The 72,089-nt window shown below is 35.8% G+C and overlaps 2 protein-coding genes across 2 annotated transcripts; one reads left to right on the top strand and one right to left on the bottom strand.

Annotated features, from left to right (window-relative positions):
• The first annotated feature begins 33,734 nt into the window (after positions 1–33,734).
• On the top strand, positions 33,735–36,669 carry LOC139844878 (guanine nucleotide-binding protein subunit gamma 2-like). The gene is made up of 4 exons (XM_071835099.1): positions 33,735–33,989; positions 35,950–36,002; positions 36,120–36,164; positions 36,306–36,669. Exons 1-4 carry the CDS (start codon positions 33,879–33,881, stop codon positions 36,388–36,390), a joined length of 294 nt encoding a protein of 97 aa, XP_071691200.1. The 5' UTR covers positions 33,735–33,878; the 3' UTR covers positions 36,391–36,669.
• A 9,326-nt stretch (positions 36,670–45,995) lies between these two features.
• On the bottom strand, positions 45,996–46,747 carry LOC139842516 (uncharacterized). Its single transcript, XM_071832648.1, has 2 exons — positions 46,204–46,747; positions 45,996–46,006 (listed from the first exon to the last, which is right to left on the bottom strand). Exons 1-2 carry the CDS (start codon positions 46,745–46,747, stop codon positions 45,996–45,998), a joined length of 555 nt encoding a protein of 184 aa, XP_071688749.1.
• Positions 46,748–72,089: the final 25,342 nt, after the last annotated feature.

The following is a 72,089-nucleotide window of genomic DNA, read 5'->3' on the forward strand; positions in this document are numbered from 1 at the left end:
TAGAAGAATGCAACATGAGAGCAGAACTTCGATGATTCAAACCAAAATACGACGATGCAACAAAACTATACGAGGAGGAAGTTACATGGAATAAGAAAGGTCAAGAAAAACGTCAGCCAATAAGCTCCAGCACACAAAAATCACTTTCGGAGAAGGCTGAGAACACGAAATAGCAAGTGAGCAGGCAAGATCGCGGCAAACAAATACATGAAGGAAGGAAACAAACCTAAATAGTCGTGGAACCAACCTCTTTATACAAACACTGCGAGAACGGTGGCTAAAGAGATTAAATTGGCCGAAAACCGCTCATATTGCCCGAAAAGGAATAAAATTTCGGAAAGAGAAAGGAGGAGACCTCCGGACCATCAGTGTGATGCCGGTAGCCAGAGGGAAAAAAACGATGGGAAACTAAAATACAAGATGGAGGTGGCACAAAGGAAAAGAAGAAGACTACGATGTTAAAATTAATTGAGATGTAGGCGGGGTTTGGAGGATCGAGAGGGCTTTGTCAAAGAGAGAAAATGCAACCGTAACTATAAGACTTATTATAAACGCGAGTTTTAGTTTTAATCTTCCATAAATATATCATAGATTTGAATAACCGTCACTAAAAAGTCAATTATTACCGCTATGTACAATACATTTATGGATGTTAGCGACAACCTTAAAAGTTGTTAGATAAATCGTTAAATAAATAAAACACTTTCTGTTAAAAACAACTTGTACATACGTTCATCTAGGATTAGAAAAAGGCCTAATTGTTGTAGAAGGAATAGAGGCTGTTCGGCTCTTGGAGTAAGGGAAGAAGGGCTGAGTGCCGATGAAATGCAATAAGACATTGAGTAAGGTGGCAGATCTTAAAGAGCGAAGCGAGATGTGCTAGCATATTACATTTGTGTTAGAAATAACACTTTCTGTTAAGACTTTACGCTATGTTTGGCACAAAGCTTTTAACTTTTATTAAAAAAAAAACTCGTATTTAATAAAAAGTCTCATTTGGTTAAAGGAGCTTAAAGCTTTTAGATAAAGGAAAAAAGCTAAAAGCTACTTGAACTAGCGTATAGCTTTTAACTTCTAGTTTTTTGTTCTTTACTAATTATTTAACATATTCAGCTATTCTACCAAACATTAAAATATATCTAAAAAACTAACAACTATCAGATAAAAGTTACCAGCCACAACCTAATTTTCTCATAATCAAACCCAATTGATTTTTAATGACAAAAATACTGAAAACTTTATAAAACCAAAACACTTTCATCAAAATGAAGGCGCCCATCAAATCAAGTGATTCAAAGAAAGCTGACGAGACTCGCACCTAGAAACAAAAACAAACCACCTAAATGATATCTATAACCGAGTCTCACCAAACCAAAGATCAAAGCCACAACAAAACATCAAACTAACTAACCTCAACTCACAAGCATCAAAAGAACCAACATTATATAAAGACGAGAAAAAATGATCGACAACCGACCAAAACAACAACCAACCCCTCAAACATCTCCAAGCTTGTCCACCGCACGTGCCTCTTTCTTACCTTCCGAGGTCGGCATTACTAATTCTTCTTCCACTTGTTTATAATTTACTGGCTTTCGTATGTTGGAGACTATGGGTACGGTGCCTGGGTCCGGAGACAGGGGTTTGATGTGTGTGGAAAATAGACTTTTATAAAGTGAAAAAAGGATTTTTTGCTCCGTTGGTCCCTGTATTATATCTCATATTGCTAACATCGTCCCTCGTTTTTTACCTTTCGAATTCTTTGTTTATCAAATATTTGCAATCAACATCCCTCCGTAAACATGTCATTAAAAAGTCCGTTAAGTCTTGACATGTGCCTTGCATGTGAGGATAAATTCGTCTTTTTATTCTTCACTATAAACTGTAACAACCCAAACCAAACCACAATCGAACCCGCGTAAAAATATCACAAAAAAAAAATTGTTTGTTCAGCAGGTGGCGCGACGCGCAAAATGGCCTGGACAGCCCGCTGTCCCCGAAAGTCAAAAACACGAAAAAGATTGGCCACTTCCCGACATAATTAGACAAAATGCTTTTAACAACATAATCAAATATGTAAAACTAACACGATCCAAACATAAAATAAGTTTTACAAAGCGGGGCCCACATCGACCCGAATTACGAGTTTAATACAAAACGAGAGTTTCGACCACAAAAAGTTTAAATACCAATCGACCCTACGAGCATGGTGTTTGGGGTTAAACTACTCAAGTCTTGGTCAAACTCCAAAAGCTAATATCTCCAAAAGCGTCCCCTAACACAACGGGATCTCTACTCCAAACAAACGCCCTTACCTTTGTCCATACCTGAGCCTATAAAAAGGTAAACAATGAGAGGGTAAGCAAAGCTTAGTGAATGCAATAATTACACATACATATATATAACCCATCTATTTGCAATCACATTCACCAAATACCTCATACGAACTTGTAACTCAATTAGAATGTCATCGTACCCAAAACACTTAACAAGTCGTACATTTACACAAAACCGCATTAGCATATACTCTACACAATGTATATATATAAATAATATGCTAAATAATCGACAATCTCAATATGGTTAACCATAAACGCTATGGTGCTACCGGCTCGTGGTTCACACCATACGCAATTGAGTCATACTCTTTTATAGTGCTATCGGCTCGTGGTTCACACTCGATGCTACCGGCTCATGGTTCACATCTTATTTTATAGTGCTACCGGCTCGTGGTTCACACTCGATGCTACCAGCTCGTTGTTCATATCTAGTTTATAGTGCTACCAGCTCGTGGTTTACACTCGATGCTACCGGCTCGTGGTTCACATCTAGTTTATAGTGCTACCGGCTCGTGGTTCACACTCGATGCTACCGGCCCGTGGTTCAAATTTTATTGTACACATGTTATGGCACTACCGGCTCGATGGTTCATACCATAACACCCACAAATAAACACGTCATATACACATACGTATAATTACTCCACTCACCTCAAAGTCTCTGGTGAAAAGTAATGAAGTTCGGAAATCTTCAATGTAACGTACCTATTACATTATACATAATACCAATCACAACTCATGTTGGTCAACCAACTAAAACTCCATTCTAGTGTTATCTTGACCCATGGTGCAATTTTGACCCATTTGCACCCTTAACCCTAATATTTGGGTTAACATCCCCGAAAGCCTAATCATTAGCCAAGTTAGGTTTAAAACACATTTCAACACGAGGTTTATGCATTAATCACAAACATTAACTAACTTAGGTCCATTTTGACCCATTTGACCAATTTAAGGTCAACACACCCATTTCGGGTTATCCACTAGCCCACACAATGCCCATTTACTTATCTCTAGGTGTGCTAGTAATTAACTAACTAATTTAAGCCCATAAACATCAATTAATACTTGAAAAACCCTAGTTAGTCATCTTTGAGTCTACATGACCCAAATTCACCCAAAACACCTAATTCACTAACAAATGGGTTTTAAGTTCATCACTTACCCCAAACCCTAACCCTTAATCAAATTAAATAAGGAAAACAAAGTTAGAACATACCACCACACTCAAAACGTAGCTAGGAAGTAGATGAACAACTTTAATGCTTGCACTTAGGCCCGATTCAACCTTCTTCTTCCTTACTTTGAGCTCTCTCACTCTAGAAAACCCTCTCTCTCTAGAAATTAAATGGATGAGGTTGAAGTAGATGGAAATGGAGTAAATGAGGCTCCACCAACTGGTCTAGAGCCTTAAAGTCGGGCACCATGTGAAATTACCAAAAATCCCTCAAAATATCTAATTTAAAAGAAGAGTGAGCTGTCATAGCCCATTGGCGCGGCGCGCCACTGACCTGCGCGGCGCGCAGATTGCCCAGGTCAGATTCTTCTTTATTTTAAAATGTACAACGAAACCCCCACTTCAAGCATCTTATTTACACTTATGTACACAACAAATATTTGGGTCTTACAAATCTCCCCCACTTGAATCGGAGCGCGTCCTCGCGATTCAAGCCGCATGACAAGAAGGAAGATAAACCAACATGAATTCTTCGGGCTCCCACGTAAACTCGGAACCTTTACTCCGACGCCATTGAACTTTAAAAGTCCCCACTTCTTTATTTCTCAACCTTTTGACCTTCTCATCGAGTATGGCAATCGGCTCCTTAATATATTCTAACTTGTTGTTTAGCTCAATTTCGTCTAATGGTACCCAAGATGAATCATCCGCAAGACACTTGCGGAGATGGGAAACATGGAATGTATTATGGATCCCCGCAAGCTCTTCGGGTAATTCCAAACGATACGCGACTTCACCAACACGAGCTAAAACCTTAAATGGCCCAATAAACCGAGGAGCTAACTTTCCCCGTTTTCTAAACCGAATAATGCCTTTCCATGGCGAAACCTTAAGCATCACCATGTCACCTTCTTGAAATTCGATCATTCGCCTACGTTTTTTCGGCATACGACTTTTGTCTATCTTGAGCCTTTTTCAAATGATCCCGAATCATATCAATATTGCTATTCATCTATAAAACCAAATCGGTACTCCCAATTTCTCTTTGACCAATTTCACCTCAACAAATCGGAGTTCGGCACCTCCGCCCATAAAGCATCTCGTAAGGTGGCATCCCGATACTAGTATGATAACTATTATTGTACGAGAATTCCACCAAAGGTAAGTGCTCGTCCCAACTACCACCAAAATCAATAATACACGCCCGTAACATATCCTCCAAAATTTGGTTCGTACGTTCGGTTTGACCGTCCGTTTGAGGATGATACACCGTGCTCAATTTCATTTGTGTACCCATATCTTCGTGAAACTTTTCCCAAAACTGAGATGTAAAACGAGTATCTCGATCCGAAATAATAGATATAGGAACACCGTGTCGAGAGATGACTTCCTTGATGAACAACTTAGCCAAGGTCTCCGACGATATCGCTTCCCGAATGGGAAAAAACAAAGCACTTTTTGTCAACCGGTCAACTATCACCCAAATTGAATCAAATTGGGTTCTCGCCATCTTTGGTTGTAACAACCCAAACCAAACCACGTTCGAACCCGCTTAAAGTATCACAAAAAAAAATATATATATTTTGTTGCACAGCTATTGGCGCGGCGCGCCAACCTTCTGCGCGGCCCGCAAAAAGGCCTGGACAGGCTGCTGTCCCCAAAAGTCAAAAACATGAAAATGTTTGATCACTTCCCGACGTATTTAGACAAAACGCTTTTCACAACCTATTCATATATGAAAAACTAACACGTTCCATTCATAAAATAAGTTTTACGAGGTCGGGCCCACATCGGCCGTTTTACGACTTTCATACGAAAATACAAGTTTTCAATCACATGATTTGTAATACAAAATAAAGACCGAGCATGGCGATTGGGGATACGCTACGCAATCCTAATCAATCCAAAAGCAAGCCTTCTAAAGCAACTACGCGAGTCACTAGTTCCCACGCTTACCCGAGCCACCTCATCCAAGCAAATCTATAAAAAAAGTAAACAACGAGAGGGTAAGCTAACGCTTAGTGAGTGAGAATATACTACATAAATATATATATATGCATAAAATGGACACGCCACACAAATAACCAAATACCGCATACCGGAGCATCCAAGCATAAAGGCAAGCTAGTTTAAGCATACCGTAAGATCACTAAGCAACGAGCTAAAGATACATCAACAAAATATAAGTTCACCAACAACGATGTGAACAATGCCAATAAGCTACACCCAGAGGGTTAGCTACATCACGACAATACAACATTATATGTATACAATATATATATATACATATATATATATACATATATATATATACATATATATATATATACATATATATATATATATATATATATATATATATATATATATATATATATATATATATATATCTCGAATAACATAATTTGCTTACGCTTACAACACAATAACCACGGTTAACCAAATCTTCGCAAGGGAATGACTTCGCGAAACAAGTCATCGATGTTCATAACAACCGTTAGCTTCCAAACACGGCTATGGCATGCTAACCCCCCGAGGTGTTCCAAAAACGGCTATGGCATCACCCCCAAGTGTTCCAAAAACGGCTATGGCATCACTTGATCAATGTGTGAGTAAAACACGGCTATTACTCACAATCATGTGCACAAACACGGCTATGTGCAACAATTAATACGGGCAACAACGTGGGAGTAAAACACGACTATTACTCGCCACCATATGCACAAACACGGCTATGTGCATAATTATCAATTGGACAAAACGGCTATGTCCCACAACTATGGTCACAAAAATGGCTATGTGACACCATTACTACGGGCAACTATCAATGTGGACAAAACGGCTATGTCCCACAACTATCAATATGGACAAAACGGCTATGTCCTACAACTATGGTCACAAAAACGGCTATGTGACACCATTACTATGGGCACATAAATCATATACATACATACATAGATATTCCACTCACAATATTAGCCCTTCGCCATTGGGGTTATATAATCCACATCACACGCTCATGTGATAACGTACACACAAAGTGTGCACCTCGCCAAAGTAGTCAACCAAAATGCACAACCATGCCAATTGGACCTATACACAAGTCCAACAATTCCACCTATATGAGAAGTGAGCTCTATAACCGAGAACCCCTTCACCCGACCCGCACTCATCCTACACATACATATGCATATAGGATATTAACACTCACCTTGTCGTCTTGAAGAATGCCACCGAATAATCCGCAATCGCCGATGGAATGTACCTATTCCATTTATCACATAACAAGTAACACAATTAGGGTGGATATACAAATCAACCCAAATTGACTACTAGTGCAATTTCGACCCAAATGCACTTCCAAGCACAAATCGCGACCAAACTAACCAATAATCACTAATACAAGTGAGAATGGTCCTAATATGCCAATCAAACCCAATCATAGGTGTTAAACACCTATCTTGCCCAAAATGACACTCAAACCCTAATTTGACCCATAAGAAGTCAATATCACGCCATTAGCAAGTTTTGACACCAAAACATATTTAACTCGGTTTTATACTTCAACTTAATCCATTTTGAGTTTATAAACCTTATTAAATCGACAATTGGGTCATAATCATCACCAAACCCTAATTTTGACTCTAGTCAAAATTAGTCAACCCAAATTCACCTAAAGTGGTTCCAACACTTCCATAATCACTAAACCTAGTGATTAAACTCAAGATTAAAGCCTAATCAAGGCTAAATCGTCAACCAACCCAAAACCCGCCAAGTGACAAGAATAACTAGTCACCATAAACCCATTTCATCATCTAAGAGGGTTTCACTACAAATCAAACTCAAACCCTAACTTGAATATCAAATCTAACGAATGTAATTCGGAGTTTGAACTTACCAATACCACCAAAATGATTCCGTTGACGAGTAGAACAACTTTAAAACCCGAGCTTTAGTGAGAATCCAACTCCTTCTTCTCCAAATCAAGCTCTCTCTCACTAAAAGTGGGTTTCTCTCACTAGGGTTTGAAGAGAGTGTTTGTGTGGGTGAAATGTGATCCAAAATGATCAATGGATCAGTTTTGATGACCCCAAACCGACCCCTAGTGAAAAGACCAAAGTACCCCTCATTTAAACCTTTTAAAAAAGCTGAAAATTGCATCAGACGGGATCGGAGCGCCGCTCTAACCTACAGGTCAGTTTTCAGAAACTTGTTTTGGCCATAACTTTTTGACCGTAGCTCCGTTTTTGATGAATCAAATATCGTTGGAAACGTAATAAGATTTTCTTTCCAATGGTAAGGCTTTGAAAAATCAACACAAAATTTATTTGGGGTTGAAAAGATACGTACACACCTTGTCACTTCAGACAACGTCCAGTTTCTTCGACGTTCGAGCAAGCAACACGTACATGCTTCGTACACCTCATACACGCAACGTACACCATAAATACATTATGTACCATAAATATTTGGGTCTTACAACTCTCCCCCACTTAAACTCGATCACGTCCTCATGATCCTTGTCACTTAACCATCCGGACCTACACTCAAAGGTCCTCAACATATGTTCCAATCCGACTTTCTTAGGCAATCCTTCCCAATGAATCGTCTTTAACAACTAAATCGTCACCCGCGATTTAACAAAACCACCATCCGAGCACTAAAACCTGCTCTTTTCCCCATATCGGGAAAAACTCAACCAATCTCGTATCGAGATATCAATTCCTTAGCGTACCTTTACTAAGGACAACGCTAAAAGCGACCAAGTCTCAACCTAAAGTCAACAATCCGAACGTTGAAGATCGAACCACATAAATCCTTACGGATTACACTTACCACTAAACATCCTTTATAGTGCACAATATAACCAATACGCCACTATCCTAACATCATAAGCAACGGCTAAAACCAAAAGCGCCCAAAACGACTATGGCAACGCTAAACCCAAGGTGCATAAAAATCGACTATTGTTACACCCGTAACAACATGTGAGTGAAACACGGCTATCGCCTCACTAATCCCACGACATGGTCCCCACGGCCCCATCATCGGCGTATAAAACTACCGTTAGTTCACCCAACATGGTCCTTACGACCCCACCATTGGCGTATAAAACAACCAATAGATCACACATCCAACAACATGAAGGCTGGCAGAAAACTACACGCGACCCACTTTCCAAATCTCAATACCGGATGAAGTCAGCGGACCCCGTCAACAGTCATGCTTCACCGATATAACACTACACCCATGATGAAGTCAGCGGACCCCGAAGGTCATGCTTCACCAATCAACGATCTCATGATGAAGTCAGCGGACCCCAAAGGTCATGCTCCACCAATCAACGATCCCATGATGAAGTCAGCGGACCCCAAAGGTCATGCTTCACCAATCAATGATCTCATGATGAAGTCAGAGTACCCCGAAGGTCATGCTTCACCAGTCAACGATCCCTTTTGGCCTCAAACAACGAGTAGCGTAACATCGCGCTCTGCTACGCCATAGTGAATCCTAACGGATACCACTAACCATTCACACAATCGAGCAAGAACCGCCTATATCAAACATAGGCACAAAATAATAATTCTCTAAAAGAGGATCCGATACGCACATCCCTTAACCGAGGGATTTCACCTTGCTCACCATACCCGTCCATTATCTCTCAACGAGATTTACCACATTACTACCTTGGTGATATTTCAAATCCAAAATCATAAGTACAATTTAACCGAAATTGTACCCTACCGCTAATCGACCAAATCTAGGTCCCGACACAAATTTCGGATCTACCAAAAGCATTGTTCGAAATCCCACACTAAAACCTTCTCGTGCGGGAGTGTAACTCCCCCACTTAGAACTACGTTCCATAACCTCATCTCGTACACCCGCACAACTCTACCAAAGGTAGACTTTACCAATAATTGGGTTCACACGGCCCATCACCACGTCTTGCTTCAACTTTGCATACCAAGGATCCTAACCTATCCTTAAATACTTCGAACGAAAAGTGTACCACAAATTACACGAACTATACACTCGCAATCATCCAATTTCTTTAGTTTGTCGAATTTCACCCGATCACTCATGAACCTAAGGGTTTCACTTCGGTACCCTAAGTACAATATAATCGCAACACAGTCGGAGTCAAACACCACGCTAGTAGGTATAAAAAGGCACCTAATGTCGCGTCACGTAGACTCCTTTACCAACATGCATCGAGATCAACACTCGATTTCAAGAATTTCAATCCACCCGACGAACCTCATGGTTCATCAACTTCTACGCGAAAGCGAACACGCGCTTAAAGACCGAACACCAAAACCCATTTCCATGGTTTGGTAGAAACATTTCTCAAATACTAAGGGATGCTTGGTTGCACAAAGTCTTACGCCCTTCGCCCGACAATCCAAAGTCACCATAGGGTACTTCTATTAGGAATGTCACCCATATCAATAACATGCACAACACAATTGAGACCTTAAGGGTCTCACTCGAATGAGCTTAACGACCCGGTACCAACCAAAATGCCTAAGCGCCCAAGGATTCGCACCATAGAGTCAAGGCATAGCACACCACTTATACGCTCTACTAAGAGCAAACCGGAGCCATAAACGTAAACCCTCCGCTCGCTACAAATTATCTCCAACGGAGAATAAAGTTTAGCTAAGACTTACGCACTTACCGCATGTTATTACAAGCGAACAACATATAATTTCGTAGTAAAAGTACCTGATGTAGCGCTGTTGGGCTTCTGTGCTCCACTTCCCATCATGTATTCGTGCTCTAACCTCCTAACCCGATCGTCATGCGATTCGGAACACTCTGACTTTCGGTGTCCCTCCATTCGGCAAATGAAACACCTGATTGAGCCTAAAGGCACCACCGTACAATCTTGTGCCAAATGACCCCGTTCCCCACACTTAAAGCACGTAAGCTTGTAACCCTTCTTACTCTTCTTCTTCACATTCCTGACGCCTTCAGGCGTACTTCGTGCCCTCTTACCATGAGCACCATGTAATCCTAACCTTGCAAGTATATCTTCATCATCACTACCTCGAGGTTTGGGAAACCTCTTTTCAAACTCTTCCTTTACAACTTTAGTCACTTGGCCTCGGACCATTTCCGTCATTTGTCCTTCGACCAACTCCTTGGTTACTTCCCTAACTTTGCCGGTGAAAACCGAGACATATTGTTCAAACACGGCCTCAATCTTTAACGTTAACTCATCCTTCTCTTCGTGAATAGGCTCACTTGTTCCGCATCCATCTTCCGTTTTATTTCTAAGGAATGCAAACGATTAGTTCACGAACGTATAAACCACACGCACAACACCGCCCCATCTTGCTAAACACTCATCGTACATCACTTGTTAGACATTATTTGCACTCGTAATAAGGTTTACAAGTCCTTATTACGCATGCACGCCGTATCAACTTGTTAGTACAACGACCACCTCGCTCGATGATATAAGCAAACACAAACAAAATTCTACGCGATAAAAACACACGCGAGAATTATTATCACAACACAATAATATATTAATAATATCCACATTACTAATATAAACGTTAGTCCACCTACAACAAGGCACTAACTATAACTCATTCCGACCCGTAATCCTACAAGTCCCGCAACAATTAAGCACACACAAAAGTCTAAGTCTAGGCACCTATCTCAAGTCACCTAAATCCCTTAGACCATGCTCTGATACCACTTGTAACAACCCAAACCAAACCACGTTCGAACCCGCTTAAAGTATCACAAAAAAAAAATTATTTTGTTGCACAGCTATTGGCGCGGCGCGCCAACCTTCTGCGCGGCGCGCAAAAAGGCCTGGACAGGCTGCTGTCCCCAAAAGTAAAAAACATGAAAATGTTTGACCACTTCCCGACGTATTTAGACAAAACGCTTTTCACAACCTATTCATATATGAAAACCTAACACGTTCCATTCATAAAATAAGTTTTACGAGGTCGGGCCCACATCGGCCGTTTTACGACTTTCATACGAAAATACAAGTTTTTAATCACATGATTTGTAATACAAAATAAAGACCGAGCATGGCGATTGGGGATACGCTACCCCAATCCTAATCAATCCAAAAGCAAGCCTTCTAAAGCAACTACGCGAGTCACTAGTTCCCACGCTTACCCGAGCCACCTCATTCAAGCAAATCTATAAAAAAGTAAACAACGAGAGGGTAAGCTAACGCTTAGTGATTGAGAATATACTACATACATATATATGCATAAAATGGACACGCCACACAAATAACCAAATACCGCATACCGGAGCATCCAAGCATAAAGGCAAGCTAGTCTAAGCATACCGTAAGATCACTAAGCAACGAGCTAAAGATACATCAACAAAATATAAGTTCACCAACAACGATGTGAACAATGCCAATAAGCTACACCCAGAGGGTTAGCTACATCACGACAATACAACATTATATGTATACAATATATATATATATATATATATATATATATATATATATATGTATATATATATATGTATGTATATATATGTATATATATATATATCGAATAACATAATTTGCTTACGCTTACAACACAATAACCAGGGTTAACCAAATCTTCGCAATGGAATGACTTCGCGAAACAAGTCATTGATGTTCATAACAACCGTTAGCTTCCAAACACGGCTATGGCATGCTAACCCCCCGAGGTGTTCCAAAAACGGCTATGGCATCACCCCCAAGTGTTCCAAAAATGGCTATGGCATCACTTGATCAATGTGTGAGTAAAACACGGCTATTACTCACAATCATGTGCACAAACACGGCTATGTACAACAATTAATACGGGCAACAATGTGGGAGTAAAACACGGTTATTACTCGCCACCATATGCACAAACACGGCTATGTGCATAATTATCAATTGGACAAAACGGTTATGTCCCACAACTATGGTCACAAAAATGGCTATGTGACACCATTACTACGGGCAACTATCAATGTGGACAAAATGGCTATGTCCCACAACTATCAATATGGACAAAACGGCTATGTCCTAAAACTATGGTCACAAAAACGGCTATGTGACACCATTACTACGGGCACATAAATCATATACATACATACATAGATATTCCACTCGCAATATTAACCCTTCGCCATTGGAGTTATATAATCCACATCACACGCCCATGTGATAACGTACACACAAAGTGTGCACCTCGCCAAGGTAGTCAACCAAAACGCACAACCGTGCCAATTGGACCTATACACAAGTCCATCAATTCCACCTATATGAGAAGTGAGCTCTATAACCGAGAACCCCTTCACCCGACTCGCACCCATCCTACACATACATATGCATATAGGATATTAACACTCACCTTGTCGTCTTGAAGAATGCCACCGAATAATCCGCAATCGCCGATGGAATGTACCTATTCCATTTATCACATAACAAGTAACACAATTAGGGTGGATATACAAATCAACCCAAATTGACTACTAGTGCAATTTCGACCCAAATGCACTTCCAAGCACAAATCGCACCCAAACTAACCAATAATCACTAACACAAGTGAGAATGGTCCTAATATGCCAATCAAACCCAATCATAGGTGTTAAACACCTATCTTGCCCAAAATGACATTCAAACCCTAATTTGACCCATAAGAAGTCAATATCACGCCATTAGCAAGTTTTGACACCAAAACATATTTAACTCGGTTTTATACTTCAACTTAATCCATTTTGAGTTTATAAACCTTATTAAATCGACAATTGGGTCATAATCATCACCAAACCCTAATTTTGACTCTAGTCAAAATTAGTCAACCCAAATTCACCTAAAGTGGTTCCAACACTTCCATAATCACTAAACCTAGTGATTAAACTCAAGATTAAAGCCTAATCAAGGCCAAATCGTCAACCAACCCAAAACCCGCCAAGTGACAAGAATAACTAGTCACCATAAACCCATTTCATCATCTAAGAGGGTTTCACTACAAATCAAACTCAAACCCTAACTTGAATATCAAATCTAACAAATGTAATTCGGAGTTTGAACTTACCAATACCACCAAAATGATGACGTTGACGAGTAGAACAACTTTAAAACCCGAGCTTTGGTGAGAATCCAACTCCTTCTTCTCCAAATCAAGCTCTCTCACACTAAAAGTGGGTTTCTCTCACTAGGGTTTGAAGAGAGTGTTTGTGTAGGTGAAATGTGATCCAAAATGATCAATGGATCAGTTTTGATGACCCCAAACTGACCCCTAGTGAAAAGACCAAATTACCCCTCATTTAAAACTTTAAAAAAAGCTGAAAATTGCATCAGACGGGATCGGAGCGCCGCTCCAAATGGTGGAGCGCCGCTCCAACCTACAGGTCAGTTTTCAGAAACTTGTTTTGGCCATAACTTTTTGACCGTAGCTCCATTTTCGATGAATCAAATATCGTTGGAAACGTAATAAGATTTTCTTTCCAATGGTAAGGCTTTGAAACATTAACACAAACTTTATTTGGGGTTGAAAAGATACGTACACACCTTGTCACTTCAGACAACGTCCAGTTTCTTTGACGTTCGAGCAAGCAACACGTACATGCTTCGTACACCTCATACACGCATCGTAGACCATAAATACATTATGTACCATAAATATTTGGGTCTTACATTGGTAACTTTGTGATAAAATCCATGGTAATGTGCTCCCATTTCCACTTCGAGATTTCTAACGGTTGTAACTTACCATACGGCTTTTGGTGTTCGGCTTTAACTTGCAAACACGTGACGCATTGCTCAACATACTTAACAACATCACGTTTCATGCCCGGCCACCAATACTCCTTCCTTAAATCAAGATACATATTTGTTGCACCCGGATGAATGGAATACTTTGACTTATGTGCTTCATCAAGTAGCACTCGTCGATAATCCCCCATCTTAGGCACCCACACTCTTCCTTGAAAAGATAACAAACCACGCGAGCCCATAGTAATGAACTCCGATTGCCCCACTATTCGTTCCGCATGCTTGTTGTGAACGTAAGCCTCTATTTGAATCACACCAAGTTTTTCAAGAAAATCGTTAGTAATAATCATACGTAACAATCCCAATCGTAACGCCGGGTGGTGCCTCTTTCGACTTAACGCGTCCGCGACCACATTCGCCTTTCCCGGATGATAAAGTATTTCACAATCATAATCTTTTACCACATCCATCCACCTACGTTGGCGATAATTCAAATCTCGTTGATTGAAGAGGTGTTTCAAACTCTTATGATCCGAATAAATCGTACTCTTGACACCATACAAGTAATGGCGCCAAATTTTCAACGCATGCACAACCGCCGCCAACTCAAGATCATGAGTCGGATATCTCGTTTCGTGTTCCTTTAGTTGTCGAGAGGCATAAGCGATGACTTTACCTCTTTGCATTAGAACACACCCGAGCCCATTTAACGAAGCATCACAATAAACCGTCATGTCTTCCACTCCTTCCGGCAACACTAATACTGGAGCTTGACACAATTTCTCTTTTAGCAACTGAAAAGCAATTTCTTGCTCGTTCTCCCAATTAAATCTCGCGTTCTTCCTCGTCAATTTCATCAACGAAGAAGCGATCTTAGAAAAGTCTTGGATAAACCGACGATAATAACCGGCCAATCCGAGAAAACTTCGGATTTCCGTAGGCGTAGTCGGTCGTCCCCAACTCTTTACCATCTCAATCTTCCCCGGATCTACTTGAATACCATTTTTGTTCACAATATGGCCAAGGAATTGAACTTCCCTTAGCCAAAATTCACATTTGGAGAGTTTAGCATACAACTTCTCCTTCCGCAACGTCTTTAACATACTTCGCAAATGATGTTCATGTTCCTTCATATTTTTTTATAGACAAGTATGTCGTCAATGAACACAATTACCGACTTGTCCAATATAGGTTGGCACACTCGGTTCATAAGATCCATGAATGCCGCCGGTGCATTCGTAAGACCAAAAGGCGTAACTACGAATTCAAAATGCCCATAACGCGTTCGAAAAGCCGTTTTCTCAATATCTTCCTCACGGACCCGCATTTGGTGATAGCTGGACTGTAGGTCGATTTTAGAGAAATACGTTGTACCTTGGAGTTGGTCAAACAAATCGTCAATCCGAGGTAATGGATAATGATTCTTGATCATCACTTTATTTAACTCCCGATAATCGATGCATATCCGCATACTTCCATCCTTCTTTTTCACGAATAAAATCGGAGCGCCCCATGGCGAAGCACTCGGTCGAATAAAACCCTTCTCAAGCAACTCTTGGGTTTGATTTAACAACTCTTGCATTTCCGTCGGCGCTAAATGATAAGGAGTTTTAGCAATGGGGGTAGCCCCCGGAACCAACTCAATGCGAAATTCAACTTGTCTTTCCGCCGGAACACCCGGTAACTCGTCCGGAAAAACGTCTTCGAATTCACTAACCACCGGAATTTCACGAATGGGTGGTGGCTCATCATGAGTATCAACAACATGGGTGTAGTGACCCGAACTTTTTCATGTTTATATATATTAATTGAGATTGATATTTACATGATTAAATGTTTCCAACATGTTAAGCAATTAAACTTGTTAAGACTTGATTAATTGAAATATGTTTCATATAGACAATTGACCACCCAAGTTGATCGGCGATTCACGAACGTTAAAACTTGTAAAAATGACATGACGATATATATATGGATATACATATGGTTAACATGAGATTATGATAAGTAAGTATCTCCATAAGTATATTAATAATGAGTTACATACATATAAACAAGACTACTAACTTAAGGATTTCGAAACGAGACATATATGTAACGATTATCGTTGTAACGACATTTAAATGAATATATATCATATTAAGATATATTAATATATCATGATAATATAATAATTTAAAATCTCATTTGATATTATAAACATTGGGTTAACAACATTTAACAAGATCGTTAACCTAAAGGTTTCAAAACAACACTTACATGTAACGACTAACGATGACTTAACGACTCAGTTAAAATGTATATACATGTAGTGTTTTAATATGTATTTATACACTTTTGAAAGACTTCAATACACTTATCAAAATACTTCTACTTAACAAAAATGCTTACAATTACATCCTCGTTCAGTTTCATCAACAATTCTACTCGTATGCACCCGTATTCGTACTCGTACAATACACAGCTTTTAGATGTATGTACTATTGGTATATACACTCCAATGATCAGCTCTTAGCAGCCCATGTGAGTCACCTAACACATGTGGGAACCATAATTTGGCAACTAGCATGAAATATCTCATAAAATTACAAAAATATGAGTAATCATTCATGACTTATTTACATGAAAACAAAATTACATATCCTTTATATCTAATCCATACACCAACGACCAAAAACACCTACAAACACTTTCATTCTTCAATTTTCTTCATCTAATTGATCTCTCTCAAGTTCTATCTTCAAGTTCTAAGTGTTCTTCATATATTTTACAAGTTCTAGTTACATAAAATCAAGAATACTTTCAAGTTTGCTAGCTCACTTCCAATCTTGTAAGGTGATCATCCAACCTCAAGAAATCTTTGTTTCTTACAGTAGGTTATCATTCTAATACAAGGTAATAATCATATTCAAACTTTGGTTCAATTTCTATAACTATAACAATCTTATTTCAAGTGATGATCTTACTTGAACTTGTTTTCGTGTCATGATTCTGCTTCAAGAACTTCGAGCCATCCAAGGATCCGTTGAAGCTAGATCCATTTTTCTCTTTTCCAGTAGGTTTATCCAAGGAACTTAAGGTAGTAATGATGTTCATAACATCATTCTATTCATACATATAAAGCTATCTTATTCGAAGGTTTAAACTTGTAATCACTAGAACATAGTTTAGTTAATTCTAAACTTGTTCGCAAACAAAAGTTAATCCTTCTAACTTGACTTTTAAAATCAACTAAACACATGTTCTATATCTATATGATATGCTAACTTAATGATTTAAAACCTGGAAACACGAAAAACACAGTAAAACCGGATTTACGCCGTCGTAGTAACACCGCGGGCTGTTTTGGGTTAGTTAATTAAAAACTATGATAAACTTTGATTTAAAAGTTGTTATTCTGAGAAGATGATTTTTATTATGAACATGAAACTATATCCAAAAATTATGGTTAAACTCAAAGTGGAAGTATGTTTTCTAAAATGGTCATCTAGACGTCGTTCTTTCGACTGAAATGACTACCTTTACAAAAACGACTTGTAACTTATTTTTCCGACTATAAACCTATACTTTTTATGTTTAGATTCATAAAATAGAGTTCAATATGAAACCATAGCAATTTGATTCACTCAAAACGGATTTAAAATGAAGAAGTTATGGGTAAAAAAAGATTGGATAATTTTTCTCATTTTAGCTACGTGAAAATTGGTAACAAATCTATTCCAACCATAACTTAATCAACTTGTATTGTATATTATGTAATCTTGAGATACCATAGACACGTATACAATGTTTTGACCTATCATGTCGACACATCTATATATATTTCGGAACAACCATAGACACTCTATATGTGAATGTTGGAGTTAGCTATACAGGGTTGAGGTTGATTCCAAAATATATATAGATGTCTACCTCTAGAACAAGTCCCATTGACTCACCTAATAATAATGAAGAGTCAAATGTAAATTGGAATGATTCGTGGACTGATTCACAAGTTCCCGAAGAGGAACCGGAAGAAGAGTCGGAACCGGAAGAAGAATCGGAACCGGAAGAAGAATCGGAACCGGATGAAGAAATAGAACCGGTGGGGGAAATAATAAAACGGTTAAGTAAAAGAAAATCCTCAACCAACCGACCAAGGTTAATTATGGTCAATGGTGTTTCCGCCAAGGAAGCAAAATATTGGGAGGATTACCAATTCTCCGATGAATCGGATTCCGACGAGAATTCCGATGATGTTATAGAAATTACCCCAACTGAATTTAAAAAGGCAAAACAAAATAATAAGGGAAAGGGCATAAAAATAGAGAAATCTAATTCCAACCCCGATGAACTTTATATGTATCGTCAACCCCCGAAGTCCTTAAGTTGTAACAATGACCCGGGAACCTCTAAACCACCAGGTTTTTCTAAACCAATGTGGAAAATTACGGCTCGTATTAGGGGAACATCATATATCCCTAGAAACTTGGCAAAACGAACCAAAACTGAAGAAGAAGAAACGAGCGAGTCGGAATAAGATAGTTGTATTCGTGTGGTGTAATATATGTAATATAGTGTGCTTATGCTTTATGATATATGTAAAAGTTGCTTGTATTAATAAGTATTTTTTTATGAATCTAACTCTTGTCTATTTTACAGTTTAAAAACACAAAATGGATAGACAACCCAATATTTTAAGAGACCTACCCAGAGACATGATTGATGAAATCTTGTCTAGAGTCGGTCAGAATTCCTCGGCACAACTATTTAAGGCGAGATCAGTTTGTAAGACATTCGAAGAATGTTCCAAGAATGTCTTGGTTTATAAGAGACTTTCGTTTGAAAGATGGGGGATATCACATTGGGAAACCCATAAGTTACGATGTGTTTACTTTGACGCATATATTGCGGGGAACCCAAATGCTATTTTACGCAACGGGTTAAGAAATTATTTTGACTCAATATATCCGAATATTGGACTTCGTGATTTAGAAAAAGCGGCTAACATGCAACATAAAGAAGCATGTTATGCTTACGGATTAGTAATGTTCGCTTCTCACCAAAGCGAGAACAAGAACATCGGGCTACAACTATTAAACAAAACGTTTCCACAAGTGACGGAGTCGGTAATTGGGGTAAGAAATGAGGTTTTTAGATTGTTACGGGACTGTTGGACATTACGTAACCCTCGTCCCTTTGACGACGTTACAACACGCTGTCTTATCAACGGCCATAACGGTTATGTTCCACAAGACCAAGGATGGGAAGTAATCCTAGTAAAACCAGAATGCATGACTTGTTTCTGGACGTATGAATTACGTGTCTTTATTGCCTTTGCTGAACGACTTGTGTACTAGCTAGAATTATCTTCACAACCATCTTGTATCAAATTTATTGTGTGCTATATTTCATGCTATATGTAAAATAAGCGGTATTGTAAGTTTGTAAAATATTGTGAAAAAGTTTGAACGCAAAATATTATTATAATCAGTTTTTCATATAGAATTGTAGTAGTTGAATTGTATATTAGCTACTAAGTATGAACTTAACGGGTAGGTACTACCCGAATTTAAACTTATAAAACGCTAATATGAAGAAAAAGCTTTTATAAATGAGTTCATATTATGCTACGAAATACTATTAACTACTCTTAATATTCTGTATGATTAACTTGTTCCATTTGACTATTTTGAAGGAAATGGCACCGACTACTCGACACACCGTGAATATGAATGAAGAGGAATTCCGTACTTTTCTAGCTTCAAACATAGCCGCAGTACAGGCTGCGCTACATACCAACAATAACCTTGGATCTGGCAGTACAGGAAATCATGTAGGATGCACCTACAAAGTATTCACTGCCTGCAAACCTTTGGAATTTGATGGAACCGAAGGACCGATCGGATTGAAACGGTGGACCGAGAAGGTCGAATCGATGTTTGCCATAAGTAAGTGTACTGAAGAGGACAAAGTGAAGTACGCTACGCATACCTTCACAGGTTCTGCGTTAACATGGTGGAATACCTATCTAGAGTAAGTGGGACAAGATGATGCTTACGCACTACCGTGGTCAGCATTCAAGCACTTGATGAACGAGAAGTACCGTCCCAGAACCGAGGTCAATAAGCTCAAGACAGAACTTAGAGGGTTACGAACCCAAGGATTTGATATTACCACGTACGAAAGACGATTCACAGAATTGTGCCTATTGTGTCCGGGAGCATTCGAAGATGAGGAAGAGAAGATCGACGCATTTGTGAAAGGATTACCGGAAAGAATCCAAGAAGATATAAGTTCACACGAGCCCGCCTCCATACAACAGGCATGTAGAATGGCTCACAAACTAGTGAACCAGATTGAAGAAAGAATTAAAGAACAGACTGCTGAAGAGGCCAATGTGAAGCAAGTCAAAAGAAAGTGGGAGGAAAACGGTGATAAGAATCACCAATACAACAACAACAGCAATTACAACAATAATCGCAACAATTATCCCAACAATCGCAACATCAATCGCAACTACAACAAACGGCCCAACAACAACAACAACAACAACAACAACAGCAACTACAACAATCATCCCAACAACAATAATAACCGCAACAACAACAACAACAATCAGAAGCAGCTATGCCAAAGGTGTGAAAAGTATCACTCGGGGTTCTGCACCAAATTTTGCAACAAGTGTAAAAGAAATGGTCATAGCGCGGCGAAGTGTGAAGTCTACGGACCAGGGGTTAATAGAACGAAAGGAACAAATGGTGTCGGAACGAGTAATGGCGGAGCAAGTAGTGTCGGAGCAAGTTATGCCAATGTAGTTTGTTATAAATGTGGAAAACCGGGCCACATCATTAGAAATTGCCCGAACCAGGAGAACACGAATGGACAAGGCCGCGGAAGAGTTTTCAATATTAATGCGGCAGAGGCACAGGAAGACCCGGAGCTTGTTACGGGTACGTTTCTTATTGACAATAAATCTGCTTACGTTTTATTTGATTCGGGTGCGGATAGAAGCTATATGAGTAGAGATTTTTGTGCTAAATTAAGTTGTCCATTGACGCCTTTGGATAGTAAATTTTTACTCGAATTAGCAAATGGTAAATTAATTTCAGCAGATAATGTATGTCGGAATCGAGAAATTAAACTGGTTAGCGAAACATTTAAGATTGATTTGATACCAGTAGAGTTAGGGAGTTTTGATGTGATAATCGGTATGGACTGGTTGAAAGAAGTGAAAGCAGAGATCGTTTGTTACAAAAATGCAATTCGCATTATACGAGAAAAAGGAAAACCCTTAATGGTGTACGGAGAAAAGGGCAACACGAAGCTACATCTTATTAGTAATTTGAAGGCACAAAAACTAATAAGAAAAGGTTGCTATGCTGTTCTAGCACACGTCGAGAAAGTACAAACTGAAGAAAAGAGCATCAATGATGTTCCCATTGCAAAAGAATTTCCCGATGTATTTCCGAAAGAATTACCGGGATTACCCCCACATCGATCCGTTGAATTTCAAATAGATCTTGTACCAGGAGCTGCACCAATAGCTCGTGCTCCTTACAGACTCGCACCCAGCGAGATGAAAGAACTGCAAAGCCAATTACAAGAACTTTTAGAGCGTGGTTTCATTCGACCAAGCACATCACCGTGGGGAGCTCCTGTTTTGTTTGTCAAGAAGAAAGATGGTACATTCAGGTTGTGTATCGACTACCGAGAGTTGAACAAACTTACCATCAAGAACCGCTACCCACTACCAAGAATCGACGACTTATTTGATCAACTACAAGGCTCGTCTGTTTATTCAAAGATTGACTTACGTTCCGGGTATCATCAAATGCCGGTGAAAGAAGATGATATTCCAAAGACTGCTTTCAGAACACGTTACGGTCATTACGAGTTTATGGTCATGCCGTTTGGTTTAACTAATGCACCAGCTGTGTTCATGGACCTTATGAACCGAGTGTGTGGACCATACCTTGACAAGTTTGTCATTGTTTTCATTGATGACATACTTATTTACTCAAAGAATGACCAAGAACACGGTGAACATTTGAGAAAGGTGTTAGAAGTATTGAGGAAGGAAGAATTGTACGCTAAGTTTTCAAAGTGTGCATTTTGGTTGGAAGAAGTTCAATTCCTCGGTCACATAGTGAACAAAGAAGGTATTAAGGTGGATCCGGCAAAGATAGAAACTGTTGAAAAGTGGGAAACCCCGAAAACTCCGAAACATATACGCCAGTTTTTAGGACTAGCTGGTTACTACAGAAGGTTCATCCAAGATTTTTCCAGAATAGCAAAACCCTTGACTGCATTAACGCATAAAGGGAAGAAATTTGAATGGAATGATGAACAAGAGAAAGCGTTTCAGTTATTGAAGAAAAAGCTAACTACGGCACCTATATTGTCATTGCCTGAAGGGAATGATGATTTTGTGATTTATTGTGACGCATCAAAGCAAGGTCTCGGTTGTATATTAATGCAACGAACGAAGGTGATTGCTTATGCGTCTAGACAATTGAAGATTCATGAACAAAATTATACGACGCATGATTTGGAATTAGGAGTGGTTGTTTTTGCATTAAAGACTTGGAGGCACTACTTATATGGGGTCAAAAGTATTATATATACCGACCACAAAAGTCTTCAACACATATTTAATCAGAAACAACTGAATATGAGGCAGCGTAGGTGGATTGAATTGTTGAATGATTACGACTTTGAGATTCGTTACCACCCGGGGAAGGCAAATGTGGTAGCCGATGCCTTGAGCAGGAAGGACAGAGAACCCATTCGAGTAAAATCTATGAATATAATGATTCATAATAACCTTACTACTCAAATAAAGGAGGCGCAACAAGGAGTTTTAAAAGAGGGAAATTTAAAGGATGAAATACCCAAAGGATCGGAGAAGCATCTTAATATTCGGGAAGACGGAACCCGGTATAGGGCTGAAAGGATTTGGGTACCAAAATTTGGAGATATGAGAGAAATGGTACTTAGAGAAGCTCATAAAACCAGATACTCAATACATCCTGGAACGGGAAAGATGTACAAGGATCTCAAGAAACATTTTTGGTGGCCGGGTATGAAAGCCGATGTTGCTAAATACGTAGGAGAATGTTTGACGTGTTCTAAGGTCAAAGCTGAGCATCAGAAACCATCAGGTCTACTTCAACAACCTGAAATCCCGGAATGGAAATGGGAAAACATTATCATGGATTTCATCACTAAATTGCCAAGGACTGCAAGTGGTTTTGATACTATTTGGGTAATAGTTGATCGTCTCACCAAATCAGCACACTTCTTGCCAATAAGAGAAGATGACAAGATGGAGAAGTTAGCACGACTGTATTTGAAGGAAGTCATCTCCAGACATGGAATACCAATCTCTATTATCTCTGATAGGGATGGCAGATTTATTTCAAGATTCTGGCAGACATTACAGCAAGCATTAGGAACTCGTCTAGACATGAGTACTGCCTATCATCCACAAACTGATGGGCAGAGCGAAAGGACGATACAAACGCTTGAAGACATGCTACGAGCATGTGTTATTGATTTCGGAAACAGTTGGGATCGACATCTACCATTAGCAGAATTTTCCTACAACAACAGCTACCATTCAAGCATTGAGATGGCGCCGTTTGAAGCACTTTATGGTAGAAAGTGCAGGTCTCCGATTTGTTGGAGTGAAGTGGGGGATAGACAGATTACGGGTCCGGAGATTATACAAGAAACTACCGAGAAGATCATCCAAATTCAACAACGGTTGAAAACCGCCCAAAGTCGACAAAAGAGCTACGCTGACATTAAAAGAAAACATATAGAATTTGAAATTGGAGAGATGGTCATGCTTAAAGTTGCACCTTGGAAAGGCGTTGTTCGATTTGGTAAACGAGGGAAATTAAATCCAAGGTATATTGGACCATTCAAGATTATTGATCGTGTCGGACCAGTAGCTTACCAACTTGAGTTACCTCAACAACTCGCGGCTGTACATAACACTTTCCACGTATCGAATTTGAAGAAATGTTTTGCTAAAGAAGATTTCACTATTCCGTTAGATGAAATCCAAATCAACGAAAAACTCCAATTCATCGAAGAACCCGTCGAAATAATGGATCGTGAGGTTAAAAGACTTAAGCAAAACAAGATACCAATTGTTAAGGTTCGATGGAATGCTCGTAGAGGACCCGAGTTCACCTGGGAGCGTGAAGATCAGATGAAGAAGAAATACCCGCATCTATTTCCAGAAGATTCGTCAACACCTTCAACAGCTTAAAATTTCGGGACGAAATTTATTTAACGGGTAGGTACTGTAGTGACCCGAACTTTTCCATGTTTATATATATTAATTGAGATTGATATTTACATGATTAAATGTTTCCAACATGTTAAGCAATTAAACTTGTTAAGACTTGATTAATTGAAATATGTTTCATATAGACAATTGACCACCCAAGTTGATCGGCGATTCACGAACGTTAAAACTTGTAAAAATGACATGACGATATATATATGGATATACATATAGTTAACATGAGATTATGATAAGTAAGTATCTCCATAAGTATATTAATAATGAGTTACATACATATAAACAAGACTACTAACTTAAGGATTTCGAAACGAGACATATATGTAACGATTATCGTTGTAACGGCATTTAAATGAATATATATCATATTAAGATATATTAATATATCATAATATCATGATAATATAATAATTTAAAATCTCATTTGATATTATAAACATTGGGTTAACAACATTTAACAAGATCGTTAACCTAAAGGTTTCAAAACAACACTTACATGTAACGACTAACGATGACTTAACGACTCAGTTAAAATGTATATACATGTAGTGTTTTAATATGTATTTATACACTTTTGAAAGACTTCAATACACTTATCAAAATACTTCTACTTAACAAAAATGCTTACAATTACATCCTCGTTCAGTTTCATCAACAATTCTACTCGTATGCACTCGTATTCGTACTCGTACAATACACAGCTTTTAGATGTATGTACTATTGGTATATACACTCCAATGATCAGCTCTTAGCAGCCCATGTGAGTCACCTAACACATGTGGGAACCATCATTTGGCAACTAGCATGAAATATCTCATAAAATTACAAAAATATGAGTAATCATTCATGACTTATTTACATGAAAACAAAATTACATATCCTTTATATCTAATCCATACACCAACGACCAAAAACACCTACAAACACTTTCATTCTTCAATTTTCTTCATCTAATTGATCTCTCTCAAGTTCTATCTTCAAGTTCTAAGTGTTCTTCATATATTTTACAAGTTCTAGTTACATAAAATCAAGAATACTTTCAAGTTTGCTAGCTCACTTCCAATCTTGTAAGGTGATCATCCAACCTCAAGAAATCTTTGTTTCTTACAGTAGGTTATCATTCTAATACAAGGTAATAATCATATTCAAACTTTGGTTCAATTTCTATAACTATAACAATCTTATTTCAAGTGATGATCTTACTTGAACTTGTTTTCGTGTCATGATTCTGCTTCAAGAACTTCGAGCCATCCAAGGATCCGTTGAAGCTAGATCCATTTTTCTCTTTTCCAGTAGGTTTATCCAAGGAACTTAAGGTAGTAATGATGTTCATAACATCATTCGATTCATACATATAAAGCTATCTTATTCGAAGGTTTAAACTTGTAATCACTAGAACATAGTTTAGTTAATTCTAAACTTGTTCGCAAACAAAAGTTAATCCTTCTAACTTGACTTTTAAAATCAACTAAACACATGTTCTATATCTATATGATATGCTAACTTAATGATTTAAAACCTGGAAACACGAAAAACACCGTAAAACCGGATTTACGCCGTCGTAGTAACACCGCGGGCTGTTTTGGGTTAGTTAATTAAAAACTATGATAAACTTTGATTTAAAAGTTGTTATTCTGAGAAGATGATTTTTATTATGAACATGAAACTATATCCAAAAATTATGGTTAAACTCAAAGTGAAAGTATGTTTTCTAAAATGGTCATCTAGACGTCGTTCTTTCGACTGAAATGACTACCTTTACAAAAACGACTTGTAACATATTTTTCCGACTATAAACCTATACTTTTTCTGTTTAGATTCATAAAATAGAGTTCAATATGAAACCATAGCAATTTGATTCACTCAAAACGGATTTAAAATGAAGAAGTTATGGGTAAAACAAGATTGGATAATTTTTCTCATTTTAGCTACGTGAAAATTGGTAACAAATCTATTCCAACCATAACTTAATCAACTTGTATTGTATATTATGTAATCTTGAGATACCATAGACACGTATACAATATTTCGACCTATCATGTCGACACATCTATATATATTTCGGAACAACCATAGACACTCTATATGTGAATGTTGGAGTTAGCTATACAGGGTTGAGGTTGATTCCAAAATATATATAGTTTGAGTTGTGATCAATACTGAGATACGTATACACTGGGTCGTGGATTGATTCAAGATAATATTTATCGATTTATTTCTGTACATCTAATTGTGGACAACTAGTTGTAGGTTACTAACGAGGACAGCTGACTTAATAAACTTAAAACATCAAAATATATTAAAAGTGTTGTAAATATATTTTGAACATACTTTGATATATATGTATATATTGTTATAGGTTCGTGAATCAACCAGTGGCCAAGTCTTACTTCCCGACGAAGTAAAAATCTGTGAAGGTGAGTTATAGTCCCACTTTTAAAATCTAATATTTTTGGGATGAGAATACATGCAGGTTTTATAAATGATTTACAAAATAGACACAAGTACGTGAAACTACATTCTATGGTTGAATTATCGAAATCGAATATGCCCCTTTTTATTAAGTCTGGTAATCTAAGAATTAGGGAACAGACACCCTAATTGACGCGAATCCTAAAGATAGATCTATCGGGCCCAACAAGCCCCATCCAAAGTACCGGATGCTTTAGTACTTCGAAATTTATATCATATCCGAAGGGTGTCCCGGAATGATGGGGATATTCTTATATATGCATTTTGTTAATGTCGGTTACCAGGTGTTCACCATATGAATGATTTTTATCTCTATGTATGGGATGTGTATTGAAATATGAAATCTTGTGGTCTATTATTATGATTTGATATATATAGGTTAAACCTATAACTCACCAATATTTTTGTTGACGTTTTAAGCATGTTTATTCTCAGGTGATTATTAAGAGCTTCCGCTGTCGCATACTTAAATAAGGACGAGATTTGGAGTCCATGCTTGTATGATATTGTGTAAAAACTGCATTCAAGAAACTTATTTTGTTGTAACATATTTGTATTGTAAACCATTATGTAATGGTCGTGTGTAAACAGGATATTTTAGATTATCATTATTTGATAATCTACGTAAAACTTTTTAAACCTTTATTGATGAAATAAAGGTTATGGTTTGTTTTAAAATGAATGCAGTCTTTGAAAAATGTCTCATATAGAGGTCAAAACCTCGCAACGAAATCAATTAATATGGAACGTTTTTAATCAATAAGAACGGGACATTTCAATGGGCAAGAAAAGCCATGCCACCACTATCAAGGAAACGACGTGCCCGTGCAAAAGTGCATATCGGCACAAGTCTTCTACGCTTATCACCGTGAATAATTAACTCTCCCCCACTCGGGGCATTCACATGAATAAATTTTTCATGGCATGCAATATCGGCTCTATTATGATCGAGCCAATCTATACCAACAACGATATCGAAATCACCCAAAGTCATCGGGATAAGATCAATCTTAAAGTTTTCGGCACCAAAAACGACATCACAATTTTTACACACATCAACCACTAGCACCGTTTTGCCGTTCGCTATTTCGACTTCTACCGGACGACTTAACTTAGCTAACGGTCTATTAAGTCTAGGCACAAATTTTGGAGATACAAACGACAAATTTGCACCGCTATCAAATAGAATCCTTGCCGAATTTGAGTTAACCATAAAAGTACCTGAGACAACTTCGTTGGATTGCTTGGCCTCATCATTGGTCATCAAGTAATTGCGACTACTAGCCGTACCCGCCGCTCTCTCCAACTTCTTCACATGATCATTATTTAAATCGGGACATTCCGGCCTCTTGTGTCCCTCTTTACCACAATTATAACAAGTAAGCTTGGTCGACGCCTTGGTACAATCACGGGATATGTGTCCTCTTTGATTACAATTATAACACGTGGGTCCGAAACCCCCGGAAGCACCCTTCTTCACACTATTAACGCTTTCGGAGCCTTTCTTGTTCTTTTTATTTGAAAAGTTCGAATAACTCGAACCTTCAAACTTTCTTTTTGAAAAAGTGAAATCGCTTTTTCTTGGAACCTCCGGCTCAAAACCCCTAGCCAATTTGTATAAATCTTCAAAAGACTTAGCCATTCCCCGGCTAATCTTACCCTTCAACTCATTACTTAAAGTACGGTAGAAATCTAGCATCAACTTGCGATCATCACCAACATACTCCGGACAAAAATGAGTCTTTGCCAAGAAGGTAGACTTGAGAGTAACCAAGTCCATTGAACCTTGTCGCAAATTGTGCAACTCGTCCCGGATTTTATCAAGATCGGAAGAAGTTCGGTATTCTTGGAAAAATTCCTTCTTAAACTCCTCCCATGTCAAGTTCATGCATTGCTCTTCACCATATAATTTGATTTTATCGTCCCACCACAATTTGCCCTCTTCGCGCAACATGCTAGACCCATACCTCGTCTTCTTCTCAGGAGGACACTCCGCGGTACGGAACGCCCCCTCGATATCGGAAATCCAACAAGTGCTTTTCAATGGATCCCTCACCCCATTAAACATTGGAGGTTGAGTATCCTTGAAATTTTTGTAGTGGAAGTCCCGCCTTCCACCCCCATCATTTCCTTCACCCCCTTCGCCTCGAGGATAAATGTTTCTAGCCTCTAAAGCCTCCTCTATTGCGGTTTTCATCCGTTCATTGATCATTTCGGTCACTTGTCCATCAACCGACTCTTGGAAGACCTTTCGGACATCGTGAAGAAAATCCTTCTTTAGCCTTTTAAAGATGGCCTCAACCTTGGCCGTGAGTTCAACGTCCTCACTCGTACTTCCGTCATTGGTGTCGTGTCCATTTCTCATCTTCATTCTATAAAACGAAGTAAATTAAGCAACAAAACGAAAGGACTTAACACATATGTATATACATATACACCACACTACCCCATCTTGCTCAACAATCGTCGTACATCGCTTGTTTGACACGATTTGAACCCGTAACAATGGTAGCTAATCATTGTTACGCGATCACATCGTATTAATTCGCTAGTACAACGTCTATCTCGCTTGATGATTGCTAAAACAACACAAAACAGTTAGTGCAAGGTTAATTCACATAAACACTAGCACTAGCAATTCCCGTTCCGACCCAAAGTCCTACAAGTCCCGCATAACGCGCACACACAATAAAGTCTAAGTCTAGGCACCTATCTCAAGTCGCCTAAATCCCTTAGACCATGCTCTGATACCACTTGTAACAATCCAAATCAAACCACAATCGAACCCGCGTAAAAATATCACAAAAAAAAAAATTGCTTGTTCAGCAGGTGGCGCGGCGCACAAAATGGCCTGGACAGCCCGCTGTCCCCGAAAGTCAAAAACACGAAAAAGATTGGCCACTTCCCGACATAATTAGACAAAACGCTTTTAACAACATAATCAAATATGTAAAACTAACACGATCCAAACATAAAATAAGTTTTACAAAGCGGGGCTCACATCGACCCGAATTACGAGTTTAATACAAAACGTGAGTTTCGACCACAAAAAGTTTAATTACCAAACGACCCTACGAGCATGGTGTTTGGGGTTAAACTACCCAAGTATTGGTCAAACTCCAAAAGCGTCCCCTAACACAACGGGATCTCTACTCCAAACAAACGCCCTTACATTTGTCCATACCTGAGCCTATAAAAAGGTAAACAACGAGAGGGTAAACAAAGCTTAGTGAATGCAATAATTACACATACATATATATAACCCATCTATTTGCAATCACATTCACCAAATACCTCATACGAACTTGTAACTCAATTAGCAAGTCATCGTACCCAAAACACTTAACAAGTCGTACATTAACACAAAACCGCATTAGCATATACTCTACACAATGTATATATATAAACAATATGCTAAATAATCGACAATCTCAATATGGTTAACCATAAACGCTATGGTGCTACCGGCTCGTGGTTCACACCATACGCAATTGAGTCATACTCTTTTATAGTGCTACCGGCTCGTGGTTCACACACGATGCTACCGGCTCGTGGTTCACATCTTATTTTATAGTGCTACCGGCTCGTGGTTCACACTCGATGCTACAGGCTCGTGGTTCACATCTTATTTTATAGTGCTACCGGCTCGTGGTTCACACTCGATGCTACCGGCTCGTGGTTCACATCTAGTTTATAGTGCTACCGACTCGTGGTTCACACTCGATGCTACCGACTCGTGGTTCACATCTAGTTTATAGTGCTACCGGCTCGTGGTTCACACTCGATGCTACCGGCTCGTGGTTCACATCTTATTGCACACATGTTATGGCACTACCAGCTCGATGGTTCATACCATAACACCCACAAATAAACACGTCATATACACATACGTATAATTACTCCACTCACCTCAAAGTCTCTTGTGAAAAGTAATCAAGTTCGGAAATCTTCAATGTAACGTACCTATTACATTATACATAATATCAATCACAAATCAAGTTGGTCAACCAACTAAAACTCCATTCTAGTGTTATCTTGACCCATGGTGCAATTTTGACCCATTTGCACCCTTAACCCTAATATTTGGGTTAACATCCCCGAAACCCTAATCATTAGCTAAGTTAGGTTTAAAACACATTTTAACACGAGGTTTATGCATTAACCATAAACATTAACTAACTTAGGTCCATTTTGACCCATTTGACCAATTTAAGGTCAACACACCCATTTCGGGTTATCCACTAGCCCACACAACGTCCATTTACTTATCTCTAGGTGTGCTAGTAATTAACTAACTAATTTAAGCTCATAAACATCAATTAATACTTGAAAAATCCTAGTTAGTCATCTTTGAGTCTACATGACCCAATTCACCCAAAACACCCAATTCACTAACAAATGGGTTTTAAGTTCATCACTTACCCCAAACCCTAACCCTTAATCAAATTAAATAAGGAAAACAAAGTTAGAACATACCACCACACTCAAAACGTAGCTAAAAAGTAGATGAACAACTTTAATGCTTGCACTTAGGCCCGATTCAACCTTCTTCTTCCTTACTTTGAGCTCTCTCACTCTAGAAAACCCTCTCTCTTCAGAAATTAAATGGATGAGGTTGAAGTAGATGGAAATGGAGTAAATGAGGCTCCACCAACTGGTCTAGAGCCTTAAAGTCGGGCCCCATGTGAAATTACCAAAAAGCCCTCAAAATATCTAATTTAAAAGAAGAGTGAGCTGTCACAGCCCATTGGCGCGGCGCGCCACTGACCTGCGCGGCGCGCAGATTGCCCAGGTTAGATTCTTCTTTATTTTAAAATGTACAACTAAACCCCCACTTCAAGCATCTTATTTACACCTATGTACACAACAAATATTTGGGTCTTACATAAACGAGGGACCACCGGCGCAAATTTCTTCACTTAATTTAATCCTTTTATTCCCTTTTCCCTTTCTTCTCCACATTTCTATCTATTTCATTATTTATTAACAGGTAGTGGCTCAACATACACATATACTAATGACATCTTAGCAATCTCTGAAACCGCAAAGTCTCTCCATCGCTGGTGAGATGCTTGTACGCCGCCTAGAACGCTTCTTGTCAAAATCTCGGTAACCGCGTTGTTTTACTCTCTGTGTGTACACGTTCCAGAACCTCCTCACCAGTTTCTCTCGCTCCTCAACTTCCTAATTCCTTTCAAAATTACAATTACTACTCAATTCAATCGTAATTTGAACCTTATAATATAAGTTGCAATTCAGAATATCATAATCAAAATACGAAGTAATTAAAAACTTTAAACATTAGAGGGAGTAGCAAACTAAATCACTTATTGGATTCTAATCACAATTTTAATTACGTAAAGAGAAAGGGAGAAACTGATTACGAGGATGTCGAGATCCGAACATGAGAATCGAATGAATCAGAGAGAGAATTATTAATGTTGGCGGCGTCGAACCAATTGAGAGTGACAGAGCCGGTGAACATGGACCAGCACCGTTGGCGGTAGCCGATGTAGGTGGTAGCAGATGTAGGTGATGGAATCACCATCGTCGGTGATGTGAGTTTCTTTGATGGTTCACCGTCGTTCATTTTTGGTTTCAACTTGAAATCCGTGAAAGGATGTGAGTGCTTATGAAAGTGGAATTTGAGTGGTTGAAACTTGAAAGTTCCTTAATTCAACATGTACGAGTTGAAACGTGAAAAATGACGACGAAAGTGAATGATATGACACGCTGTCGGCTATCGTATCATTTTATTTTATAATTTCTATAATAAATAAAGTAAATAAAATTAAATAAAAATGTAAAATTAATTATATTATAAATTTATAAATTAAAATTATATATATAATAACAATTCTTTTCGCTTGTGATCTCTTGTTTTTAGTGAGGAAAGAGAAAAAGACGTACTTACCCTCACATGCAAGGCACATGTTAAGGGTAATGGACTTTTTTAATGACAGTTTGACGGAGCGATGCTGATTTTAATTTTTGAAAAACAAAGTATTCCTAAGGCAAAAAAACTCGAAGAACGCTGATTCTGATTGTCAGGGGCGAACTTATGAAGGGGCAGGGTGGGGCGCCCGCCCCCAGTGGATTTGCAATTTTTAGTGCAATTTTTTTTTATTTTTCGATTTTGCGCCCGGTGGATTTTTTCTGCCCGAAACCCTCCATATTTTGCCCAAAACATTCGTATTTTGCCCTAAAACCTTCGTATTTTGCCCAAAACTCTAAATTTTACTTAAAAAACTTTACATTTTTCCTCAAAGCTCCATATTTTGTCAAACAAAATCTCTACGGTTTAAAAAAAAATTCGCCCCCGGTGAAAAAAATTTCTGGTTCCGCCACTGCTGATTGTAATATGAGTTATAATACATGGACCAACAACGGAGGAAAAAAAAAAAATCGAGGATAAAAGAAGTTGGCACGTCCTTTTTGTTGTATTTACCGGATACCAAAAGTTAAGGAATTAGGATAAAAACAAGTAGGGCATGTTCAGGAACAGTGACACCCACGCTTTTAAATGTGAGATTAGACCCTTCATATTCAATCATCACCATCAAGAACTTACAAGACAAAAGTAGACTAATACAACCATAAAAGGTTGAAAATTAGGAATAAGACAAAAAAGGTTTTAGTGTTCCTTTTCAACTGAAAAAGAAAAAAGATTTTATTTTTTTCTTTTGTTTACTTACAAAGGTGTCACTTTATATACGGAGCACTAATTATTATTTTCCAACTATTAATGATAAAATCGCTAAACAAGTGAATCTTGGTGTCAATAAGTATGCAATTGCACTTATTTGTAAATATTTAGGGTTTACAATTTTGGTGATTGATTTTGTTTGTGCTAATTAAGAGATGCAAACAGAGAAATCTGAACCGGTAAGATTGGTGACAGCAGATACAAGAGGGAAGCATAGAATTTCGGCTGAACTCAAAAGACTTGAACAAGAAACTCGCCATTTCGAGGTTTTTTTTTATTTTATTTTATTTTATTTGAATTTTCGTTGCAAAATTTGATCTTTATTGGTTTATTGTTGAAGTCGTGATATGGGTTTTTGTGGGTTTACTTCACAATTGAAGCTTTTTGTTTATAAGTTAATTTTTGTGGATGATTTTAGATTTTTAGGATGATAAATGGTATGCAATAAATAATTGGTTTGATATCTGTCAGCAATTCTGCTGGTTATCATCTTCTGCCAGTTTGTTCAGATATAATTAATTCTGATTGCTACTGGAATGAATTATATTAATCTTGCAAAAAGATCACTTTTGGTACAAGTCTGAGGGATTTTTACTCAAAGTTCTACAATAACACTACAACTTGCAAACAAGCCACAAACATTTTTTCTTTTTAATTGAGTTCCAACTTATTAAATTGGCTTACCTACGTACATGATTAGTTAGTTCAAACTTGGATTTGAACTGGGATTCTTGTATAGAGGTCTCATTCCGAACTTCGACTTTTTCGAAACGGAGAAGTAATAGAATTTGAACTTCTGATAAATGTCGGCTTGGTTTATAATTGTGGATGAAATCAATAAGGATTGGTTGGGATGTTTTGATGTGTTCATACTTGCATCAATATGTTTTTACATATTTTCAATGTATGTTTCTTTTTATATATGTAATTGTAGGCATTACATTATGATAGAGTTTGATCAACTCGTACTTTGTTTGCTCTTAAACTAATCCAAGTATCTAGATGAATTTTCTTTGTTGAGTTATGGTATGGATCATGCACCCTTATCACATAGAGTGACTAATTAAGAGTTTTAAGTCAACCTAAGAGGCTCAAAAAGCGACCTTAGTGACGAAGTGAATACAAAAAGCTAAGACATCTGTAACAAGAATTATGTAAATGATATATTGTCTTGCTTCTTGAATGTGTTGTAACGTTTAAAGGATTGAGACTTCTGTTTGGGAGGTTTTTGGATGCTAGTTTATAGCAAGTGATTATGTGCGCTTAATGTTGATGGTACTTAAGCTGCTTGGTGGTAGTAGAGTGGTTAGTTTGTTGTGTTAGCGTCCGAATTTGTCGTTTTTTAGTTGTCAATAACCGATTGCATTTTAGATCGTTTGGAATCGGTCCTTGTGGTCTTGATTTCTCACAATTTTTGTTTAGTTTTGGCGAGTTTTTTGTTTGGGCGTGGTTGGTTAGACAGGTTTGTTTGGTTGTATCAAGTTGTTGCTTTGCCTCACGGCATGTATGTCTTGTACGTTCTTTTTGTTGAATAGAAAGTTATCGTTATTTTAAAAAAAATAAATAAATAAATAAATAAATACATGGATCAGTTACCTGTGATAAATGAGCTGCAGTATATAATGTTTGGATGCAGTTTTTCTTTGCTTAGTCTCTAAGTTTTAAGAATGGCATAATATTAAGTTGTTCTGATGTTTGACATATTCTGATTCATAAGGTGTTACAACATGCAATGATTGAAAGAAGGATTCTTGTCAAAACATGAAATGCATCATGTTAAGCCGGAGTATAAGTCTCTTAAATTCGGTTACAAAAAGAGAGGGTAGTTAGGTGATTTTGTTTCACCCAATGGTAATTTGCTTGTATGAAGCTGCAGTTTATAATCAGGAAAAGAAAACAATATGTTTGTCGAAACATAAAAAGCTAATACAAGTTGCATAGCTGGTTAATAGGTGACTTTCGTTTTGTAATACTCTGTTCGTTTCTTGAAGTTGCAACATTTGACTAGGCACATTGCCTAGCTCAGGTGTTTGACTAGTCCCCGAGATTTAAACAATGAGTACCCTATCCAGTTGTACGCCTTTTAGCCTTGTCTTTTTGGAAGGAATAATTTATATGGTGGTGTGTGTGTGTGTGCGCGCGCGCGTGTGTATGTGTTTGCGCGCGCTAATTTCCTTTTTAATTTGAATATCACTCAGTGTTGTGATATCATACTCATATATGCAGGAGGAGCTTGACCAGCTTGAAAAAATGGAAGCAGCCTCGGCTTCATGCAAGGAGTAAGTATAAAATGTGCTAAATTTCACTTGGTGTTTAATTGCATGTTTAATTACGTTAAGATCAAAATGTGGTTATAGTATTTTTTTTTAACATAATTTTTCATCGCGTTATGATAGAATCCTGAGTAATGTGGAAACAAGACCAGATCCGTTGCTTCCCACGTAAGACCCCTTTAAAACTGAAATACGTAACAACAGTAAGCGAAGTTTATTACTAATATACATTGCAATTAAATGACATCTTGTCGACCATGACCAATACCAGCATTAAGGGCCAATAACTAATTCTTAATGGTTGTTCAGGACAAGTGGGCCAACTAATCCTTCATGGGATCGATGGTTCGAGGGACCTCAAGATAAATCAGGTTGCAGATGCTGGTTTCTCTAGCAATATTCTTGATAAATTCATTTGATATCAACCGCGGTTCGTGCAATGCAATTTTCTTACAATCTCGTTACAGATACAACGAACATTCTTTACCATAGAAGTCCTTGTGCAGAACGTCAAAACAAAAAAAAAAAAAAAAAAAAAAAAAAAAAAGATTGTCTAGAAAAATTTATAAACTATTATAGCTGTCATTATGTGCTTATTTTGTTATCAAATTGTTGTCAATTTTTGCTGATAATCATATTTTCTGATATTGTAGTCTGCATCTTTATGCTGTTATATGTGTTGCTAAGTGGGTGTTTTCTGAGCTCATTTGTGTCTTAGACCATATTTAACGCACCCCGATTTCACCACCATTACGCCACCATGGCGCCATAGCGCGGCGTGATGGGTGGCAAAAAGGTCCGGCGCGATGGCCGCTTCACGGGAAGTAAAAATGTCGTGAGGATAGCTCAACCAATCCCACGATGCCATGTATCTCATCTCTTTTCATATAAAAATATAAACATAAATCTAAATTATATAAAATCAAAATAAGGAGTAATATAACTTGAAATAGTTGCAGAGAATGAAAATGGAAGATGAGTAGCAGATATGGGTGGATGAAGATGATTGAGTGCATGGCAATGGATCGGATATGGATCGAGTGACGTCATATTCACATCCATATACATTTAGTTTTTGTTCATCCATATCCATTTTCATATCCATTTACATTCGGTTCATCCATATCCATATCCAGTGAATTAAGCGGGTTAATGGATATCCATTGAATATTTAAGAAATGTTATAGTATTTTATGAAAACAAAAATTTAATATAACAAAAATAAACTTTACATAGCATAAATTAAAATCTTTCTACCAGAATGTGTAATTTTTGTCGAATCTTCAATACAATTTATTAAATTTACCATCAAACATTGTTATGACGAATTATTTGTCTAATATTTATGTTTTTTAAGTTAGATTTACATGTTTTGTTGTGATTCCTCATAATGAATCATTATATGGTCGCAAACAAAATGTATATATAATGATAAATACATTTGTAATAGTTATTGTATATGCATATATCTATATTTTTATATTTGTATATGCATTTCGGGTGTAAATGAATATATCCATGGATGAAATATTTCATCCAAATTCATATCCATATCCATTTAGGTTTATCCATATCCGTATCTATATCCATTTAATATCATCCATATCCGCTTTAAGCGGATCGGATCGGGTGGATATCCATCGGATCGGATGATCATTGTCATCCCTAGTCATACCCACTTTAATCATTTAATTTAGTTTTTTAATATTTTACCCCTATTGATATCGATATATACACTTTTGACCCTTAACAAAATATCTTATATGTTTATGTATCTAAATAATACGGAGTATAAATGTAAAAATAAACAATATGGAGTATAAAAATAAAATAATCTGTTACAGTATTTAACAAAAATATTTAAGTTAATTATCTAACAAAAAAATATATAAAAGAAAATAAAAAGGTGTGATCTATTTTCATATCACACAACCATCACGTCATAACATTACAAACGCCATCACGCCATCGCACTTGTCAAATTAGCAGTATACCCCATAAAAACACCCCATCACGTCTCCATCATCCCGTCACCATTATTAATGGTCTTATATGATGTTACATACTTACAACTACAATGACCTTATACCTATATTTTGATATATCAACATACAACATGTTTGTTTTGTAATGAAGATGTCATTTGTTTTGTAATGAAGATGTCATTTTAATTCATGTTTTATGTGATAAAAAGCTTGAATATTTATGTTAAATCTATTGGTAATGAGTGTTTTCTGGTCTCGTGTCTTATTACAATTACAATGCGGTTGACCTTATATTAATATTTCAGATGTAAGTGACTAATTTTTTGATTTATATAAGAAATAAGAAATTTGCCAACTTTTACTGAGGACCATGTGTTACAAGTTGATGATACAAGTTCGGATATTGGGTTACATTCTTGATAATAACTAATGCGTATTTTATTTTATGCGTTCATTACAATTGTCAAACTTTTGCCGATGATTACAATTTACAAGTTCGAATCTTTATGAACATTCATATCAATCTTCATGCACAATCATGATATTCATCATAATTATGACTAACACAATCATAACAACTGGCCACTAGGACCTTTTTTCTAGTGTTTGAGATGGAGTACCATGGTCCGAGATCACCCTATTACATTCTTCCATCACTAAAGACCTGAACTTTACACCCGGATAAGAACCAACGATTTTGTTTATCCGAATCACAAACAACCTATTGAACACAAAATCACTGGTCTTCATACCATTAGAAACCACGAAACGTTGAGTTGAATCCATCAAAGTTTGATTAGATCCATCAAATAAATTTCGATGTAAACCGTTGACATCCGAAATTTTTGACACCCATACATCACTTCTTGCAAACATCGAACCGTTCAAATCAACCTCAACCGTATCGTCTATAAGTCTAGCATTCGACGATTTAATGAATGCGAATAATGAGCCCACTGTAACCAACGATGAGGGGGACTTGGACATGACGATGACCTCGCCAAACAATTCAGCTATACCCATAGTATTCACTTTTGAAATGCACTTAACCGGAACCCCCGAAATTTCCAACCATGCGTAACGGTAATATTAAGTGTTCAAATCCTTAAACCGGAGAATCCTAGCATACTCCGTCGAACAAGAATCAATGATGTTCTTAAAGCTATCCTCCTCACCACAAATACAAATACACCCGAATGGACCTAGCTTACTAATATGAGAAACGTGTGTGTTGCACAAAGTCAATAAACTGGAAACTTTAGTATTTACCAAGGAACAATATCAAGTAAAAGTACTTTCCTTTGAAGTTGTTGAACGATCACGAGATTAGGCTCAATTGTACACTAAAGTTTCTTGCAAGAGCGGAGATTTCTTAGGGCAGGAGGGGGCCCTCGCCCCTCTAGAAGTTTGAGTAGCTAGTGGGGATTTGTAGCCCTATGAGTTACGGACGTTTGAACTTTTGAATCAACTAAAACGGAGTCCGTATGAAGGAGATATGACCAATATAGTGAAGGCTCGCAGAATTTGCAAGTTGCCACCATTTTGGTTATATCTCCTTCAAACGGAATCGGATTTAGTTGATTTAGAAGCTCGAACGCTCGTAACTCAAAGGACAACAAATTTCATGTGTTTGTAATTTGAATTTAAAAGCCAGGGGTCCCGAAAAAGCCCATTCCTCTCGAGGATATCACCAACATACTCAAAAACAATTGTTCAAGCTCCGCCACTGGTTTCTTGCTCAACAATGAACCTGAACGATCAAGCTTTCTGTGAACACGAGATTTTAGCCAACCCACAACAATTGGGGCCTGAAAATCATGGAATCATTCGACTCCTGAACAGCTCTTTGTTCATCGTCCGGCTCGACGTTAGAGACAAACGAATAACGTCTCGATTGACAAAATTTAATCTCTTTAACGTGTGTATTTATTTACTCCTACTTGATAACATATTTTAATTCACTTGCATTTCAACGCATTATCCTTTTCATCTTACCAATTATTAAGGAACGAAAGTTTCTAGTCTTTGCTAATCATCTTGGCTTGGTCAAGTATTTTTTGTGTGCTTGGATTTTAGTGAAAGAATACATCCTTTTTGCTATATATTTGTATGTAAACGCAAGTAATTCTTTAAAATTGACGGGTTTTAACATATGAATACTAAAATGCATATAATGAAACGTTGCGTTTGAGAAAACATAATGTTTGAGAAAACGTAATGATTGAGAAGTCAAAAATTAAATAGTAGTGAACACTTATTGTGAGATACAGTTGTGAAATAAGGAAGTACATGATTTTGGTGAATCGATTAATTTTGATGATAGATATATCACTAATCATCGGTGTCGTTTGTGTTTTATCTGCAAACCTTATTACGTCTGCACTCTCGCAGACGTTTTTACTGCAGACTGTTTGTTTTTCTAAAGACATAAGATAAAATAATGTCTTATTCTGTCTACAATCTCGCAGACTTATAACTGTGCTTCTAAGTGCTACAGACAGGATTAAGTTATTTTGCAGACATAAAAACAAACAGTCTTCAGTATTGAGCATACAGATCATCAGACCACATATTTTATACAGACATGGTCTGTAGATATTCAGATAAAAAAACATCTTAAAAAATAAATACCACCGAATTATTCAACATGCAAAATATATATATATATATATATATATATATATATATATATATATATATATATATATATATATATATATATATATATATATGTACAGACCCTAATCTTACGAATGCCAATACATATAAATAAATGTGACTTAAAAGATAAGTGAGCGTTATTCTTATTTGAATTCAAACCATAGCTCAAACCAAAGTTGACAAACTTATTCAAAAGTACTACTAAACCAAAATAAGCTACTAAATCTTGAAGAAAATCTCTAAGGTAAGGTGTTAAGTTCACTCCACTCTACACTCTTCCCTCAATCTCAACGCCCCCTTGATTACCTGTCGTATAAGAAGAAAAACAAAGAATACGACTGAGCCAAAGCCCAGTGAACGGATATAACGAATAACGGAGTATAGTATGACATGCAAATTTTATTTCAAAACGAACTTATTTTCAAAATAATTTAGTTGCAAAACAAAGTACAAATATGTATAGATCCACAATACCATATATCATGATGCAAAATTTCATAAAACAATGCACTAAGAGTCAAACAAATAGTAACAAAGTATCGAAATGAAATCATAGGGTAGCTACTCCACTAATCATCCATATCGGTGACGTTTCGTATGACACTACGATGAACGTACACCGTCAAAACAAAATCCTAGGATCGATCCATACGCCTCCTATCAAAATATAATAATAATGAGCTCGTACCAACTACCGGGTAATCAAAAGGAGACGCCGCAGATATAAACAAATACATCGCTACGGTCGATGCCACATTATCAGTGTCACAATAATGCGCCCACGGGACCTCCATGGATAGGTTACTCTTATGCATATTTTAAGAAACCGTTTTAACTGACTTATTAATTATAAATGTCCAAATACTTTTAAAGTGACTAATGGACTTTAAAATATGTTTTAAAAAGAAATAACGAGTTGACTTAAATATTTTACGCTTGACCAAACACTTAAAATGTATATAACATTGTATGTCGTATTATTTTAAAATCACGTGTCAACTCAACCATTCGGTCTAACTACGAGTCATGTTACATAATACTTTAGCCCTTTACATATTAACAACTTAAACGGGACAAAACGGGACATGTAAAGCCACGTGGAATGAGGGACACTCGATACGAATCACCGTACTACTCGTCACACACACACACACGTTCTTTACTGGGATGTTTCCAACCTTTTCGGGGCTGTTTTCGGGTTGTCCGGGACTGTTTTAGGGGCTGAAATTACAGCAGTTTCGGGACTGACTTTTAGCGACACTTTCTGGACTGTTTAGTGACAGTTTCAGCATGTTTTGCGACAGTTTCAGGCTAATTCGCGACAGTTACTGAGCTGAATTTTGGGCTGAATTCTAGACTGTTTTGGTTGAGGTTTTAAGACACGGTTTTGACACAATTTCCAAATACCAAAATATTATGATTTCCTCAATTAACAAACATAGGCAACCTCGTTAGTACATCCAAAATGAGGAAAACATAACACAATATATAGACTAACAAATTTAACGAATTTCCAAATAAGCATGTCATACCAATAATTTTTTACACAAATCGAAACAAAGTTTTAAGAGGAAGATTTACCGAAGAGATCCTAAAACCACCTAGAATATCCGTACCTTATTTTGAATGACGAAACTCCAAAGGCAACAAAATCCACCAAAGGATGCGATCACCGAGCCAAGTCTAAAGAACACACATGTATGAGCACAAAACGTATTCAAATAGGGAGTATGTAATATCCTTTATTTAATTAGTGTTACCATACGATTCTTATGCGTTTTTTTTCTTTCAACTTTTCCATATTACACACAAGTTTTAAATACCCCATTAATCATAATACGCACCAACTCGAATTTGTGTATGTTGTTATTGTTGTAGCAAGATTTCAATTAATTAACTCACTGTATGTTCTTAGATTTATTTGTAGTTATAAATCATTAGGTTCATAGTCATATTAACACAAATTTACTAAAATGAAAATGCATGACCAATGGACTCAATAATCTTTTGCTGTACTCATACTCCGTATAATTTGTAATCACCAATTGTCTAGGAACTTATATATATTAATTTTATCGTTAGTGTTTAAATATAACAAGCCATTTTTAAAAGATATCCATTTTATACTCAAATTTTAACATCTCATCTCTATAATAATCCATGTGATATATAGTCAATCTAAACTAGTAAGTTAATTAAGAAAAGTAATAAACAAATGTACATCAATAATAAAAATGTTGGTTAGTAGTTACCTCTAAAACGTGTGTGTTAGAGTCGGACCCGTAAATAATTCATATTCTTCTTTAAATCCTCTTCTATCTCTATACCCTTCTTCTAAATATTACACTATGATGGTTTGTAGTGAGAAATCAACTTGATGGATATTTTATTTCATTGTATTAAGAGTGTGCCTACAATGGCACCTAGGGGATATACTATAACTTAATGAGACTTTTCCTTCCCCTTTTAATAAATGTGGTCCAACGAATTCTACAACTGATGAATTGATCTTTCTTATTTGGTATTGAATTTAGTAATTAAGTTTGGATATTACTACAAGTGACTATTTGTTAACCTTAACTAATCTATTTATAACATGATACTAAGTTAAGTTTTAATTAGCATATAACTCACGGTCTTAAACTATTCAAGATGCTTATGTTAGTTTATTTACCAAATTAATTTATTTACTACTTATTACTTATGTATCCAACTTATTTATTTTAATTTGAGTTATTAAAATTTTTAAGTAGTGAGTGATTGAACATTAGTTTTGGATTTTATATTGTTTTAGCTTTATAGGATATTACAACTCCACCTACTTAAAAAAATTTCGTCCTCGAAATTGAAGGAAGTTATAGAATCGAAACGCACCATTTAGCAAACAAATGAGGGTGCTCGGCCCGCATGGTTTCCTCGAGTTCCCAAGTGGCCTCACTAGCAGAATGATTCTTCCATTGAACTTTAACGAAAGGGGTGGAGCTCTTACGAGTTACTCTCTCCTCGCGTTCTATGATAGCCTCGGGCTCCTCAACATAAGAAAGATCAGCTCGAATTTCAGAAAAAGGATATTGCACCACGTGCAATGGATGATAGTTTTAACCCCGCAACTGAGATACTTGAAATACGTTATGAACATGAGATAACTGCGGCGGTAATGCTAAACGATAAGATACTTCACCAACTCGATCCAATATCTCAAACGGTCCAATATATCGAGGACTGAGCTTTCCTTTCAAATCAAAACGTCGTATACCCTTCCAAGGTGACACCTTTAAAAATACCTTATCACCCACAACAAACTCTAACAGACGTCGGTGTTTATCGGCATACACTTTCTGTCTCGATTGGGCCTCCTTCAGTCGACTCGTAGCTATGGCGACCTTTTCATTAGTCACTCTAACCAACTCGGGTCCTTCAATCAATTTTTCACCCGTTTCATTCCAACAAACTGGCGCTCTACACTTTCGACCATAGAGCATCTCAAATGGCGCCATACGGATACTAGCCTGCCAACTATTATTATAGGTAAACTCCACCAAACATAAGTACTCGTCCCAATTTCCCTTCCAATCTAGGGCACACGCTCGAAGCATATCTTCCAAAATCTGTACCGTACGCTCAGACTGTCCATCAGTTTGTGGATGAAAAGCAGTACTAAGCTTCAATCGCGTACCCCAAGCTTTCTGTAACCCCTTCCAAAATCTAGAGGTAAATCGGGGATCACGATCAGATACGATGGACGAAGGAACCCCATGTAATCTCACAATTTTTTGCTGAAAAAGTTCGGATAGCTTACTTACGGAATAATCCATGCGGATATGCAAGAAATGAGCCGATTTGGTTAATCTATCAATCACCACCCAAATAGCATCATGCCTTTTACTAGTTTTTGGTAACTCACTGACAAAATCCATTGAGATATCATCCCACTTCCACACAGGAATGTCCAACGGCTGCAACAACCCACTAGCACGTTGGTGCTCGATCTTTACTTGTTGACAAGTAAGGCACTTCCCAACATATCTAGCAACATCTTTCTTCATGCCACTCCACCAAAAGTGCTGCTTTAAATCCTGAAACATTTTGGTCGAACCAGGATGTACAGAAAAAGGTGAGTTGTGAGCCTCAGACAATAGAGCCTCACGAATAGCATCATCATTAGGAACACACAATCGATTCCCACACCAAATAATCCCACCATCATCTTCTCTGAACTCTTTCACTTTACCCCCTTCCAAATTTTGAAACACTGTCCACAAATCACCATCATCCAATTGAGCCTCTTTTATTCTTGAAATTAAATCGGACTCGAGTTTTAAATTTGCCAACATACCAGATGCTCCTCTCTTACTCAATCCCCATATCAAGTCTTTCGAATTCTCGAATGTGAGTAACCAAACATGAGATACTACCAAATGTCTTTCTACTCAAAGCGTCGGCTACCACATTCGCTTTACCCGGATGGTATTGAATGTTTGCATCATAATCCTTCAATAACTCAAGCCACCTTCGTTGTCTCATATTTATCTCTTTTTGCGTGAATATGTATTTGAGACTCTTGTGATCGGTGAAAATATCACAAGTTTCTCCATAAAGATAATGCCTCCATATTTTCAATGCAAAAATCACAGCAGCTAACTCCAAATCATGAGTAGGGTAATTAACCTCATAGGGTTTCAACTGCCTCGAGGCATAAGCAATTACCTTACTGTGTTGCATTAAAACACAACCCAAACCATGTTTAGAAGCATCACTATAGATTTGAAAACCCCCACTTCCTGACGGCAATGCAAGAATAGGAGCTGATACAAGTCTTTTCTTTAACTCATCGAAACTTTTTTGTCGTTCATCGGTCCACACAAATTTTTCCCCTTTCCTCAACAACTTGGTAAGCGGCAAAGCAATCGTTGAAAAACCTTCAACAAATCTTCGATAATAACCAGCTAAACCAAGAAAACTTCGAACCTCAACAACGGAAGTAGGTCTTGACCAATTTGTAATCGCCTCAACTTTCGCCGGATCCATCATTATACCCTCAGCTGATACAACATGACCCAAGAAGGCAACTCTTTGCAACCAGAATTCACATTTAGAGAACTTCGCAAACAATTTCTTACTTCAGAGGGTTTCAAGTACAACACGAAGATGATTCTCATGCTCTTCTTTACTCTTTGAGAATACCAAGATATCATCAATGAATACGATCACAAACTTATCCAAATACTCATGGAACACACGGTTCATTAGATCCATGAAAACCGCAGGAGCATTAGTTAATCGAAAGGGCATCACTAAAAACTCATAATGCCCATAACGTGTGCGGAAAGCAGTCTTAGGGATATCTTCTTCTTTAACACGCAGCTGATGATATCCAGACCTAAGATCAATTTTAGAAAAATACTTCGAACCTTGCAGTTGATCAAACAAATCATCGATACGTGGAAGCGGATAACGGTTTCGAATAGTAATACGATTTAACTCGCGATAATCAATGCAAAGTATCATGCTACCATCTTTCTTCTTGATAAACAAAACCGGCGCACCCCAAGGTGACACACTTGGCCGAATAAAACCACAATCTATCAATTCTTGCAATTGCTCCTTGAGTTCTTGCAGCTCGAGTGGTGCCATACGATAAGGAGCTTTTGATATCGGTTGGGAACCCGGAATCAAATCAATCGAAAATTCAACTTCACGGACTGGAGGCAAACCCTGCAATTCATCAGGAAATACATCGGGAAACTCTTGAACAACATAAATATTTTCAAGCGAAGGACTCTCGATAGACAAATTCTGAATTGAAGCTAAATAACCAACACAACCATGTGAAATGAGCTTTTGCGCCTTAAGCGCTGAGATAACTTTAATAGATTTTACAGGAAGATCACCATTAAAGACACAATCGGGTATAGAATGATTTCCAAACAAAATCCTCTTAGAATAACAATCGATGTTCGCGTGATGGCGAGATAACCAATCCATGCCAAGAATAATGTCAAAGTCATGCATGGTCATAGGAAAGAGATTTGCGAAAAACATGCAGTCATTGAATTCCAAACGGCAGTTTTGAAACACACTATCTATAATTTCAATACTACCCATTGGGGTAGAGATCGTAAACGGAGTAGACAACCAAGTTGGAGACACTTTCAATTATTTCGAGCTCTTAACAGACACAATGGAGTGCGTAGAGCCAGAATCAAACAGAACGAAGAGGGCACGATGATGTACAAATACATGACCAGTGATAGTTCCTAATAATATCAAGAATGAATGAACAAATAACTCAAAGGAAATATTTTTAAAATGAATAGGGATCGAAATATACCTGTAGCGTCAGCAGCCTGAGCAGCAGTCATGGCAAAGACGCATCCACCGGGAGCTGGCGGAGGAACCTTCGGAACAAACCCAGGTCTAGGATTCTTGCAATCCTTAGCTAAGTGACCAACTTCTCCACAAGCAAAACATGAACCCGCACTACGATAACAAACTCTTCCCGGATGATTCTTTCCACAAGTCCCACATAGTGCATTGGAATTAACACCACCATTTCCGTTACCCTTTTGTTGCCCTTGGGGACGGTACACTTGTAATTGACCACGGTTATTATTATTTGGCCCGTTGTCAATCCTTTGCTGATTTCCTCTATTATTCCAATTATTACCACGATACCCTTGGTTCCCAGATTGTTGACCCTGTTTGGTAGTCGGTGCAGGCACAGATCGTAGTGGTTGTGCAATCTTAACCCTCTTGTTCTTACCATCATCATTTTTAGTGGCCAAATACTCGGCTCGCTCCATCTCCAAATTCCGAGCATAATCGGCTGCCTCAGCGACATCGAAACATTTCAGATTAATCATTTTAGAGCGGTAGCGCCCATGGACAGCCCATTTGTACTTACGGGCTTGGTCCTCAGCAGACCCTGCCGCAGCCCCGATCAAACCCACAAGCCTCAAAAACCTCTTAGTGAAATCATTAATAGACTCATCATTGCCTTGCTTAATATTCGCATACTCCCGAATCACAGCCTCTTTATCCGCCTCAGAAAAGTACTGACGGAAAAACAACTCTTTGAAATCAACCTAATCTAATGAATCCTCAAATTCGATACCCCTTTTCGCTTGTCTCAAAGCGATCCACCAACGCTGAGCATCCCCCTCTAGCTTATAAACAGCTAATGGGACCCAAAATCTCTCTTCACAACCAAGCACTCGATAAATCTTCTCGATGTGAGTGATCCAATTCTCAGCTTCAACAGGAGTACTAGCAGTACTGAATGACAAAGGACGTTGTTTTTGAAACCGTCCTAGCCAAACATGAATAGCATCTCCCGTTACAGTTCTATCCTCCTTATATTCATCCTCTTCTTCATGCTTAAAAGTCTCGCCACCTTTCTTACTCATCGCGTCAATAGCTTGAGCTACAATGTTGGGTATCAAATTCGTGATAGTTTGGTTAATCTTGTTTTCTACTTCTTCCTCAGACATTCCTTTTCTTTTCGGTGCCATCTATGAATGAGATGAGGATATAACGGTTACGATTAGTACGAAGAATAAAAGAGAATATTCAAAGTGGAATTAGAATAATATAGCGGAAAGAAAATCCTAACCCAAAAGTCTACCCAAATCTCACAGGCCATAACTTAGGACTAAAGTTTCTACAGGAGGGAACCTAAGCTCTGATACCATTCTATAAAGACACTAATCTTACGAATGCCAATACATATAAATAAAGGTGACTTAAAAGATAAGTGAGCGTTATTCTTATTTGAATTCAAACCATAGCTCAAACCAAAGTTGACAAACTTATTCAAAAGTACTACTAAACCAAAATAAGCTACTAAATCTTGAAGGAAATCTCTAAGGTAAGGTGCTAAGTTCACTCCACTCTACACTCTTCCCTCAATCCCAACGCCCCCTTGATTACCTGTCGTATAAGAAGGAAAACAAAGAATACGACTGAGCCAAAGCCCAGTGAACGGATATAACGAATAACGGAATATAGTATGACATGCAAATTTTATTTCAAAACGAACTTATTTTCAAAATAATTTAGTTGCAAAACAAAGTACAAATATGTATAGATCCACAATACCATATATCATGATGCAAAATTTCATAAAACAATGCACTAAGAGTCAAACAAATAGTAACAAAGTATTGAAATGAAATCATAGGGTAGCTACTCCACTAATCATCCATAACGGTGACGTTTCGTATGACACTACGATGAACGTACACCGTCAAAACAAAATCCTAGGATCGATCCATACGCCTCCTATCAAAATATAATAATAATGAGCTCGTACCAACTACCGGGTAATCAAAAGGAGACGCCGCAGATATAAACAAATACATCGCTACGGTCGATGCCACATTATCGGTGTCACAATAATGCGCCCACGGGACCTCCATGGATAGGTTACTCTTATGCATATTTTAAGAAACCGTTTTAACTGACTTATTAATTATAAATGTCCAAATACTTTTAAAGTGACTAATGGACTTTAAAATATGTTTTAAAAAGAAATAACGAGTTGACTTAAATATTTTACGCTTGACCAAACACTTAAAATATATATAACATTGTATGTCGTATTATTTTAAAATCACGTGTCAACCCAACCATTCGGTCTAACTACGAGTCATGTTACATAATACTTTAGCCCTTTACATATTAACAACTTAAACGGGACAAAACGAGACATGTAAAGCCACGTGGAATGAGGGACACTCGATACGAATCACCGTACCACTCGTCACACACACACACGTTCTTTACCGGGATGTTTCCAACCTTTTCGGGGCTGTCTTCGGGTTGTCCGGGAATGTTTTAGGGGCTGAAATTACAGCAGTTTCGGGACTGACTTTTAGCGACACTTTCTGGACTGTTTAGTGATAGTTTCAGCATGTTTTGCGACAGTTTCAGGCTAATTCGCGACATTTACTGAGCTGAATTTTGGGATGAATTCTAGACTGTTTTGGTTGAGGTTTTAAGACACGGTTTTGACACAATTTCCAAATACCAAAATATTATGATTTCCTCAATTAACAAACATAGGCAACCTCGTTAGTACATCCAAAATGAGAAAAACATAACACAATATATAGACTAACAAATATAACGAATTTCCAAATAAGCATGTCATACCAATAATTTTATACACAAATCGAAACAAAGTTTTAAGAGGAAGATTTACCGAAGCGATCCTAAAACCACCTAGAATATCCGTACCTTATTTTGAATGACGAAACTCCAAAGGCAACAAAATCCACCAAAGGATGCGATCACCGAGCCAAGTCTAAAGAACACACATGTATGAGCACAAAACGTATTCAAATAGGGAGTATGTAATATCCTTTATTTAATTAGTGTTACCATACGATTCTTATGCGTTTTTTCTTTCTTTCAACTTTTCCATATTACACACAAGTTTTAAATACCCCATTAATCATAATACGCACCAACTCGAATTTGTGTATGTTGTTATTGTTGTAGCAAGATTTCAATTAATTAACTCACTGTATGTTCTTAGATTTATTTGTAGTTATAAATCATTAGGTTCATAGTCATATTAACACAAATTTACTAAAATGAAAATGCATGACCAATGGACTCAATAATCTTTTGCTGTACTCATACTCCGTATAATTTGTAATCACCAATTGTCTAGGAACTTATATATATTAATTTTATCGTTAGTGTTTAAATATAACAAGCCATTTTTAAAAGATATCCATTTTATACTCAAATTTTAACATCTCATCTCTATAATAATCCATGTGATATATAGTCAATCTAAACTAGTAAGTTAATTAAGAAAAGTAATAAACAAATTTACATCAATAATAAAAATGTTGGTTAGTAGTTACCTCTAAAACGTGTGTGTTAGAGTCGGACCCGTAAATAATTCATATTCTTCTTTAAATCCTCTTCTATCTCTATACCCTTCTTCTAAATATTACAGTATGATGGTTTGTAGTGAGAAATCAACTTGATGAATATTTTATTTCATTGTATTAAGAGTGTGCCTACAATGACACCTAGGGGATATACTATAACTTAATGAGACTTTTCCTTCCCCTTTTAATAAATGTGGTCCAACGAATTCTACAACTGATGAATTGATCTTTCTTATTTGGTATTGAATTTAGTAATTAAGTTTGGATATTACTACAAGTGACTATTTGTTAACCTTAACTAATCTATTTATAACATGATACTAAGTTAAGTTTTAATTAGCATATAACTCACGGTCTTAAACTATTCAAGATGTTTATGTTAGTTTATTTACCAAATTAATTTATTTAATACTTATTACTTATGTATCCAACTTATTTATTTTAATTTGAGTTATTAAAATTTTTAAGTAGTGAGTGATTGAACATTAGTTTTGGATTTTATATTGTTTTAGCTTTATAGGATATTACAATATATATATATATATATATATATATATATATATATATATATATATATATATATATATATATATATATATATATAATTTTTTTTTTATGATAATCTCACTTTGCAAAAATAAAAAATGGAGGTCACTTTCATGTATCCGTTTCACCAAAAGACCAATACATATGTGTTATATCTACGTTGTCTCATAATTATCACAAATATCGTCATTTAGTTCTTTTCTAGAAATTGTTTTTAACACGGTATCAGGTCTCGCGCTCGGTAGGCTTGATTACCCAAGATTTTACTTTCTATGGGGGAGCCAATGTGCTCGTTCATAGGAAGGTTTTTTCCTTACCAAAAAAAAAAAAAAAAAAAAAAATCTTTTTTTCGATGTGTAATTCGAGTGAGAAATTTATTCTATCCATAAGAAAATTACAAAACCTAAATACGGGAAACACAATTGTACTACTCCATATTTTTCAGTTAAAAAGATATTTGAATAACTTCTTAAATAACTTCATGCGTCCCGGGTTAAATGTTCACTAATAAATTTTTTTCAATTTATACTAATTTTGTAAAATATCTATTTCAGCTTCGCTTAATATTATAATTAATTAACTTACAAAACAAAATAATGAAGATGAAATTGATGATAAAAGTTTTTCTAACTTCTATGTATAAAAATAGTAAAATTAAAACTTTAATGACTTGTCAGTATAATTTTCAGTAATGAACATTTATTTTAAAACAAATATAAACTAATTTATAACTCGCAGTTTCGCGAAATTAAAACATAATATAATATTAAATTTGTTAAATTATAAAATCAAATGTGTTATGTGTAATAGCACATATGTAGTTGAAATTAAAATGATTTGAAATTAATAACATATCAATTAAACACATACAATTACTGTTCACCTCAATATTTAATTCTAAAAGGATATTTTTGTCTTTAAACCCTAAATTGCCTTTACACACATATGCCTAGATCCAAAAGTTAATCACGATTTATTGTCAACCCATTAACTCGCGATTCTTTATCTACGAGTTTATTTTTAGATCCAATCATGTACCTACAAATATTCACATGTCACGAGTTTATTTTTGCTTTTGTCGGATCAGCTTGCTCGAAGATGTACTATTGGCAGACCACGATCCTTTTAACCTTATTACGTGGCGATAGAAGACAAGAAGGATTGCCCTATAAATACAGGACTTCGTCCTCAGCATAGGAGATCCAAATTTTACTTTACACACATATACTCTAAGAATAGCAGCGCATAGCGCAACTATACCCGCGCTACCGGACTTATAGCATTTCACTAGACATCCTTGATATACAGGTAACGTTCCATGAACATAAACCCTACAACTTAGCGCGAGTCATCGCTGACCGGACTACCCGCCGATGATTGGTCTATGTTTAACCACCCCTGTTGAGATCCTCATCTCGCGAGGGGTTATTCACGGTACTCCGGACCGGAGAGTTAAACCCAGTTGACCCTTAAATCCCCCTTTATTGATGTCAAGCATGGACCGAACCCGACCTGATTATTCTATGCTTGATCATTTACATTTTCATGACAACACTTAAACTTTGTCTTTGTGTAGTTGGTACCTAAGTTTTGTTTAATTTGCGTAGTTGGTACCACTGGCTAACTACAGTCAAATTTTAATGGTTAACCTCTCACATGTGCCAAACATGTGAGGGTATTTCTTTTTTGTATAATCTATTTTTTTTTTCTTTTTCTTTTTATTTTTTAATACCATAACAATATTTTTAATAATACTGTCTAGAGCCCGAGAGGTTGAAATTTTTGGGGGTAATGAATTGGACATTGATTTAGATCGTATTTTTGATTCACGTATATCGGATTACGCTTTGTATCTGGATCCTCTTTTGAAATTGGTAAACTACTACTATTGAACAACTACTACTGAACTTCACGATGAACAACTACTACTGAACTTCATCTTCATCGTTATCCTGCTCCTGTTCGTCCAAATTTCCACCAAAAATGTCAATCGAACAAACAGAATCTGAAATCTGACGGAAGTAGCTTCATTATGCAGCAAAAAAATACTTTTTCTGAAGGATGTAACACCAAAACATCATCAAATTTGCAAAAACATCGATGAACAGATAGAAGATGAAGATTTTTGAACCAAAAATCAAACTCGATATCTAGGATGATTTTGATGATGCTTCCTACATGAAAATTGTTGCAAAACCTCCATATAACACTCTAAAATCAATAATATAACCTAAAACTGAGTACATATTCTGAATTTGAAGTTTGATGTTGCGTTTGACTTTTGTTCATGAACTTTGACTTTGAAATTCGTTCTCAATTCTTCGATATAGGATCTGAGATTTGGCATACAGGTTCACGACATTAATATGAAGAGATTTGCATATTTACTTTTCTTCCAATCGTTCTCAGATGAACCGGAGGCGAAAACGGTTAGCGTGTTCGGTTTAGAACGAACTTGATCCAAAAATCAATGAATCTGAACAACTTGTTCGAATCTGAAGATCAACGAGTATTCAGTGAGATGTAAAGATCATGAATATGAGTTCCGTTTGAATTTATAACCTCAAGATGATAAAAGCTTAAATCGGTTACGGTTTGCAATTAAGATGATGAATATGATCTATGAGCTTGAAATTTTTCACAATGAAGATGAATTTCTTATGATCAACATGTGTTCAGTAGGTAATAAGGTTCTCAACTATATGATTACTTTGTTGATTTAAGATCAAATAAAGAAATTGATAATTTTATGCTATGAAGATCACAAACAATAACTTGAGAGTTAACTCTGATTTTGTGATTTTTGTGTTTATGAATCTAAGATTGAAAGTGATAATCTGGAATAATGATATTGAATAAGTGTTTGTGAATTGTGTTTGTAATTTGCACAATTCGGTTGAATTCAAAAATGACGAAAATACTCTCACATGTTTGGCACATGTGAAGGGTTAACCATTAAAATTTGACTGCAGTTAACCAGAGGTACCAACCACGCAAGTTAAACAAAATCTAGGTATCAACTACGCAAAAAATAAAGTTTAGGTGTTGTAATGATATTGTAAACAAACCACAGGTACCAACGGCGTAATTTTTTCTTATTTTAGTCTACAAAATTGCATTACTTTAGTGTAAAATAGAATTTTTTAAGATTATATATAAATTTTATATTATTACTTCCATGTGTTATACTTAATCATTTTTAAATGATCTAAAATAACACAATTTAACCATATATTACAAAAACAAATTATAATTATATTATATATCAAATCTATACAAACTGTACCTGATACACTTCAACAAATTACATCACAAGTTACATATGCTTGGATTAGTGAGGTGTCGAGTATATGATACGGAGTACTATTTACAACTGAATATGAAAATAGAAACCTTGTTATCTTATAATACAAAAACTTTTATAACTATTAAATTCCATTAAGTTTTTTAGAGCGGCGATTTTGAATTACCGACGAGGATAAAACCACTTACCCGCTCATATTGAACACCCTCAAACTCTGAGGGAAACCAATTTGTCCCGTTAGGCAACCGAAATTGGCGAAAACCCCCGAGGAGACTTGAATCCGATAAATAATATCCTCAAAGTTCGTCTCCCTAGGATTCGAATCCGAGACACAATCCTCAAAGTTCAGCCTCCCATAACACTTAGTTAAAGACTCGGTGGTATTAAATTTCTTTAATGATGTATGAGTAATAAAAATAGTATCTATTTTGAGATGATTAAAAAAATATTTAATTTCTTTATTACATATGATATGGAATATAGAATATACTATATTTAGTAATTTAAAAAATTTAAATTACAGATTTTTAATTACTGCATCATATCAATGTATTATATATATATATATATATATATATATATATATATATATATATATATATATATATATATATATATATATATATATATATATATATATATATATATATATATATATATATATATGTATGTATATATATTTAAGGCATTATCTTGGTATTTGAAACAACATTTCTAATACTTTTATATTCAAAAGTTAATAATTATTGTAGAAAACTATTTTGATGTGTTTGTTTAGTAAATATGATTAAACATGACAAAAACAGGAAATTAGCAGAGCCGTCGACTGGGAGTCACCAAAGTCGGCGGCTAGAGTCAAGATTCCAGAAAGTTACAGAAAATCAAGCCAAAAATTAAGTTAAAACAAAGACAATGTTAGTTGAGCTAAAGTGTAAGACCCTAATCTTCATTGTACAGCAGAGTATATAGAGTACATAAAGTGTGGGAATGATTGTGCAGTTAAACAGAAGTCAGAGAGCGATATGAGCTTAGTGCGCGCCGCGCATACCAAAGGGAGCGCGCCGCGCACTCCCTACTGTAGCCGGTATTTTTTTGCTGTTTTAATGAGATATTTTGATGGGCATTTTGGTAATTTCATTTGTGGACGGGATAAAGGCTACCAGATCTGTTTGGGTGGAGTCATAACTCCATCTTCAACTACTTTATCCTTATCACTTTAAATCTAGAGAGAGACTTTGATTCTTGAGTGAGAAAGCTTAAATCCAAGAAGAAGAAGTTGCTTTCGGGTCAAATCGCGTGCATTAAAGTTGTTCATCTCATCTCTAGCTTCGTTTTGGTTGTAGTGGTACGTTCTAACTTTAATTTCCTTACCTTAATTTTGTGTAAGGGTTAGGGTTTGAGTTAGTGATGAACATAAAACCATATTTGGTGATTTTGGGTGTTCTTGGGTAAAATGGAGTCATAAAGACTCAATGGTAACTAACCTAGGGTTTCAAAAGGTTAATTGATGTTTATGAGTTCTAATTGGTTAGTTAATCACTAGCACACCTAGTTAATTAGTAAATGGGTGTTAGATGGGTTAGTAGATAACCCGAAATGGGTGTGTTGACTTTAAATTAGTCAAAGGGCTAATGATTGACCTAATTGGGAAATATGGGTATGAAATACCCTAATTGTGTAATGGTTAATGTTGTTGGACCTTAATCACTAGCTCTTAAGTGATTAATGATGGTCTTGACCCTTAAAGGGCGGTTTTGGTGAAAATGGGGCATTTAATGCATTTAAGTCATTAAATGCACATAAGTGAAATTGTTGATATTTAGTCCAACTAGTTATGTGGGTTAATTGAAGTACTTATTATATTAGGTACTTTGCTTTGAAGCTTGCGGAAGTATAAAACCGTCACCAAATCGTTAAAGGTGAGTGGAATGATTATATACATATGTATGTAATGTATTTATTTGAATGCTATGTTATGAACCAAAGAGCCGGTAGTGCCATAGTATGTGCGAGCGTGCTATGATGTGAACCAAAGAGCCGGTAGCGTCATAGTACGTGTGTTATAGTGTGAACCAAAGAGCCAGTAGCACTATAGAACGATTTGTTAGGGTGTGAACCAAAGAGCCGGTAGCACCTTAGCGTTGTTAGGGTGTGAACCAAAGAGTCGGTAGCACCTTAGCGTTGTTAGAGTGTGAACCAAAGAGCCGGTAGCACTCTAGTGTGAGTATGACTCGAGTTGTGATGTGAACCAAAGAGCCGGTAACATCATGACAAATGCGTATGGTGTGAACCAAAGAGCCGGTAGCACCATGACGCGAGAATGGTTAACCATGGTTGTGTATTGTTTTGTAGCATATTATATTATGTCGATTATATGTTATTGATTACGCTAGTAGCGGTTTGTTGGAGATTATTAGCTTTGTACTTGAGATGGTATGCTAATTGTATTGCTAGCGTGTATGCGGTAAATGTGTAAGTGATTGCAAGTAGGTATATTATATATATATGGGTATAATTATTGCATTCACTAAGCTTTGCTTACCCTCTCGTTGTTTATCTTTTTATAAGCTCCGGCGTTGACAAGGGTAAGGGCCTTCGATTGGATTAGAGATCTCGCTTGTTGTATAGGGGACGCTTTTGGGATGTGATAGCTTTTGGAGTTTGACCGAGATATGGGTAGTTTAACCCCAAACACCATGCTCATAGTGTCGTTTGGAATTTAAACTAGTGTGGTCGAAACTCGAACTTTTGTATGAAACTCGTAAAACGCCCGATGTAGGCCCCGTTTTGTAAAACTCATTTTATGTTTGAATCGTATGAGTTTTTAATATTAGAACATGTTGTGAAAAGCGTTTCTTCTAAATATGTCGGGAAGTGGGAGATCTTTATTTGAAAAATTGAAAAATCGGACAGAATTGAAAATAGACCTGTGCGCGCCGCGCACCCTGAGGTGGTGCGCGTGGCGCACTCCCCTGTAATAAAAAAAAAAAAATTTCTTATGCGTGTTCGATTGTATATTGGGTTGGGTTGTTACAAGTGGTATCAGAGCATGGTCTAAGGGATTTAGGCGACTTGAGATAGGTGCCTAGACTTAGATTTATTTGTGTATGCGCTTTATGCGGGACTTGTAGGAGACGGGTCGGACCGGGAGTTGATTAGTGCTTAGGTTTATGTGAACTAACCTTGCGCTAATTGTTTTGTGTTGTGTTAGCAATCATCAAGCAAGATAGACGTTGTACTAGCAAGTTAATGCGACGTGCTCGCGTTGTGACGACCCGGAAATTTCCGACCAAATTTAAACTTAACCTTATTATATGATTCCGAAATGATAAGCAAAGTCTGTAATGTTGAGTCTTAAAATTTTTGAACTATTTATATGGAATCACTGTTTGTTTCTTGACTTGATGAATCATTCGATTATATGTATACATATATGTGCATAATATATCACCCAATACCCAACCACTGCATCTATTTCTATTCTTATCACAATCAATATAATTGATTTCCACTTTCTTATTATAGATATATATATATATATATATATATATATATATATATATATATATATATATATATATATATATATATATATATATATATATATATATATATATATATATATATATAAATAATATATATACATATTATACTTCCCTTTTGAGCGATATTAGTAAAACTTTTCTCTGTGATATTATCTTTTGGTCTAAGGAAAGTTAAATGTTTAATTAGGACCAGTTAAAAAGCTTTGATACACTCATTTTCCTTCTACTCTGTATTACTTATGTGTTCATTATTGTAGACCATGCTCACTTGTCTTCACACCATTTGTGAAACCCACAAGTCCGAGTCTTAAATAAAGCAGACACCGTCTTTATTCTTTACATTCATTATCTACATACATTGCATGCACTTGAAAGTTATCATTATTATTATATGATTATTATTACTTTACATATTCACGAGTAACCTTCTGTTTCCTATCATAATCAATTCCATTCATACTACCAACTCCACAATACCTACTCTCATTACCAACGATGAGAACCACAATCATAATTTAAGTTTACTGTGTCACTACTACTTTATATCATCTCCATCTATATTATATGCTTACTCAAACCCCACATCAATTTACCCGTCCCTGTTGATTAATTGATTTACACTATACAAACTGCAATATCTATTGATCACTTTTGTTTCATTTCAATTCTATTATGATTATATATGTACACACACAAGACATACTTGCAACACCACAAAACTATCCACCACTTCCACAACCATCGGCTTCCTATTCCACCCTATACCACTCTCAACCAACCATCGATTACCCATTTAATCACCAACACATCCACCTGCTGTAAGTCCTCACCCATGACCATCCCAGAACAACCATCGAGCACCACCAATTTAAAAATAACCACCACCACTTGACTTTTTGTTTTCTGTTTCATTAATATCTACACGATCACCACTTTATCACCACCACCTTCCAACACTACAACCACCATTTCATGTTGCTGCCGTAACAGTGAACCATCAAGACGATAACCACCTTTTCTTCACCTCTCTCTTTCTTTTCATGACCTGCACAAACCTATCAAGCCCTTATTACACCTGCTATTCGAATGCAATATTGCTACAGCTTTCACTATCTGTTTTACTTTAGCCCGATGCAAATCACCACCAAAAACAACCATAATCATCACTCTAGAAACACAAATCCCTTCCACTTAACCACGCCACCCTCTTCTTCATGATAACACCTACACAATAACCATCAACTAAACTGCTCATCTACTCTATTTCTGTTCCATTTTCCTGTACAACACAGCAAAATAGGCTGTCGTTTTTGGTCCAAGAACCTGCAACAATAACAATGAAACCGTTACCTTAAGCCCCTGCAGTAATCATACTATTTTTTTTCTTTATATTGTGAACAAAAGAAAACAATAAAGATAATGCTCGACTGTTTTATGCTACTGCTATCTCCACTACTCGATTACTCTTTATTGTTGTTACTAATTGAAGATTAACAATACCAAATTAGTGAGCTGATGCTACTCATGCTTTTTTTTTCTAAGACCATAAACATAACCAAAATCATATCCAGAACGATCACCTGCAATTGTTTTTTTTCTGATCAAACAACCCACCATCAATCGACAACTTGGTTCGGCTATTATCTTGATTACAACAAACTGCTACTGCTGTTTCTATCTAACCTGATGGTGTACGAACCTGTTGATAACCAAGGACCTCATCAAATCCACCAATAATACCATTATTTACTACTCTTGATCAATCAAATATAAGTAAAGAATACATAAAGAGGGATTACAGAAATTAATAAAATATCAAAGAATCGATTACCTAAATAATCGATTGATGAACAGATTACTCGATTTAATCAATGAAGAAGACTGATGATGACGGATGGGATCATCATGGTTCGTGTTCTTGTGATTGGGTTCTTCTCCTAAATCGAACAAATCAATCGATAACTGTTAAACATTGATTATTGTCTTTTGATCGATTGTTTGATTGATGAATTGAGGAACCTTGAATCGCCATTTTTTTTCTTTCTCCTGCTATCCTCGATCTGTTTTAGCTGATCCCTTTCCTTTTTTTATTAGGTATGAAGAAGATATTTTATTTATATATATTATCTATATCTTTATAATTGTTATGATATTTATTATAAATATAATTAAGTCTCATAATATATCAGAAAAACAATGAGCAGTGGAGTGGTTTGTGGCATTTGCGTTGAGCGAGAGGTTGTGGGTTCGAGTCCGGTCTCTTGAAATTCTTTTTAGGAAGCTTACTCTTTAAGGTAGTACTTTTATTTTTATCATTATTATTATTATTATTATTATTACTATTACTATTATTATTATTATTAGTATTATTATTATTATTATTATTATTATTATTATTATTATTATTATTATTATTATTATTATTATTATTATTATTATTATTATTATTATTATTATTAGTAGTAGTAGTAGTAATGGTATTATAATGTAAGAACTCAATATGATAATGAAAATTTAATTCGATATGTTAATTAATAGAGGTGTAGTTATTATAAAACGATTAGGTATGGTCATAATGGAAAATTTATATAGTAATAGGATTATGAAAATTAAAGTGTTTATACATGATCACTAAAAATCATAGAATTAGAAAGTAATGAAAATGATGATATTTTGGTTATAAATATAAATTTTGATAAATGATAATCATATGTACTATTAGTATTATTTTTATTAAAATTATTATTATTATTAAAAATATCATTATTATTATCATTATTAGTAAAAATTATTATTTTTACAGTTATTATAGTTATTATTATTACTACTATTATTATTATTATCACTATTGTTATTACAAAATGATATAACTTTTTATTAATATTATTTTACCAAATAAATATTTATTATATAAAAATATATTTACTACATATAACATAACTATATTAATATTTTTACAATAAATATTAATAAATATAATTAATTAGATTATTAATGAAACACATAATTAAAATAACAATAAATTCACTAATAAGACATAAGTTTGTTCGAATACCATTATATGTGTTAACATATATATATAAATGATATAGGTTCATGAATCTGAGGCCAACCCTACACTTGTTCAATATAGTCATATGTATTTTTACTACAAAATACAGTATGGTGAGTTCATTTACTCTCTTTTACTCTTTATATTTTTGGGACTGAGAATACATGCGCTGTTTTTATAACTGCTTTATTAAATGCTTTTGAAATATATTCTGAACTGAGAATACATGAAATGCTTTTATAAATATTTGACGAGATAGACACAAGCAAAGCATTCCTCGAATGAATTATTATGCAAACAGAAGTTCTGTGGATTATTATTGAATTATGTGGACTTGATAATTGCCACTAATTGTTGTGAATATCTTTCCCCTGATTATTATTGCTTGGTAACCTAAGAATTAGAATCGGGTATGACCCTAATTCACTCGAATCCTAAAGGTAGCTACCGGGTTTAACACCCCCACCCAGAATGTTCACTAGACGGATGGGCTAGTGGGCATGGTGTTTAGTACTTCGAAGTTTATATGATTATTATACAGACAAGATGTTCTGTTTTGGGGATATTATTATGCGCATTATATGTTAAGGTCGGTTACCAAGCCAAGCTATGATAGTAATGAAAAGTGAATGTTATGTATCGAGAGAATGATTTTATACACAGGTTATGTGTATGTTATTTTTGTACACGAGATATGTGTACGGTTACTAAGATTTATGAAAGATGATTTTGTACACGAGAAATGTGTACAGTATTTAAAAGATATCGCATGTACATTACAGGTGGGTATAGGATTCAGGCCCATTTTTACCATGCAGGATTTAAATCTTGTGGTCTATCAAAATGATGAATTTTATTGTTTTATGATAAACCTATGAACTCACCAACCTTTTGGTTGACACTTTAAAGCATGTTTATTCTCAGGTATGAAAGAAATCATCCGCTGTACATTTGCTCATTTTAAGGACATTACTTGGAGTCGATCATCGCTCTGGGATCAAATGTTGATAACTTCGTCCAGATGGATTAGGACGGGGTATGACATGTGGTATCAGAGCGGTGGTCTTAGCGAACCAGGCCATGCATTAGTATGTCTAACCAAGGTTGAAAAAGACGCGAGACGGAGCCGAAACGGTAGCGACCTCAAAACGTCACAACGGAAAAAACGGGGCCGAGACGGGGTCGAAACGGATGTTGACTAATGTTGACTTTTATATATATAAATATATATTTACACATATTATAGAGTTAAAAAACCTTCGTTGACAAGTTTGTACCTATAATTGCTATTAACGTTAATATAATACAAAATGGAATACTAAACTAAGTCAATTTTGATTGATTTGACCGACTTATGACTGATTTTAACAGAATTTCTGACTTTTGATCGATGTTGACCCAATTTTTCATGCATTTTACCTGACTTTTGACCGTTGACCGGATTATAAGAAAACGGGACGGGGTCGAAACGTTTTAGTCACCAAAACGGCGCAACTGGCGTCGAAACGGACGCAACGGACGCCGTTTACAACAGTGTGTCTAACTGATAGTCGTTAAGATGCATTAGTGAGTCTGGACTTCGACCGTGTCTGCATTTCAAAAGTTTTGCTTATCATTCCTTGTCGAAAATTACCTGCTACTCATTCTTAGAGAATCACTTGCTTATCATTCTTAGTCTATACACATCTTATTGCATTGACTGCATGAATAGTGTATAGACAAAATTAATATCTTAGCGTATCTGCTAATTTATATCTTAGCGTATCTGTTATTGTTACCTTTTCTTGATAGCTCCGTAGATTCCTCCGTAATTTATGGGATTTTAGTATTATATATGCATATGTAAATTATGTAATGCAGGGTACTAATCTACATCCTATAATCTATTTCTTATCGAAAATCTTTCATCTGATCGTACGAGTTGAATCCCTCAACCAATTCGAGTCCCTCAGATTTTGATAGCTATTCCGATAGTTAGTCTGACAGCTATTCCGACATGGATATTCACATAAGCTCTGAAAGAGGTGTCACCAGAATGAATCAATCAATCAGCCATCCCCAATTCATTTGATGGGTTCGTAGTCGACTTAATCAATGGAGACGCGAAAACGGCGATCCTTTCCATCAACCAAATTGCCCTCTTGGCGAAGAACCTGAAGCATTTACCGGCGAATCTATCCGAAACAGCATTTTCAGCTTCATTTCCAGAGTAGTTCGACACGATTATATTCTATCCACAATTCTAAACCTTATTCATCCGCTCGTTCCGACCGACAATCATCCCGGAATAATAGAAGAAGTTAGCGAACTTCGCGCTCGAGTAATCAATTTGGATAATATGGTGCAAAATCTACCAGCTTCAGCAACAGAACCAGCACCAACAATACCAACAGTAACAGCACCAGTACTATCAACAATCCATGCCTCAACATCTCATTCTGTATCTCGAGTATAATTATCGTTCCACGAATCGTTCTACATCATTTATCTTCGTTCTTCATGATGATTATGTAATCTCTAATATTTTAGAGATTATGTATTCTAGTTCTAAAGGTAAATCAAATGAGTTAATATTATATCTACTCATTAAATCCATGATTACATCTGAAGAAAATATATATGTAAGCATATTTTCATAAAGATTGTAATTAAAAATTCTTTTGTACTAATTGTTAATGGTGAAAATATTTTAACGGGTAGGTAATACCTGAGAAATATTTATATTTCACATTAATAAGATACACTGTACATTCTTCGAATCTGATTCAACAGTCATTTACTATCCTACTTACAACCACAGATATACATATCCGTTCACTGCAGAATAACCATTTCCATTCAATTTCATATTTGGATTTTGACCTATCAGAATCCAACAAGTGGCATAATGAAGAAAACATTGAACAAAATAAAATTGGTTAGAAACAAACAAATTAACTATGAGAAATTTTGTTAAGAATCCACGCTAACTGTTCCTAGCTAACTGTTAATTCCGTATCGCAATTTATTTATCGCAATTTTAATTCTCGCAATTTTATTTATCGTCATTTAATTTCTGTTATTTATTTTACGTACTTTAAATATCGGGACACGTATACAAGGTTTTGACATATCATATCAACGCATCTATATATATTATTTGGAATAACCATAGACACTCTATATGCAGTAATGATCGAGTTCTCTATACAGGGTTGAGGTTGATTCTATAATAATATATATAATTTGAGTTGTGATCGAGTCTGAGACATATACGGGTCACGACACGTATTAATTAATTCGAATATAATATATTAAACTACATATGAATTACTGGACTGTAATTGTGGTCTATCGACTGTGGACTAATAACATTGGACAATTAAAATGAATTAAAATATTGATTATAACATATGAAACTAAATATTTCTTCAAGTTTGCCACTTGATTTCAACTTAAACCTCATTTGTATCTTGATGATTCCGATCTGCGTTCAAACCTTTCATGATTCGTGAAAACACCTCAATCGAGAGGATGAACCAACCGCACTTCATTTACGGAAGAAAAGATGATGCAAATAGTGTTGCACCTGAAAAACACTCGGAACCTGAGTAAACGTTTAACACATAGCTGTGCTAATTCCTTTAGTGTTATTATTACCGAAAATAACTTTGCAACTCCTGATCGAGATAGCTAGTTTTATCACAGCTCTAGCAAGTCAACTTCGTCTTTTCAACTGTATTAGTCTTATTATAACCTTGATATATATGCATGCTCATTTATTGTTACTGGAGAACCTTTCATATTCTACCATGTTACCAGCAGACGTACCAGCAACCTCGTTGGTTCTTGGTTTAAATCTCTCTGATAAATCATTATATTTATTCATTGAAACCCTATCATATACTCATCCGCATCTTGTAACGAGAACTGTCATACCAATTACCAGGATCAGCAATTAGTACTTTGAAAACTCACATCATATCTACATCAACCGTTATATGTATAACATTTATCTTTTAGAATTATGATCTTTCATTCAGAAATTCTAAAAAACACACAGTCTGCAAATTAATGCTCTGAATTTTGAAAAGTTGAATGAAGCAACAAAAACGGTAAACGACCTCAACAGCTAAAAGTTGATGATAAAGAATTGTATGTTGGCAAGGCTCAGAAAAAAATTTGAAACTGAAAAAAAACTGACTGAGCAAACTACGAAGGAGTCTCTGAAAAAATCACAAGGACTAAACCTGTATTTAACGAATTCATATGATTCTGTATCTGATGAACTCTTCAACGAATATCTTGCTCCTTATTTATTCTAAATCCTCGCGAAAGGGTTTTCTCCATAAACCTTCGATCTTAGCAGTTCCAAAATATCGTCATAAATATCTTCGATATTTCTGAAGATATTTTTATAAATATTCTCGTCCAAAATTATATACCTCTTCGTGCTATCTGTAATACATTATATTGGAAATTTCTGTGAAATCTAAGTATAATCTATGAATGAATTTTGAAGTAGTGTTGGAAATTGATGCATGAGTTAGTATAATATAATGACACTTGATCAACGTGATTATATTACAGTAAGTCATGCTGAGTTTCTAATGGAATGTGATGATCCACATATCATAACGTCATCATGTGCCATGTTACATAACTCTTTCATTCTACTTAACTCCTGAACATATCAAGAAAATGTATTCTTGATGGTTCTATCTTCCGTGATATTGATAAATTTGAAAATCAAATCGTGCTATCACGTTCCTTCCTGCTTAGAACATTATAATCATTCGAAACTCTATATCTACAAATTCTGGACCATTACTCGCTTTACTAGAGGTCGAGAAGAGAATAAAAAGGCAAAGAGCTTCGAAACATAAAGAAAGATATGAAACTCGACAACAACACTGAAATCACAAACCGTGTACATTAGTACGAATAGCAATATAAAGACACGGGAGTATGATAAAAACAATAACCCCAAGAGCATAGTAGAAGTAAACAGATTTCTCCGGTGGTAGATGAAAAAGGAGAATGATCAATATGAAAGTCAGGAATATATCCAGAATTAAAACTGGATGAAGCATATTGATTGATGATTTGGAAGAATGAATTAAAGTATAGAAAATGGGAGTGGTGGGAAATAATGGAACGGAAGAAGATCATTTATAGTGGAGATACCAGACAAGGCAAATCGAGACAGATGATCGCATTTAATTAAAGAGATCTTAATTTCCATAAATCCCGAAGAATCAGATCTTATAGATTTCCAAGATTTTCTTTTAAATCCCTTGAATTCCGAAATTCAACCAAGACAACGTCAAAAGTAAAGAAGCACCTTATTTTTCTAAATTCAATCATGACTACGTCAAAAGTTAAATCTCTATCTCAATCTTTTGTGATAGCTTCATTCGTACTCTTCGAATAATCGAATTGTTTTATCCATATTACTCAATGATGATAAAACTTTATTTATCAACTCATATTTGTCATGAAAACATTTTTATTGTTAGCCATGACAATCCCGCTCAAATTTTGGGACGAAATTTCTTTAACGGGTAGGTACTGTGATGACCCGGAAATTTCCGACCAAATTTAAACTTAATCTTATTATATGATTCCAACACGATAAGCAAAGTCTGTAATGTTGAGTCTTAAAATTTTTGAACTATTTATATGAAATCACTGTTTGTTTCTTGACTTGATGAATCATTCGATTATATGTATACATATATGTGCATAATATATCACCCAATACCCAACCACTGCATCTATTTCTATTCTTATCACAATCAATATAATTGATTTCCACTTTCTTATTATAGATATATATATATATATATAAATAATATATATACATATTATACTTCCCTTTTGAGCGATATTAGTAAAACTTTTATCTGTGATATTATCTTTTGGTCTAAGGAAAGATAAATGTTTAATTAGGACCAGTTAAAAAGCTTTGATACACTCATTTTCCTTCTACTCTGTATTACTTATGTGTTCATTCTTGTAGACCATGCTCACTTGTCTTCACACCATTTGTGAAACCCACAAGTCCGAGTCTTAAATAAAGCAGACACCGTCTTTATTCTTTACATACATTATCTACATACATTGCATGCACTTGAAAGTTATCATTATTATTATATGATTATTATTACTTTACATATTCACGAGTAACCTTCTGTTTCCTATCATAATCAATTCCATTCATACTACCAACTCCACAATACCTACTCTCATTACCAACGATGAGAACCACAATCATAATTTAAGTTTACTGTGTCACTACTACTTTATATCATCTCCATCTATATTATATGCTTACTCAAACCCCACATCAATTTACCCGTCCCTGTTGATTAATTGATTTACACTATACAAACTGCAATATCTATTGATCACTTTTGTTTCATTTCAATTCTATTATGATTATATATGTACACACACAAGACATACTTCCACAAAACTATCCACCACAAAACTATCCACCACTTCCACAACCATCGGCTTCCTATTCCACCCTATACCACTCTCAACCAACCATCGATTACCCATTTAATCACCAACACATCCACCTGCTGTAAGTCCTCACCCATGACCATCCCAGAACAACCATCGAGCACCACCAATTTAAAAATAACCACCACCACTTGACTTTTTGTTTTCTGTTTCATTAATATCTACACGATCACCACGTTATCACCACCACCTTCCAACACTACAACCACCATTTCATGTTACTGCCTTAACAGTGAACCATCAAGACGATAACCACCTTTTCTTCCCCTCTCTCTTTCTTTTCATGACCTGCACAAACCTATCAAGCCCTTATTACACCTGCTATTCGAATGCAATATTGCTACAGCTTTCACTGTCTGTTTTACTTTAGCCCGTTGCAAATCACCACCAAAAACAACCATAATCATCACTCTAGAAACACAAATCCCTTCCACTTAACCACACCACCCTCTTCTTCATGATAACACCTACACAATAACCATCAACTAAACTGCTCATCTACTCTATTTCTGTTCCATTTTCCTGTACAACACAGCAAAATAGGCTGTTGTTTTTGGTCCAAGAACCTGCAACAATAACAATGAAACCATTACCTTAAGCACCTGCAGTAATCATACTATTTTTTTTCTTTATACTGTGAACAAAAGAAAACAATAAAGATAATGCTCGACTGTTTTATGCTACTGCTATCTCCACTACTCGATTACTCTTTATTGTTGTTACTAATTGAAGATTAACAATACCAAATTAGTGAGCTGATGCTACTCTTGCTTTTTGTTCTAAGACCATAAACATAACCAAAATCATAACCAGAACGATCACCTGCAATTATTTTTTTTTTCTGATCAAACAACCCACCATCAATTAGGGGTGGTCAGTATTTGGTTTGAAACCGTTTAACCCGAACACCAAACTGAAACCAAACCGGAAAAAACTAAACCGAATTTGAAAAACGGTTTTCGGATCGAGTCAAAACCGAAACCGAATTTGAATTCGGTTTTCGGTTCGGTGTTCGGTTTTGAAAATTCTGAATTCGGTTTAACCGAAAACCGAATTCAAAACCGAATTCAAAATTTTTATATATTTAATTTGTATATCTATGTTTTAATGTCATTATAATTTGGGATCCAATCAATAAAATAGTTTCTCATCAATATGACGATTTGGTAGCTCATATTATAATTATGTTACTCAAATTATTATGTCCTTCTTCTTAATAATAGAAGCAGTAAACGTCATAATTAAGCTGTAAATATTAATAAATCATCGAATTCTTGATAATTTAATAGTATGTCATTGTTTTAGGTTATAAATAACTAAGACATTAGTAATGCCAAAATTAAACTATCATCGTTCTCAAATTTTTCATAATATTTAGTTTTAACCGAAAATTGAACCGAATCCGAATTCGAATTCGGTTTTTGGTTCGGTTCGGTTTCAACTTTGAATTCGGTTTTCGGTTCGGTTTTCGGTTTTGCCCAAAAAAATTTCAAAACCGAATACACCGAACCGAATACACCGAACAAACCAAAAACCGAACCGATGAACACCCCTACCATTAATCGACAACTTGGTTCGGCTATCATCTTGATTACAACAAACTGCTACTGCTATTTCTATCTAACCTGATGGTGTACGAACCTGTTGATAACCAAGGACCTCATCAAATCCACCAATAATACCATTATTTACTACTCTTGATCAATCAAATATGAGTAAAGAATACATAAAGAGGGATTACAAAAATTAATAAAATATCAAAGAATCGATTACCTAAATAATCGATTGATGAACCGATTACTCGATTTAATCAATGAAGAAGACTGATGACGACGGTTGGGATCATCATGGTTCGTGTTCTTGTGATTGGGTTCTTCTCCTAAATCGAACAAATCAATCGATGAACTGTTAAACATTGATTATTGTCTTTTGATCGATTGTTTGATTGATGAATTGAGGAACCTTGAATCGCCTATTTGAGTTCTTTCTCCTGCTATCCTCGATCTGTTTTAGCTGATCCCTTTCCTTTTTTTATTAGGTATGAAGAAGATATTTTATTTTTATATATTATCTATATCTTTATAATTGTTATGATATTTATTATAAATATAATTAAGTCTCATAATATATCAGAAAAACAATGAGCAGTGGAGTGGTTTGTGGCGTTTGCGTTGAGCGAGAGGTTGTGGGTTCGAGTCCGGTCTCTTGAAATTCTTTTTAGGAAGCTTATTCTTTAAGGTAGTACTTTTATTTTTATCATTATTATTATTATTATTATTATTATTATTATTATTATTATTATTATTATTATTATTATTATTATTATTAGTAGTAGTAGTAGTAGTAGTAGTAGTAGTAGTAGTAGTAGTAGTAATAGTATTATAATGTCAGAACTCAATATGATAATGAAAATTTAATTCGATATGTTAATTAATAGAGGTGTAGTTATTATAAAACGATTAGGTATGGTCATAATGGAAAATTTATATAGTAATATGATTATGAAAATTAAAGTGTTTATACATGATCACTAAAAATCATAGAATTAGAAAGTAATGAAAATGATGATATTTTGGTTATAAATATAAATTTTGATAAATGATAATCATATGTACTATTAGTATTATTTTTATTAAAATTATTATTATTATTAAAAATATCATTATTATTATCATTATTAGTAAAAATTATTATTTTTACAGTTATTATAGTTATTATTATTACTACTATTATTATTATTATCACTATTATTATTACAAAATGATATAACTTTTTATTAATATTATTTTACCAAATAAATATTTATTATATAAAAATATATTTACTACATATAACATAACTATATTAATATTTTTACAATAAATATTAATAAATATAATTAATTAGATTATTAATGAAACACATAATTAAAATAACAATAAATTCACTAATAAGACATAAGTTTGTTCGAATACCATTATATGTGTTAACATTATATATATATATATATATATATATATATATATATATATATATATATATATATATATATATATATATATATATATATATATATATATATATATATATATATATATATATATATATATAATGATATAGGTTCATGAATCTGAGGCCAACCCTACACTTGTTCAATATAGTCATATGTATTTTTACTACAAAATACAATATGGTGAGTTCATTTGCTCCCTTTTACTCTTTATATTTTTGGGACTGAGAATACAAGCGCTATTTTTATAACTGCTTTATTAAATGCTTTTGAAATATATTCTGAACTGAGAATACATGAAATGCTTTTATAAATATTTGACGAGATAGACACAAGCAAAACATTCCTCGAATGAATTATTATGCAGACAGAAGTTCTGTGGATTATTATTGAATTATGTGGACTTGATAATTGCCACTAATTGTTATGAATATTTTCCCCCTGATTATTATTGCTTGGTAACCTAAGAATTAGAATCGGGTATGGCCCTAATTCACGCGAATCCTAAAGGTAGCTACTGGGTTTAACACCCCCACCCAGAATGTTCACTAGACGAAAGGGCTAGTGGGCGTGGTGTTTAGTACTTCGAAGTTTATATGATTATTATACAGACAAGATGTTCTGTTTTGGGGATATTATTATGTGCATTATATGTTAAGGTCGGTTACCAAGCCAAGCTATGAAAGCAATGAAAAGTGAATGTTATGTATCGAGAGAATGATTTTATACACAGGTTATGTGTATGTTATTTTTGTACACGAGATATGTGTACGGTTACTAAGATTTATGAAAGATGATTTCGTACACGAGAAATGTGTACAGTATTTAAAAGATATCGCATGTACATTACAGGTGGGTATAGGATTCGGGCCTATTTGTACCATGCAAGATTTAAATCTTGTGGTCTATCAAAATGATGAATTTTATTATTTTATGATAAACCTATGAACTCACCAACCTTTTGGTTGACACTTTAAAGCATGTTTATTCTCAGGTATGAAAGAAATCTTCCGCTGTGCATTTGCTCATTTTAAGGACATTACTTGGAGTCGATCATCGCTCTGGGATCAAATGTTGATGACTTCGTCCAGATGGATTAGGACGGGGTATGACACGCGTAACAATGATTAGCTACCATTGTTACGAGTTCAAATCTTGTTAAACAAGCGATGTACGACGATTGTTGAGCAAGATAGGGTAGTGTGGTGTATATGTATATACATATGTGTTAAGTTTTCTCGTTCGTTGCTTAACCTTTTTCGTTTTATAGTATGAAGACGAGAAACGGACCCGAGACCAATGAAGGGGGTTCGAGCGAGGATGTTGAGTTTACGGCCAAGGTTGAGGCCATTATGCAAAGGCGTCATGAGGCCTTCTTAGAGGACGTTAAAAAGATGTTCTTGGATTCGATTGACGAACAAGTAGTCAATCTAGTCAAGGAACAAGTTAAGTAGTCAATCTAGTCAAGGAACAAGTATTCGATTGACTTCCACTATAAAAACTTTAAAGATGCTCAACCTCCCACCTTTGAAAGGGAACGAGACCCACTCAAGAGTGCTCGATGGATCTCCGATATGGAGGGAGCTTTTCGTACTA

Source organism: Rutidosis leptorrhynchoides, chromosome 4 (genome assembly GCF_046630445.1).
Source record: "Rutidosis leptorrhynchoides isolate AG116_Rl617_1_P2 chromosome 4, CSIRO_AGI_Rlap_v1, whole genome shotgun sequence".
Taxonomy (NCBI): domain Eukaryota; kingdom Viridiplantae; phylum Streptophyta; class Magnoliopsida; order Asterales; family Asteraceae; genus Rutidosis; species Rutidosis leptorrhynchoides.

Excerpts from the sequence above, each read along its gene's own strand:
- LOC139842516 (XM_071832648.1), bottom strand. The coding sequence starts at position 46,747 with ATGGGTAGTATTGAAATTATAGATAGTGTGTTTCAAAACTGCCGTTTG.
- LOC139844878 (XM_071835099.1), top strand. The coding sequence starts at position 33,879 with ATGCAAACAGAGAAATCTGAACCGGTAAGATTGGTGACAGCAGATACA. Across the intron at positions 33,990-35,949 it reads AAGAAACTCGCCATTTCGAG|GAGGAGCTTGACCAGCTTGA; the intron begins GTTTTTTTTTAT and ends TCATATATGCAG. Across the intron at positions 36,003-36,119 it reads GCCTCGGCTTCATGCAAGGA|AATCCTGAGTAATGTGGAAA; the intron begins GTAAGTATAAAA and ends GCGTTATGATAG.